This window comes from Xenopus laevis, chromosome 2L (assembly GCF_017654675.1).
Source record: "Xenopus laevis strain J_2021 chromosome 2L, Xenopus_laevis_v10.1, whole genome shotgun sequence".
In the NCBI taxonomy this organism is placed as follows: Eukaryota; Metazoa; Chordata; class Amphibia; order Anura; family Pipidae; genus Xenopus; species Xenopus laevis.
The window spans coordinates 114537585-114599709 of record NC_054373.1 but is presented as its reverse complement, the minus strand read 5'-3'; the positions used below and the strand labels follow the sequence as shown (position 1 = coordinate 114599709).

Here is a 62125-nt window from a genome sequence, read left to right as displayed (position 1 = left end):
TACTACTTTCCCCTCGTTATTCAAACAGGCCTGTGTCAAGCCCATTCTGAAAAAGGCTACACTGGATCTTTCCACTTTGTCTAACTACCGTCCTGTCTCTCTCTTACCACTAGCCTCTAAACTTCTGGAACGTCTCGTCTTCTCCCGTATTACTAACTTTCTCTGCAGCAATAATCTACTTGACCCTATGCAGTCTGGCTTTCAACCTACAAACTCCACTGAGACTGCCTTATGTAGAGTTGCAAATGATCTCCAGACTGCTAAGGCCAAAGAGCATTACTCTATTCTTATTCTCCTGGACTTATCTTCTGATTTTGATACTGTTAACCATTCTGTTCTAATGCAAGTTCTCCATTCAATTGGTATCTGTGATCAAGCTGCATCCTGGTTCTCTTCCTACCTTTCTGACTGCTCCTTCTCTGTTACTTTTGCAAACAAATCCTCTCCTCCTGTTCATCTTAATGTGGGGGTGCCTCAGGGTTCTGTACTTGGTCCTCTGTTGTTTTCCTTGTATACTCTCTCTTTAGGAGACCATGGCCTTACATATCACCTCTTGCCAAATACATTCAGATATATTTAGACACTCCCTCACTAACCTCTGAGATTCAAACCCAGATCGCAGGCTGCTTAGTAGCTATCTCTTCCTGGATGAACGCCAAATCAAGCTCAACTTGGCCAAGACTGAGCACATGGTCTTTCCACCCAAACTGAGCCCTTCTCTTCCTTTCACCATTACTATTGATGGCATGACTATTAACCTGGTTAACTCAGCACGCTGCTTAGGGGTCATCTTTGACCAGTTCCTCTCCTTCTCTAACCATATTAATAATATGCTAAAATCTGTCGTTTCTTCCTCCGCAATATAGCCAAGATACGCCCATTTCTTTCACAAACAACAGCCAAAACATTAATCCATGCCCTTATCTTATCCCGTTTAGACTATTGCAATCTCCTCCTAACTGGTCTTCCTGACTCCATCTCTCTCCCCTCCAATCAATCTTAAACTCTGCTACCAGGATCCTTCTGCTCTTTCCTAAAAGGGAACCTGCTCAACCCCAACTAAAATCCTTAGCGTAGCTGCCTGTTAAGTAAAGGATAGCATATAAAACCCTTCTACTAATATTCAAAGCCCTTCATTCCTCTGCTCCTCACTACATTTCTTCTCGTCTCACTATACTTTCCTGGTCGTCTTCTCTGCTCTTTTCAGTTACCTTCTCGTCACACCATCAACAGCCACCTCTCATCTCAAACCTTTCTATCTTTCTGCTCCTTACCTCTGGAATTCCATCCCTGAATTCCACTGTAAGGAATCCTCTCTTAATCTCTTCAAGCTTGCCTTTCGGACCACTAGAACATTAGCCTAGTTGTGTCCCTACTGACTATGCCTTACCTTGTGCACTTTTTCATCTCCAATTTGTACTTGTATGTCAGCCTCCCATCCACTTAGACTGTAAGCTCTATGGGGCAGGGACCTCCTTCCCACTATGTCTCTTACCACATAGCACTTTTTTCTTTGTCCTATGATTCTGTATATATTTATTATGTGAATTGTCTTCCCCATGTATATATTATATATATATATATATATATATATATATATATATATATATTGTACTTTTATGCACTGTACAGCGCTGCGGCACCTTAACAGCGCTTTACAAATAAAGTTATACATATACATTTCAAATGACAATAATATGAGTTTTTGCTAGCATAGTTTTATGCACAATAGAGCTTGCCAGAGCTACAAATGTGATTAATTTCTGTGAGGAGGGGAGCAAGTCTAGACATTGGGGTTCCATTAAATTATGGAAATTTAGGGATTGTGCAATTTTGTGGTCAATGCTATCTGTCTGTTCAGTGTAGCTTCAATGTTTCCCCTCATCAAAAGGCACACTTGCACTAAGAAATATACTGGTACACACACAGACATGATCTAAAATGTGACGGGGGGGCCTTATACTTTTTTTTCTTTTTATCTTTATTTCCCTATGTGGAAACTTTAAATTAACAGTTAATTTATTTTTCTTAAAAGTAAACAGATTTTTTTTTACACAAATATAACAAACATATAGTAGGCAGGATGTACAAATCTGATGTGATTCTGAATACATACAATAGACACTTAACAGAGAACTTGCTGAACCTCAAATCAAAGGATATATGCTGTATATGCAAGTCTTCTGAGCACTTTTGTGGGCCACCTAAGCAAGCAACTTTGCCAGAAAATTAATTTCTGTGGAGGTGGTGGGAGGGGGAGGCAAGATCTCCTTTAAAGGGGAACTCCACAAAAACATAACATAAGCTTTTTGAAAAGTAAACATCATTTTAAGCAACTTTGAAATATACATCAATTAAAAATGTGGACTTTTCATGATTTTTTAATGGTTTGGAACAGTTCCCTAAGCCTAGCCCCCTGCTGATCTGTCTGACTACTTTGCTGAGCTGGCTGACTACTGTTACTTTGTATCAGTAGCCATCTGTCCTCCTCCTGCATCCTCCAAACCCCACAATTTCCTGCACAAGTGATTTCAATAAGGAACAGAACATTACAGTGCAATGCATTGTGGGTTATGTAGTTCCTGCATGCTGTCTGTAAGCTGTGGAGAAGTTGTTACAATTTGTAACAGTGTTTTAGTCCTTCCTTCCCTGCCAGGATTTCAAATGATGTAGAAAGAAAAGAACTGTCCACCAGCTGGATTTCAGCATAGAAAATTGCATTTATTCATACTTTTTGAAGAAACTGGTAACTGCAATATTATTATATATATTAGGAGTTCCTGTGTTATTTGGGCCTTTTTATAAAATTTTGGTTTGGAAGCCAGAGTTCCCCTTTAAGTATGATATGTTGACAGTATCCTTATAACAGAATGAACATTTATGTTTCAACAAATATTAGCTGAAGCTGGCTCATAGTGGGTCACATATTTATTTATTATGGGTAACTGTAAGAGCTCTAAGGAGCACAAAATTGCTTTGTTTAGAGGCCATACATCAAACACTTATTTTGATCCAATAGTGAGGTACTTCACCCCCTATTTGAGCAGAGATTAAACAAATGGCTCTGTAGCACCTTGCACTCCTTTCTTTTGTCTTCAGAATGACGCTCAAAAAGGACACATGCAAAGAAAAGTCATAATGCCCATTGCTCATTCTTCCAGGGACCAATGTGTCAGCTACATCTACAGAGCATGTACTCCTTATCTGAAGCTTTGGGCTGAAGGACATTAGGAAGCAACTTAGATTAACTGTTGAGCATACAGTTTATCATATTCTAGAAGCCATAGATCTGGTCTATGCAGTAATTTCTTGATCTTGTAAAAATATATATCAGTGTTTTACTTGCCCAAAAACATCAAAACAGAAATTACATCTGCAGGATATTATATGCCCTATTTATAAAGCATTATATATCACTACGTTGCTGCATTTATGGTTTCTGACAATTTTATAAGCTAAGCCTAAGATTCTTCAAATATTTCAAGTGTTATAGTTGTCAAGGTAGTAAAGCCAATGCAACCCCATTATTTAGATGATATTTAAAAGCCTGCAGTCAAATTATGGCTGCACAGCCAAACAATGACATTTATTGAACACTTTGTACAGTCATCTATGTAACTACTGTACGGAATCTGTAAATGTTATAAACACACAGAGGGAAAAATATTTTGAACAAATTTTCGGTCATTAAACTTACCCATCTAGTGTTTAAATTATTTGCCTGTGAAATGGTGGTAAAAAGTAAGAATTATGGTTGGGGAAAATCATGTCCTTTTAGAGACTTAAGTCTGCCACCATTATAGCGTTGAATATTAACACAGTATTTTGGGAGTTTTAGACAGAACACTGTAAAAGACCAATACAAAAATAAACTGTGCTTCAGTCATCCTCTGAATCACTGTCTTTCTTTGTAGGGATGGAGGTACGAATCGAGGTCATGAGCTGGTCCTGGATTTGCTTTCTTGGATTTTCCTCAAGGTCTGTCTTGATGGCTCCAGATTCGGCAATCTTCCATTCTAACTCTAAAATGAACGATAAACAATATTTAGTGAAATCACAGCACAAACAACAAAACACACACACACTAAACAAAAACTAAATACATAGAAATAACAGGTTGTTTGCATATATTTACCATTGCAATATTCAGTGAGACAAACAATGTAAATGGAGATGGTATGGTCCTAACACGACTTACATTTTAGCAAGGAGTCACATAAGAATAGCTACTTAACTCTTGAACATATTTTTCAACAAATATATAATCTCTCTAACGCTATGCAGCTGAAGTTACTGCTAATAGTAACTTTAAAGGACAATATGTGAGACACAAAAATTCATAGCAAAGACTTTTTCAAGACAAAAAAAATCACAGAAAATGTCAAGAATGTACATTTGCATGCGAGCAAGCAATGAATGAATGAATGTTTCTGCTAAGTTAGAAATATAAAACCAAAGCTAAAATGATAGGTATTACAACAATTTGTCTAATAATTTCCGACTGTAAAATCAGTATGGATGTGTTTCCAGTTTCCATTACATAATATAATGTACACATCTTCATCTACAATATGTGAAAACATACAGTGAAGATGGGAGTGAACATTTATATGAGATTGTATTCTTTGCCAATTTAATAAAACTGAAACAGTTTACTTACCATCCTGTGTTAGATTCATTCCACCAAACACAAGAGGTCCAATGAACTGAGCCCGTATTTCACCATCAAGATATACAAAGATAGTGGGAAGGTTCTTGTCAGGATAGTTGGGAATGCATGTTGTGGAAATTGATTTTACGAATTTCACATCTTTGAACTTTCGCGCCAGTACAGTTAAGTGATTGTTGATTAAAGTACAGAGTGGTATGCTAAAAGGCAAACATGATTTTTAGATTAAGTTTTACTGAGCAAATCGAGGCATTAACACTGCAAACAATTGTCCTGATAAGGGTGCGTGTACAGACAGCTCCTGTGGTCTCAAAATATATAATAAAAATAACCCAGCAATTCAAGCTTCAGGTCATCTTAAATATGCATGAAAAAAATGCACTACAGCACTCTCTAATTCTGCTGATAAATTCCCCCAATAAAATAAGTTGTTCTGTGCAGAGGCATCTTTCTTAAAAAAATTATTAAAAGGATCACACAACGCTCGGCTCGAGACCACTGTGGCAATCTAAAATACCTGTGTGCTATTAGCTTAATAGCTCCTCAAGATGAGCATATCGGGGAGAGATCTGCTGATCTCTATGTGTATGGCCACCTTAAGATATTCCATTTTCATAAAATCACCTACTTTAAAGCTACTTTGTGATTATGATCAGATCTACCGTAAGTCCCTTTCCATGGACAATAAGATTATACCACTGGCATACTTTTAGATGAAAATCGCTTGCCTCTAACTACTGGAGGGCCTCCAGTGGGCGGCAGTCAAAACTAATCACTATTGCTAAGAAACAGAGATCATAAATGAATGTCAGAAATAGCCTTTGCATGTCTACAGTCAGTTATTGCTTGAGTTGGAAACACATTCTCTTTATATAACAAATACAGAGACTTGCAGAGGTTCTATATGGATATATTTGAAATCGGATTTAGAGCATATTAAAACAAAATTTCTCTCATACCCTTGTTTGTAAAGATGTAATATCACCCACAGATCTTTCCCAGCTTTTGTAATTTCCTGGACATAGTCTTGTCCTGAAATCTCCAATACCTCTCCAAATTTATTCTTTAGTTGGGTTGCTTGCCACTGTGCCATTCTTTGTTGTCTAATGAGAAACAATCAAAACATAAGAAAACATTGTAAAATGGAAAAATGATTGCGAAAGGGTTTGTGTAATCTCAAACATGTCCCGAGACATATAAAAAAATAGCAACAGTTTGGAGTGGCTCTCTTCATTCTTTTGATTTTGATTTCATTTTGTCATTTTACTGAATTCCAAATCCTACTATGCAATTTGATTCTTTAGATATATCTATACACAGGCCAAAATTTCTGGGAAGGTCACAATACCCAAACATCAGACACTGGGGACTGGGGTATTCAAACTCCTGCCAGCCCAGCGTGGGGGAGCGGACAATTTGTGAGTGGAGGAGAGGACAGTTTGTGAGTGGAGGAGAGGACAGTTTGTGAGTGGAGGAGAGGACAGTTTGTGAGTGGAGGAGTGGACAGTTTGTGAGTGGAGGAGTGGACAGTTTGTGAGTGGAGGAGTGGACAGTTTGTGAGTGGAGGAGTGGACAGTTTGTGAATGGGGGGGGAGCTGCGAACAAACAGGCAGCCTAGGGTGCATGCGAGGGTAGCATAATAAGGTGGGACATTCTAAAAAACATTAGAATATATTTTAGAATGTACACTCTTTATGACAGGGCCCTCTTTAACTTTCATATTGGTTACTGGTTCTTTTTGTGTGCAATTTAGTATGTTAGATGTATACAGCCATTTATTGCACATGTCTGAATAATATGTTGGCTCTTTATAAATCAATGTTAATTTTAAATAACTATAATAATAATTGTGCCACAATAACCCTGAAGTTTGGCTGGAGCTTTCTGTAGGACAATAGTCCCTCACAACTTATTTTGGCTGCATGGTTAAGACTAGGTCAGACTATTTACATTATTTTTTTGTATAGAACTAAAGCTGCACTAAATCCAGTATTACATTTAGGGACTTGACTTGAATTAGTCTATTTTTTTATGGCTCATTTATCAATAATTTTTCTCAAAAAAATTGGAGTGAAAAAAAATGTTGCGTCAAAGTCGACCGTCAATTCAAATTGTACGATTGATGCTCCAAAAACTCAATTTTATTGAATTTTCACTGCAGAAACTCAACTTTTTCAGATTATCGGACAAAAACCCCAACTTTTTCAGATTATCCAGCACAGATCATGATGTAAAGAAACTACTTCAAGGACATCTGCCATTGACTTCTACATACATGACATGGACAGGTTTGAGATGGGGTATTTTGAATTCAGATTTTTAGCAGCTTTGGGGTATGATAAATCTCTAAAACTTAGGTTAAATAAACCCAATAAGACTTGTCTTGCCTCCAATAAGGATTATTTATATCTTAGTTGGGGTCAAGTACAAGGTACAATTTTATTACTATAGAGAAAAAGGAAATCTTTTTTATTTGGCTAAAATGGAGTCTATGGCAGACAGCAATACTGTAATTTGGAGCTTTCTGGATAACTCGTTTCCGCATAATGGATCCCACACCTGTAATACAATTCATACTATTTATTCACTGACAGTTTATTGAAAAGGACACTAAGAATCAAAGCTGCATTTCATAAAAGTGGGCTAAGATAGTCATTTGCTTTCCAATATCTGTAAAGGATAGCCTCACCCTCACTGGAGAATAAATCCAGTACCGGTCCTGTTATGCCTCCTGTACTAAAGAACTAGATATCTTAATTTATGCCAAATATGTAATTTTTTTTGGTTCATGTTTCACGGTCACTTACAACACCAGGCTGATGAAATTAGAATGCTTTTTAGTCATTTATCCATAAAGTGGCTCAATCTACTAAACGCTCAAGTTGCAAATACACTTTTGAAAAAAACACTTTTACAGTGGCATAGCTAATGCTTTCCTATTCTAGTACTCATATACAGGAATCTACGGTTACATATGTACGAACCTGTACAACTCTATTGCTCTTTCATCTTCTTCACCGAATTCATCCTCATTGTCTTCCAATTCCTCAAGAGTCATGTCTTCATAAGTTTTCACTATAAAGTGAGTGAAGTGTTAAATATTATACATCAACTTGGAACTAAAAATTATTAAAAGATAAATTATATCCCTCTTAAAAAGCTTACAACAACAAGCATCTAGAACAGTCACATCCAATCGGTGGACATTTCAAGAGCACCTATTGTAAAAAAAAAAAAATGCCATCCCTACGAGAAGTGTGGGCTAATAGAATAAGTACTCTGGCTGGGGAAACAAGTTTTTTTTACATCAATATTATTTTTATTGACATTTTCAAGGTTACAGTACAATAGTACAAAATAAAACCCCAGTGAGTGCTAAGCTACCCCCGCCATTAAGGAGTTCCTGCAGGTAATCATGTTGTGACACTAATAAAGTGTCACAGCTCTTGTTTGGCTCATGTTCAGACATACACACATTGCACATAATCATCAATTCTCCCAGAGTATTTACACGCATGCCCAGAACGATAAAGAGCTGAATTTCCTAAATGTTTGCCCAGGTGGAAGTAACTCATAGCAACCAATCAGCAAGTAGCATTTTTTGTCATCTCTTTAAAACCAAACATCTTATTGGTTGCTATGTGTTACACAGTATAACTTGCAATAAAATATTGTAATGGAAGGAATATAATTCCCCATTGAAATGTTGCTGTGCTTGCCTCTATTCTATTGCAGGTTAGTGTCTTTTATTACATAAACCAAACCGCAAAAAAACATAATGAATACACGGGATGCCATATTAGTACCCTATGACGTACCAACAGATTGTAGCTTAAGAATCTCTGCTTCCTCCTCCTCTTCATCCTGTGGCTTTTCCTTTGGAGGAAGGATACCTTTTCTACGCAGAATATCATTCCACTCTGTGTCTGCGTTTGGATCCTAAACCAAGAATGTGCCAATTTAAAAAGTGAAACAATAACCTGTATAAAAGGGTTATAACATTAACAGATGTATTAGTAATACTGTCCTTCCCTTAAGCATTACTTAAAATGTTAAATACGGTTCTATTCAGTGTGCACTGCCTTCCACGTAGTGGACACTAATCCAAGGAGTATATTTTCTTTTGTGGCAGGACTTGAAAACAGACTAAGAAAGGCAAGGAAATTCATATTCACTGGGGACAATAGGTCATACCTCCCAACATTTTGGAAACAAAAAGAGGGACAAAAAAGATGTTGCAAATTTTTTGTGACCACACCCATTTTTGTGGTCACACTCCCTAATTACCATGTTCATTTTCAGGTTATGAAAGTTTGAACATATTTCTGTGTTTTTTTTCAGTTATTACAGTTTTGCTAATGAAGGTGAATTGCCCTTTAAGCTGTGAGTCTAACTTCTCCCAAGGGACCTGTTATCTTATATTGTTACAATTACTTATTTGCTTATCTCAAAATTGTTAATGAAGTTAGAAACATTGTTTCTTTTTCTGGTTGTTCAGTGCAGAGAAAATCTGGACTTTTCAGTACAAACAAGGGACTGTGGGTTGAGCTGTCAAAAGAGGGACTGTCCCTATGAAAACGGGACATTTGGGAGGTATGCAATAGGTGACAATTTATTAGGCATGCCCCAGTTAATATAAACGCTAACCTTTGGTCCCAGGACAGTACTACTCTTTTTATGGAAAAAAGAAGCTTTGTCACACTGCTGAGATTAATTTAATTCATAATTTGATGAATTATCAGGGGGTTGCATGAGCATGCACAGTATAATAAAGAATCCAACTTCACTCTACAGTGTGTGCTAGTTCTGCAGAACCCCTAGGAGCTTCATGAAACATGGCAAGATAGTGCTTACACAGAATGTACCCTGGGCTGGCGTGGTTACTTTGGTGAAGAGAAGTCCCAGCCAGGGTACACGTCTAATGATTCTATTAGTTGTGTGCCTAACACATTGCTGAATCAGCAATAAATCCATCTACCTGGAGGACATATGTCCATGGGACATGAAGATGCTTCTGCAGTTTAAAGGACAAAGGATAACTGCTTCCCAAATCATTTTTTTTTTAAACATGAAAGCCATATACAGAATAATATAGTTGTGCATACGGTCTAATTGCCTGACCACTGCACTGAGAGGGGCGATTATACTATATATAATAATAATATATATATATATATAGCACTGCTGATCTAAACTGCAGTCACACTTAGACCCATAATCTTCTGTTCTGTTAAAGGAAACATCTCTTTGTTTCTGTCAGTCACAGTGTGATAGTGTGATACTGTGAAGCAGACAACTACTTCTACATCTATTTTCAACCCCTTTTTTTGGCTTTAGCGGCCCCTCCTCGGGGCCAAATGGCACTTCCTGGGCTTCCGCCCTTACCCGGGAGCTCTGTCTCATACCTACACGCTGAGACTTATTATTTCTCTCACCTGCATCCCGCCGCTTCCTGGGCACACGGACTATACGCGATTCTCTGCACAAAGAAACAACAATAAGACACACGTTCAGGAGAAGGTTCCTATAACATTCCTGCCAGTATAAAAGCCACGGCTCCTTGTTCCTTACCAGTCTCTTACAGACACGCGCTGCTAGCTATCCAACAGGCCGGGGGAAGTAATTGTGTCTCAGCTAGTGCTTCCTGTTCCAATGCCTGTCCTTATAAGGAAGTAGCTTGCTCACAGTCTGACAGTGTATATACAGTGTGTGTGACTTGTGCAGCTGTTCAGGGGATGGGCTTGTTATTAGGGAGCCGTGTGATTTTTTTACACATCAAAAAATGTGTCTGTATTTTATAATCTCAGATTAGGAAGAGCTGGCAAATCAGAAAAATTGCCTATGTAGGTTACCGAGTTGTACTATTGTATATTTACAATGCAGTACTGTATAATACGCCCCTTATTGTAAAATAGGCACTTTTGGATTTTGCTACATCCCCCCCCCACTTTGAAGGTGGGACAACCCTACCCCTTGAGTCAGTGCCTCTTTTTACAATAAGGGGCGTGTTATTGCCACTTTTTCTGGAAAAAAATATCGGCCTTCCTAAATTCTTGCCGTTTTTTCATATTAATAACATTTGCATCAGGCATCATTTTTAATGGACCTGCCGGTAAAATACCAGCCAGGTGGCAACCCTACCGGCCTTGGCTCATACAGTATCGGACTGGGCCAGGGGACACCGGGAAAAAACCCAGTGGGCCCCGATCTGCCCCACCGGGCCAGTCCCCTCTCCCAATCAAATTTGGGGAAAAAACAAAGTTTTTTCAGGTGCCGCGCAGCGCCATCTGCGCATGCGCACGGCACCTATTGATTTAGGAGCCCGAGCGGCGCGTCATATAGGGGGGTCGGAGGGGGCCCTGGACATTAATCCAGGTGGGCCCTGGGCCCCCCAGCCCGACCCTGGACTCATAACAAGGTTACGGGCAACTTGAAACATCAACTTGAAATATCAGCCGTTCAGCTATGAATTTCTAGAGCAGCATTGTACCCTAAATACCCCAGTATTGTGCTTTGAACTACCAGTAATTGTGCCACCACTAAATGTGTAAATTCCTCTAACTTTCCTGCCTTTCTATCACAATAACTTGCCTTTAACTAGCCCTACATTGTGTTCTCCCCAGAAAACAAAATTCAACATAGAAAAACAATTGACCAGGTGGGGAGAAAAATAATAAATAAATACTCCCCAACCTCCCCAACCGGCTCCAAAATAATAGTTTTTTTTCTAAATAAATGTCCGTTACTGTGTGCTGCATTTGTTGAAGACTACAGGTTTCTATATTAAAAGTTCACTTCTACTGCATGATGTCAAGGCGGAACAGGGGAAAGCAGCCTGGCAATGCGCCCAACTAAAATGGCCTAGGGAAAACACTGGACTCCCCTCCACTTGATCTGCCTCTGTTCTGCCCACTCTTTGCCCTGTGACATTATTGCTCTTTCCCCAAGATGTCACCCTACACCAGTAAGAGAAAGCACCCACAGCTCTCCTTAACTTGTGTACAGTGCTGGGTAACAGGCAAGCAGAACCTCATAACCCACCTTTGTATAAGGCGCCACAAGGACATCTCTACTAAAAATTAGGGATGCACCAAATCCACTATTTTGGATTCGGCCTATCCCCCGAATCCTTCGCGAAAGATTAGACCAAATACCGAACCGAATCTGAATCCTAATTTGCATATGCAAATTAGGGGTGGGAAGGGGGAAACATTTTTTACTTCCTTGTTCTGTGACAAAAAGTCACAAGATTTTCCTCCCCGTCCCTCATTTGCACATTGAAATTAGGATTTGGATTCAGTTCAGATAGCCGAATCCAAATCCTGCTGAAAAAGGACAATTCCTGGCCAAATCCAGATCCGAATCCTGGATTCGCAAGCAGAACTTTAACTCCTTGCAGTGCCTTGGCTATAATTGAACCCAGGAACTCATAGCTGCAAGGTTAAATATATGAAAGTGTTAACCAGGCCCCAGACAAGCAGTTCTGTAATTACTTTTATTAATCTGTATATGTTTCAAGCCTAGTTGCACTTTATCAAGGCAGCTGTGCTAATCATTACAGCATCATTCTGCACAGAAATTCTTTGATTATTTATTTAATTTCATTGCAAATTAAAGGGAAGATGGTGTGCCTACTGTCTTGGTGGCTACTGGACAAATTAACTTTTTACCCATTTACTAATGGGACCTGCTAATATACACATGGTGTGTCATTCCAGGGCAAAATAGGGCTCCCTAACTTTTCCTTAATCTTTCCTTGTGCGTGTGAAGTTCTCAGGCGACTCTGGAAGTCAGGGACCTTAACAGTATTATTGCAGTGATTTATGCAGTTTTGGACTATTCATTATTTTGCTTTTTTACATTTACTTTAAGGTCCATACTGTGAATAATATTTTGCTGCTGAAAAAAATATATTTGTGCTGTTTATTGCCCTGAAGGCAACCCTAATGCCCAGCTGACTTACAATATTCCTGTTCCAAGCTGTTTCCTATCTTGTCAAGCACCGTAGCAGCTGTCACATTTGCTGGTACACTAGATTGCTCTGATAACTCTTCAACCTCCTCTTAGCTGTCAGATGAAACGCTAAATTTGGACACATCCCCTGGCTTACATTCAAGTCTCTCACAGGTGGACCCTCACAATAGTGTTGGAGGAAAGGATTTTCATATTGATTCTCACACATATTTGAGGCTTAATGGCACATGGAGATTTTTACAAAAACATTGGATAGCCCGTTTTTTTAGCACTTTGCACCCTGCTTTCTACATCACAAATAACCCCTTAAGTCTCCCAAGTGGAATTTCTCCAGAATTGTACAGGCAAGTCTGACCAAAGTCTATTCTTTTAAACCAGAAGCAAAGAACAAGCTCTTGTATTTAAACCCTTTGTGATCCCCATAGAACAGAATGGAAGCTAGAAAAGTAGTGTTCAATGCTGGCACCTGAGTATCTGGGCTATACGGTAGATAGGTGGTTAAATCCACCACAGGAAAAAAAGAAATATATATTGTATAAAATTTTTATTTTTCTTAGTAACAAGCTAAGTGCACTTTCTTGTAACTCACCAACTGAAGAAGTTTCAATTACAGCACCACTATATTTCTTTGCTTTTTCCCACTGTCCTTCAGTAGGATTTAGATTTGCGCCATAGTTATGTGTGGGTTGACCTGAAACCCACGGTGACCCCCAGTTGGGTGGAAAATTGGCTAAGGTTGGACGCCGGTCACTGGGAAAGTACACTTCTCCACTGCTCCCAAAGAGTCTCTGTTGGAACAAGAGGGGGGCACAGAAGTAGCGTACAGAGCTGTACGATGAGGGTATGGGTCGGGTGTGGGTCCTACAATGGGTCTGACAATGCAGGTTAGGGCCAGGCGTGAGTTAAGGTTTTGCGGGTTCGTTTTGGGTGCAGGTTGACGTTTTCCTGACCTCCACATCACAATTTTGCAGTAGTGTTAAGTCCCCATATCGGACAGTACTGGACATGCACAAGTCATAGTCTAATGATGTCTGGAAATCAGAGGCATTTCAGAACCCTCTCTTGACCTGAGGAGGCCAATCAATGTCATCCCCCTCATGCTTTCCCAGGCCATTGTGATTTTGTGCTTAGTAAAGCACCAACCCATGAGACAAACCTAGGGACTCTATTCACTGGGGGAAGGGGGTGGCTAACAATGTGCTATTGGAATCCTGGAACTACAGCCATTTTCAGGCTGGTGGTTCCAGAGTTCACTTGCATGAAGTAGCACATTGTTATTCATCTGAGTGGATTGGTCAGGTGCTGTGACACAAGTGCCTTTTCATTAATATCATTAATGTGTGTGAGCAATTTTGCATCAACTTATTGCATGGCACTTACTATTGCACTCATAAATGAGGCTGTATGTGTCTTCATTTAAGCAGCTTAAAACTTTTTTTGGTGTTCTAACAACTTGGACAAATTGGATTGTTTTGCTGTATTCCACATGATCTAGGAGCCTAATATCATATGACTGCACAGGTTTAAGTGGAAACATTTTGACTGGATTTCCACAGAGTGTAATTATTTGAAAATTAATGGTGTTCTGACTCTTCAAGAAAGCTAAGTTAGTTGCCGATACAATGATAGATGACATTTTTAATAACAACAGCACCTTTAGGATTTCATTAGCAGTTGTTCTCTACACATTCTTTCTTTAAATTGCTTTGTTCTAACAGTGTTGTGTTTCTAGCTCTATTCAGCTGGATCGATTTACTGTCAAAAGTTTTTACTGATGGTCAAAGATCACTGTATGCTTTTATTATATCTAGTTTACATGTGTACATGAAAAATAGGTAAAAAGAAGATTTAGGTGGGGAATCAGTTATGCTTAGAGCTGGTTCACAGGAGAAGTATGATTACAGTTGTCCTGGTTTATACTCTATTTCCATCTCACTTACTGATCTTAAAACCTGTCCTAGCATGAATACTTTGCACAAAGATAGCTCCCTTTTTTGTAAAACAGTTTGAGAACTAGCAAAAACTTTGCCAGCAAACCGTGTATTTAACAAGATGTTTATTTTCAATATTGCTTCATCTAGGACAGTACACAAGGAGATAATTATTGGTTGGTTACTGTACCTCAAGGGCTATGGTATATGGGTTGTTTTCGCCACCATTGCCCTGTGATGGAAAAGATTCTCTTTGTCCTATCAGCACTTGGTTTTCAGACCCTCACCAGTCTATACCCCTATATGATATATAAGGCACTAAGTTTGCCCAGGAGCAGTAACCCATAGCAACCAATAAGATGTTTGGTTTTAAACACTTACAGACCTGTAAATGCTACCTGCTGATTGGTTGTAATGGGTTACTGGACATGGGCAAACTTAGTGCCTTTTATTACAAATGGGGGTATGTGCATTAAATACAACATGTTTTTATTCACTGATATATGGAGCAATTATAGGAGGACAGGACAAGGGCACATCTACCATGCTCCGTTTCAGAGGACAATGGCAGTAAAAACACTGTGTGACATTAGCATAAAACTTTACCTTTACTTCTAAAGAAGAAGAAAATAACATGGTAGAATATAACACATCTGTCCATATGAAGTAGAGATCAAAGAACTTATCCCTGTACCTCTAGCTTTGTGTAGGTCTATATCTGGTTGCATGTTACTAATAAAAGTATTTCAGACTCGTTTGGGTAAATCCTTTTAATTTTAAAAATGTTTGAACTAAAATTACAAAGCAATACATTGCTTGAAAGGTATTCTCAAATTTAGTTTTTAAACACACAAAATACCTTCAGTGTATTGTATGCAACAAGACTTTCTGTTCATGTACAGCACATTGTGTCTATAAAATCACTTTTGTGGCGTGAGGTTTTGCGTTCTCATTCATCCCATGCGTATTCCACGAGTACTGAAAAAAAAAAGAAAATAATAGAATGTACAGGGCCGGATTTACATAGAGGGCATCCCTAGGCCCACTGCAGTTCGTCGCCCCTGTCCCCTCCCCTTTATTTGTGCAAATTTTCATCATGAATGGGGAAATTGAAAAAATGATTGTATCTCCAGGGTTTTTTAACCAATGTGGGTGTGGTTGGGCAGCATGCTGCCCCCCTAAAATCCTGCCACCCTAGGCCCGGGCCTAGGTGGCCTTTCCACAAATCCAGGCCTGAGAATGTAGTATGTGATGCTACAATTTCCCAAGACAGTCATGCAGACATTATGGTATGGACATCATAGAGATTCAATTGAATACCATTTCCTAGCTATGATATGTGATCAAACAAGTAAGTGTTCATGACACAGTAGTTTGTAGTATGTGGGCATTAAAGTGGTGGCTGCATTTAGCCTTACAGGAGAAGGAAGACTAATTAAACCCTTGATTACTTCTGTACCTACTAGTAGTTAATTGTGAGTGTGAGTTATGTTATTAATGTTTTTAAGTCATGTCTCACTATTTGTTTTCCATCACATTTATTTTGTGATCTGTATGTATTAAATAGTGCAATTACATGTATCAGGGTGAATAATGAGAGTAATGTTTGGCCAGCAACAGCTCAGTGTATCAATGAGGCTCATGCCCTATAAAGCATCTAACAAGGCAGTCATTCACAGACAATGTATGGCAACTCCTAACTTGTTTCAGTGGCCTTTAAAATTAGACATTGGAACCCCAACTGGGTTAACAAACAATTAAAAGAATTGGAGATTTGAAGTTCACTGGCTTTTGCCACCTGCTGGGGAAGAAATGGTATGGAATTATTATTTGGCATTATTTATTTGTAATGGTTATTTAATAAAAAACTGTTGTTTAATGAGAGTCTGGAAGATGAGAGACTCTGAACAGAAAGATAGCAATACAATTTTAAAATTAAAAAAAATAATTTTAAGGTAACTTTACCCCTTTAATTACTTTAAATTAAATCATTACAATTATTACTTTTGCATACTTCCAATACTTGTGGTTACACGAACAACAAAATTGCTACTTGTGATTTAACTAACAAAAATCAAAAATATATAAATCTGCCTTTTGACTTTCAAAGAATCCTTGCACGTTCTCTTTACTACCAGCAGATGTCTCAGTTCTAAACATATTACAAGCACGACTATGTTATTATCTGGGCAGATTTCAGATTTTAGTTGAGATGAATTGAAAGTGTTGTTGGGAATAGCAGAGATCTAAGTTCATAGGAGTGTAAAACACTGGGAGATATGGACTGTATCATGTGCCATATATAGATACACATATGTGTCTGGTATTCTGGGGGACTGCAGAAAAATTGTGGCTGATCCCAATGTTATTAATAGGGAAAAATATAATGCATTGGAAGGCCGTTATTTTTTTTCCAGTAAAGGTGGCAACCCTAGGCCTGTGGGACACTGAAAAAAATATCCAGTGGGTCCGGCACCCATGGGCCCCACTGACCCAGGCTTGCTCCCCCCCACTATGAACTGTGGGCACTGTTACACCCCTGCCAGCCCCGACTCACAGACACAAAAATAAACTGAGGGAAGCAGTACTTGGCAGGGGGAGGGGCGCCTTTGGTAGAAGCTGGAAAGGTGATTGGGTGTGGAGCCCCCAAGGCTGTAATCCTGGTGGGCCCCATACACCTCAGTGCAACACTGTCTCCAATCTTGAACTTAAATGCATGTTTATTGATTTATATTGTATAACTTAGTGATTTCTATCTGTTCTATTATTTTAAGTTTTGTAAATGTACAGTGCTTTGAGATTGTTGTGAGATTTTCTAATATACCACATTATTGATGTTTGCACTAACTTTATGATAACATAAGCTAGGAAAGCATGTTTAGATCAATAGGTTAATTGGCCCATCATTGTGAACTATTGTCACTGAAACCAAAATAAAAATATTCCCCCGAGGTGAATTGTGCAGGTCAGCAGAATGTCAAGTAAATTGTACAGGCCAGTAGAATGTCATAGAATCAGTCAGTAGCTTAGATACGTGTGTGTTAATGCAACACACTCTGTGCTCAGTCAACAATCAAGAAGGTCAAAGTGGCAGTAAATAAAGTACAAGATAAATGAAACATTTGCAAGCATTTATCCTTACTTTAGTATAATAGTTCAGCATTTTCCTCATGGTTCTTTTTAAGGGGATGCAAACTCTTTTATGCAGGGAGCTGAATCTTTCTCTTTGCTATCAATGTACACTAATACTGAATTTGTTGAAAAGCACTGCTATTAGCACTAAATCTAGCCACAATTGGGATAAAAGTCAGGCTATCTCATCATATTGCCTAATAGAGAAACAATTTGATTTCTACAAAAATGTTTCTGTTTGCACATTGGCTTTTTAAATCCTACACAGTTATCAGCATTAACAGGCATGTATTAATAACATTTTGTAAGGATGATCAGTGTTCTGTACCAAAGTAGCTCAGTCTAAATACCACATTCATAATTGCATTTTTTTTGTTTTATTAATACCTTTATTTTAAGTTAATGTTCATCTATGGAAACCTTTCTTCCATTTCTAGGCTGCAGGAGGAGACAATAAAGACAACATCAGTTGCAAATTAAGCTCAATGGATGCTAGGGCTCGTTTACTAGTGTTAAAGCAACTTTGCCCAAGCAACTTATTAACCCACAGCAACTAATTATATATTAATTGAGTCCTTAACAAAAGATTCAGCCAAATACAGAACCAAATCCGAATTTGCATATGCAAATTAGGAGTGGGAAGGGGAAAACATTTTTTACTTCCTTGTTTTGTGACAAAAAGTCACGGGATTTCCCTCCCCGCCCCTAAATTGCATATGCAAAATAGGATTCGGATTGATGCATCCCTAATATTTGTGCATACAAACAGCAGAATTCCACTCCTCAACAACTAAATAGCGGAGAAGTTACTATATAATGTTTGAACACTTATGCTTTTCTTATTACTGGAAGAAAATGCATCTGGCTGAAGTGTACATTCATAATTCGTTTGCTATGTGTAGCAACTTTACATTTTTAAAAACTTTAAGGAACAAAGAGATTAGATATATCTTGTAGGATGTAGAGACATCTACAGTGGATATATGTGCTGTTGCAAATGGAAATCCACCATAACTAAAACCTATACACAATACTTTCTAAAATCAATTTGGTAGAATTTGAACTTGATATTTATGAAAATATTAAGATGGAAGATATGTAATATATATATATATATATATATATATATATATATATATATATATATATATATATAGATATTATATATTCAATATTAATATTTAATATACAGGTATGGGATACATTATCCGGAAACCCGTTATCCAGAAAGCTCCGAATTACAGAAAGGCCGTCTCCCATAGACTCCAGTATAATCAAACAAGCCAAATTTATAAAAATGCAATAATAAAAAAGTACCATGTACTTGATCCAAACTAATATATAATTAATTATTGGAAGTAAAACCAGCTTATTGGGTTTATTTAATGTTTACGTGATTTTCTAGCATACTTAAAGTATGAAGATTCAAATTATAGAAAGATCCATAATCCGGAAAACCTCATGTCCCGAATATTCTGGATAACAGGTCTCATACCTGTATTCATATTTTAGCATTTTACCAAGGTCATAGTATAGCACAAGGCCACATTATATCACGCTTTTACATATGGCTTGGAAAAATGCTAAAATATTAAATAGTATTCCATTGCAAAGTTGGAACCCAGTACATCCTTGATACACAGAAAAATCCTTTAAAGGATAACTAAACCCTAAAAATGAATATGGTTTAAAAATGTCATATTTCACACACTGAACTTATGGTACCAGCCTAAAGTTTCAGCATCTCAATAGCACAGGGGGTCACCATCTTGGAAAGTGTCTGCAACACGCACATGCTCATTGGGCTCTGAGCAGCTGTTGAGAAGCTAAGCTTAGGGGTTGTCGCAAATTTACAAGCAGAAAATAAGGTTTGTCTGTGAAATAGGCTGATGCTACAAGGCTGATTATTAAATGGGAACTCCGGCGTCCACAAAATTTGATAAAGAGGCCCACATAACACAGAAACCCCTTATATACTCATCACAGTTACCTGTTTCTCCAAAAAGTAGGAATATCCTGGCAGGGAAGGAGGGACTAAATTTCTCCACAGCTACAGGCAGCATGCAGGACTACATAACCCACAATTCATTGCACTGTGATGTTCCTTTCCTTATTGAAATCACGTGTGCAGGGCATTGTGAGGTTTTGAGGATGCAGAATGACAGCTGGCTGTTTATACAAAGTAACAGTAGTCAGCCAGCTCAGCAAGTAGTCAGACAGATCAGCAGGAGAGTAGGGGGCTAGGCTTAGGGAACTGTTCCAAACCATTAAAAAATCATGAAAAGTATTCATATTTTTTAATTGATGTATATTGCAAAGTTGCTTGAAATTATGTTTACTTTTCCAAAAGCTAAAGTTATGTTTGTGTGGAGTTCCCCTTTAAATTCTGATGCTAACATCATTATATGTATTAAGTAATCAGCCTTATATCTTGACATTTGTATTCTGTTTATACAGTATATTGTGAGTCAGTCCCTAAACTTGGTAACTGCAAGAAATTTGTATATTCTTCATATGACAAAATTTACCTTTTGGGTTATTTAAGGTTGAATGTTTTTTATATCTCGAAAGAACTCACAACTCAAAAGGTTTTCTTGAAAACTTGAATGGAAAAAAAAACTACAGTTGTGAAACCCAAAAACTAGAATTGTTCGTGTTTTCAGCTAATTCAAGCTATTTCTAGGGTCAGGGTATAATGAATCTCGAAAAAAAAATTGCGTTTTTTACCCGAGAATGTGAATTTTGACCAAAAATCAAAATCAAATTTTTGTCGAAAACACAACTTGACCCTTAATAAAGAAGACTGGAGACTGATGTGATATGTTTTCAATTACCTGTACTGTTATATACAATACCCCTACCACTCATGTCATACAGGTATAAGATTTTTTTAACCAAAATGCTTGGCCCTGATGCTTTTCTAGATAACGGTTGTTTCTGTAATCTGGATTATCAAACCTTAAATCTGATAAAAACATTTAAACATTAGACCCTGTTTTATTACAGAAAAGAAGTGCTGGCAAAACTGATATGGAATGCATTAGATCCTCATGTTTTAATGTGATATATTACGTATTTTAAAAGAACACTATAATAATGTAATTGTATAAATATATGTCATAAAATAAATTACACTCAAATAAAAGTTTACATGAGAGGGATGGCTGTCCTGCTGATACATCTGTTTTCTCTGTTGTGTAGGGATAATGTCAAGCTCAAAATGCATTATAAAATAACATACAGTATGCCCTATCAGAAACGATTCTCAGCATAAGACATGAATTTAACATACATACATATATATATTGTGAACAAGACATACCCTAAAAAGGAAAAAAGGTCTTGCAACAGTAGCAGAGTTCTCCTAAAAAAAAGTACAATACATTATGTTCTCATTTATATGTAAACTTTCCAAATGTCTTTCAGACTAAGCAGGATTATAATTAATAAGATTATTACTTCAAAAACCATGGATTTATGTATTTTATAGTGTTATACGATATTAAAAATGGCTACTCATGGTCACATGGACATTTTTTATTGCTGCAGTCCTCTCAGTGAGAACTATGGGACCAAAACACCTGTGCCTACCAACAGCGGCTTCCAGTTCATGTGAACTGCAAATGTACTGTTTATGGCAAAAACTGCTGCTTTTAGTCATACATGGCTCAGAATGTTGTTTGCGGAGAGAGCAGTAATATAGTTGTTAAAATAAATAGTTATTTCTTCTTCTGGCTTGGTCACCTATAGGAGGAGGTTGGGCTAGTGGAGGAAAACTCAAGAAGCTTTGAAGAAATGAATATCTGGCCTAAATATGTGTAAGCAGGAGTTTAACAAACAAGATGGAAGGACCATAAGTGCAATAATATAGATGAGTATAATAATAAGAGTATATAAATAATTTTGTTTCTGTTTACACATATTTTGGACTGTTATTCAACTTGGTAATGCTTTCTAGAGTACTGAAATGCATAATACAGTTTGCATAACGCTTGCATGTTGCACATGTCAGATAATATTCCCCAGAATTCCCTTTCCTGAAGCCCTTCCCGCTCAAGCACATCAGTACAATCAGTAAACAAACACTTTAAAGAGCACAACAACATATAAACAACATAATACTTTTTTTTCAATTGAGACTGAGCTGAAGCTAATTGATGTGACTTAAACACTCAATAATGCTTGTACAAAACAAAAAACAATGTAATACTCTGTAGATGCCATATATCATTTTGTCACATACTCCCTACAGTGCTAAGCTGATTTGCTAATTACTTGAAGTAATCACTAGAATTTTGCATCCAAGCCAACTGCAGACAAAATAGATTGTTTCTGCTAATAACATCAATTTAATGTGTTCACTGGGGTAGAGTAGTGACAGGAGTTGTAAGCAGGAGTGGCCACCATATGAAGGTCCTGTTCCACATTCTAGCAAACTGATCACTGTTTTCTGATTTTCCTGCTGCCATTCTGGGATGACAGGGAGTAATGTTAGTGTTTAAATCTATTATTATAAATGAAAGTATGTGAAAACTATGTAAAGAACTTTAGCCAGTAGAAAAATGTTACATTTTGAATCTACAACTCCTGCCATCTTCATCTGCCCATGGTAGCTAAATTCTCTTTTAAAAAAATTTGTAGATCTGAATCTGTACAGATTGGGTTGTAGAATGTATGTTTCTTGTGTTGCATTAGTTAGCCTAATTAGTTGTTAAGGGGAAAACCTAGTGAACTTTGCAGGGTTGTGTATATAAGGATCCAAAACTAAACTGCAGTGCTCATTCTTCTGTTTGTATGCATTTGATATGTATCATTTGACTTATGCCTTTGCCTATTGTGTGCTATCATCCCTTTCTCTCTTATAACAATAGCATCATAATTTTATATTATTATTTTGTGTTTATTTTTTATTTATATTACTTACCCCAGTTTTGATTGTGGGAGTTTGAGGTCTGGAATACTGAAATAAAAACTGCCAAAATAACACAAGAATGTTGGTTGATTTTACAGGTGAATATTTAGAAACTCATAGTGTTGTTCTGATACTTACTCTTTTGTTAGTATCTTGGATATTTTCCTTTAAAGATAAGAAAACAAAAAACCTTTAGAGTGTTTTTTTTAAAAAGTAGTGGAATCCAATTATTTGTGTAAGAATTTGATAACTGGCAGTTGATCTCACCTCTTTAAATTTCATTCTTTTGTAGATCAAACTACACAGATCCATGAGAAAACTAGAAATCTGAAACACACAAACAATTGAAGTCTGTTAAAGTAAGGCTATTTCACATGAAAACACTCTTGTGGTATAAGCTAAGTTTCAACCATAAACCGTGATAACAGAGGATACCACAGTCAACGTGGATGCATTTGCAATGTATCAGGGCATGTTCAAGGTGTGGTTGACATGACTTCATCCTATAACTACTGCCTGAATAAGGTGGTAGTACTAACAGGGTTGTGTATTGCACATAAGTAATAGGAATCAGGCCCAAGCAATTGATGCATGGTTATCCATGTGGAAATGCCTGCAGCTTTGTTATGTTTAAGGCGTTTCCTTTTTCATAAGAAACTTTTGCTACATTTCACCTGCATTCCTAATCTCTCTTAACACCATCACAATTCTTTTAATTGTGATTGAATTACACTATGTCCGTTGTACAGAGTTAATTCTTTTTTTTTTTTTCAAATAACATTTTATAAATTTCATCAAACTCAAAAACTCTAAATGACATAGCCATCAAATTTAAAAAAAAAACTATTGATAAGATATTGAGATATTTTTATCAGACACACTTTAAAACCCTAGCCATCCATTGTACTGCCAATACCCATTTTGTTGCAGATACATATTTCTACATACTTATCTGCATATCTTATTTGCAAATTTGAACTCCCTTTACAGCTTTACTCAATAATAAGAGTTGCCACGGTGCTTTAGTTGTGTTACTTGAAAATATCCTTTTAATTAATTAATTAATTAATTAATTAAAGGGGTGGTTTACCTTTAAGGTAACTTTTAGTATGTTATAGAATGGCCAATTCTAAGCAACTTTTCAATTAGTTTTCATTGTTTATTTTTTATAGTTTTATAGTTATTTGCCTTTTTTTCTGACTCTTTGCAGCTTTCAAATGGGCGTCACTGACCTTCTAAAAAGCAAATGCTCTGTAAGGCTACAAATTAATTCTTATTGCTTATTACTCACCTTTCTATTCAGGCTTCTCGTATACATATTCCAGTCTCTTATTCAAATCATTGCATGGTTGGCAGGGTAATTGGGACCCTAACAACCAGATTGCTTAAAATGCAAATTGAAGAGCTGCTGAATAAAAAGCCAAATAACTCAAAAACCTTAAATAATAATAAAAAAAAATAAAACCAATTGCAAATTGTCTCTTAATATAACTCTCTACTTCATACTAAAAGGCATCTGAAAGGTGAACCACCCCTTTAATTAATTAATATATGCAGGAGATTTTAACTCATATGTTTGATTAATCCATTTCTTCCTATGTGTGTGCAGATTTGTGTGGCCAAGCAGAGATTAGTGTTTTCAAGCAAAAGAAATTGCATGTAATGGTGCATATTTGTAATGCTAATTGCTAATGCTTGCCCTATTGTGTAAAGTATTGACTGCGTGCCTGGTCATCTGGTGTGGAAAGGGGCAAGAGGGGCACATTATTTATACATAAGAACAGAAACTGCATATGTGAAGAATGTCAAACATATGGCTGTTAGTAAACACGTTCCTGCAAGCATGTTAACAACAGCTCAAAGGCTACATGTTGATGTCAGCATGCAGTCACAGCAGAGATGACAAGGTTGGATATAGAGTGAATTGCTGCAGAATTTCTAAGGATCCAGTTATCAATCACACAAGTTGACTGCTTCTTGCTACTGCTTCAGGGAAAGAAATTCTGTGCTGTACCAATACCAAAGCTGAGTTTTAAAAGGTAACTAAACTCATGGTTTTACATTTATTTAAGCTGGCACATTCAGGTATTAGGCTCATCGTACATAGGGGTATGAGGGGAGCACCAGGTTTAAATGGAAGCCACTAGATTTCATCTGGAAAATAAACAATATCATTTTGATGTTTATGCTTAGAAGGGTAGCTTATTTAGATTTTTGGTAAAGTTTGGTAAACACAAGGGAAATAAATGACTCCTTTAGCACTTGAAATGAAACAAACCCTTCATGCGAAAGAAACGTACTTTATTAGAAACATACTTTATTAGCGTGCATTTAAAACAATTCAGGGTGGCTAAAACTTCATTAAAAAAAAACACCTAGCAACACAGTGATATTATTATATTGGCGGTCATATTGCTCACGTAACCATATCATCATTCAGCATATTGTGCTAACTGTATCTAAACTTAGTTTGACAGTTAACTGTATGTGATTTCTGACTTACTACCGATCTTTTATAGACTGTCTCTTTATCCACTGGCAAGGCTGATTTCTGAAGATTTATATATTTACACATAATAGTTTAAGATAAACCGAACACAGAAACAGCTTAATTTAGGTGATCTAGTGATACTAATGAGTGTATACCTTAACATATAATTTCAATGTTCAGTGCAGACACTCTATACTTACGCTTCACTTCACAGAAATATTGTTTAACTAGTAAGCGCCATACCTGAAGTTGATCTGGTAGTGCTATTTGTTGTCTGAAGCAGAATGCTAGGCTCTTCAAATAAAAACAATATAATTGCATTAATGTGATTTTTAATTATAAAATTACATTTTTATTTTAGTAAAAGCACTAATATCACATATCATTACATTTTTTCATTTGGAATTATGAATTTAATTAAAGGACAGTTGTATAGTATGACCTTTATATAGAAAAGATTATTGTTTAGTAAAAACTTCTGCTTGCCACAGTTTTACTGCTCCCACAATAAATCTAGTGTGTCCTCGTGTTTTACTGCTTATTGATAGAGAATATATTGTGAATTTATACATAATGAATTCTAGCTGGAGTATGAAATGAGGATAACGTTTTGGTTTTTATCTGTAGCAAGTACAGGTATGGGATCCGTTATCCAGAAACCTGTTATCCAGAAAGCTCTGGATTACAGAAAGGTCGTCTCCCATAGACCCCATTTAATCCAAATAATCCAAATTTTGAAAAATGATTTCCTTTTTCTCTGTAATAATAAAACATTACCATGAATTTGATTCAGATATAATTAATAATTATTGGAAGCAAAACCAACCTATTCGGATTATTTAATGTTTATTTGATTTTCTGGTACACTTAAGGGTAGATTTATCAAAGTGAAAATTCGATTTTCGAATTTTGAAATTTGTATTTTTCTAGGTTTTTGTGGAATTTGAAATTTCGAGGTTTTTTTCTACTGGAATTCGACTAGCGAATACTTAAAATTCTATTTTTTTTTTAAAAAAAAAATCAAATTAGATTTTTCGAAATTCATCATATACTGCCCCGTTAAGAATTTGAATTTAACTATTTGCCACCTTAAACCTGCCGAATTGCTGTTTTATACTATGGGCGACGTCCTGGGATCAATTCCTGAGAAAAAACTCGAATCGAATTCAATTTGAATTCGATTTGAATTCAGTTCAAGTTTGTGGGTCAATCCCATTCACCCGAGTTCGAATTCGAATTTTTTGATACATTTTGATTGTTTGTTTTTTATTCGAATTTCGAGTTTATGGGAGTTTTTACAAACTCCCATGAACTATAAATTAGACCCTTGATTAATCTGTCCCTTAAGGTATGAAGATCCAAATAACAGAAAGTTCCATTATCCGGAAAACACCAGGTCCCAAGAATTCTGGATAACAGGTCCCATACCTGTATAAAGACAATCAATTGTTTACAATATTCTGAAACTGTCATGAAATAAGGAGAAAATCTTTAGAGTCCCAAGGCAGGCTGGTGCCCATATAAACCAATGAGAGGGTCAAATTCAGCCTCAAGTCTCAAGTTGCATATTCTTGCTATCATGATATTGGCAATAAAACCTCCAGTAAAAACACTTTCTTAAGAGCAATGAAGTGATTTTGTGCTTTTTATACAACACAATAGGAGCCAGCACTCACAGAAAGCTCCATGAGTATGCCAATAGTGATAAATAAGTCTATTTATGTGAAGAACATAACGGGAGCTGCCATAGACTTAAAGATACCATTGTACAAAACGACAGCTTGCACGATTTTCGGACCGAGTGTAAAGTGTCCTGACATTTTTCATACCATGAAGATCAGTAGTAGTCGATTGGACAGGTTAAAAGATTTATATCTGCTAACGATAAGATCTCTGCATGTATCTAACGATATCAGTAGGAGATTGTCACTACTATTCTGAATGGTTAGTTGCAGGTCAGAAGATTGGTAAAGACATAGGCTATAATCTGCTTGTCTCTGGCCAGCTTTACAAGTTCAGTAAATGCAGGGTGATTTGGGGCATTTTGGCTATGTATGTAAAACTTGTGGCAACCAAAATGCCTGAAATTGCTCTGTGTAACATTGCCCTGAAATGTACTTTTTACTTATGCAATCACAATAAGTATAGACAACATTACCCAGTTTGCAAGCATTTTTTTCATATTGCTTTTATTGTAAAGAAAAAGAACAAAACAATATTTACCTTACTTTCAGGAATATCCAGACCTTCCATATAATTCTGCACTGACTGAGGCAATCCTTTAATCATAGATAAAAACAAAATCAGTCAAAAATTTTTCCAATATTCACACCTTAAAAAGTGTATTCTGTTAAAACAATATGGTATATATTGCTTGTCTGTTTTGAAATACAAGTGTTCATTCCAAGGACAAATCTTTATTGAATTTTTCTTTTCAAAATGTGTTATTTACACTACTGCTAGGGTGATGTTATCAACGGGGCTAAAGCAACTGCATTAATGCTGACTAGGAGATCCAGAACAAATAGTAAAGTAATTTAAATAAAATTAAAAACATTTTTTTCTATTATTATATTAGAACATTGCTGTAAGATTATCCTAATTATCCTATTGTAAAATATACAGATATTATAAGTTACCAAGAAGTTCCACAACCATATAAAAGCACAAGGCAGAAGGCCAAGTGCCTACAATAATATATTACAGTATAGTATAGTAGTTATAGTTACATGTACAACATTATGGGGCTGATTCATTAAGGGTCGAATATCGAGGGTTAATTAACCCTCGATATTCGACTAGGAATTGAAATCCTTCGACTTCGAATATCGAGGTCTAAGGATTTAGCGCAAATAGGTTGGCTCCATAGTCTCAGAATAAATGCGATAGTTAAAAATTAGTTGAATGCATTAGTTAAAGTCCAATGATCACAAAGATATGAAGGTAACTATAGAGTGCATAGGAAATACAAATAATGAAATAAACTTTAATCCTCTTTTCAAGAGAATCAGAACTTTTATTACTTACAAGGTTCATTCTCTTGTCCTCTGTTCTTAAAGAGATACTGACACCAGCAATTATGCTTTTTTTACATCTATCATAATATTGGCTTTGTTCTAAAATAAGTGGTATTTATTATGGGAAGCCCTACATGTGATTTTTGTGGGTCCAGCCACAAGCTTAAAATATTGCCAAAGCAAAGGAACCATATCTCCCTAAATCATGAGTTATATCTGTATCATTTAGTGTTTGTGTGTGCTTAATGCAAAGCTTGCATGTCGAGCCTGCAGTGGAGATCCACTTTTATTAATTGTACAGTTCTCATTCCTTCCTCTGCTTTCTCTTTCGTGCCATTCCTCTTACTTCCTGTTTCTGCCTCCTACCCAGGCAGTCTCTCACCCTTAAAGGAGAATTCAGCCGTTTTCAAAAAAAACCCCTCCCTCCTCCCCCCCAGCATAGCATCCCCCCAGGGAAATGCCCCTAACTTTATACTAACCCCTTGGCACAGATTTAGGCATCGGAGTTCACCGAGTTCCGGGGCTTTGTGTCTTCTTCCGGCGCTTCTGCTTCGAACGATTTTTACTTCGTATCCTTCGATTCAAAGTCGTAGTCGAAGTAGCCCATTCGATGGCCGAAGTAGCCCAAAAAATACTTCGAAATTCGAAGTTTTTTTACTTCGAATCCTTCACTCGAATTTAGTGAATCGGCCCCTATGTCTCAGATAAACTAATTCTATACATGATGTAGTATCTGCATGTTTATACTATGTTATACTTGCCCCTCGGCGCAGATCCAGGCATTGGAGTTCCACGCAGCCATCTTCCGGGTCTTCTGTAAGCTGAGTGGGAACAATTTGCCAGTTTGCGACAACTGCGCGTGGGGCCAAATGGATGGAAATTGCAGAAGCGCCGGAAGAAGACACGAAGACCCGGAACTCGGTGAACTCCGATGCCTAAATCTGTGCCAAGGGGTTAGTATAAAGTTAGGGGCATTTCCCTGGGGGGATGCTATGCTGGGGGGGAGGAGGGAGGGGGTAGGGTTTTTTTTGAAAACGGTTGAATTCTCCTTTAAGGGTGAGAGACTGCCTAGGTAGGAGGCAGAAACAGGAAGTAAGAGGAATGGTACGGAAGAGAAAGCAGAGGAAGGAATGAGAACTGTACAATTAATAAAATTGGATCTCCACTGCAGGCTCGACATGCAAACTTTGCATTAAGCACACACAAACACTAAATGATACAGATATAACTCATGATTTAGTGAGATATGGTTCCTTTGCTTTGGCAATATTTTAAGCTTGTGGCTGGACCCACAAAAATCACATGTAGGGCTTCCCATAATAAATACCACTTATTTTAGAACAATCATGACATAAAGACCAGGGGCAGGATATAAAAAAAACACCTTTAACAAAAGTCAAATATCTTACAGCAAGTTACAACTTGGCCACCCTCTTTCCTCAATCTCTACAGCCAAAAGGATAGAGTTAAAAATTAGAAAAAAATAGCAATTACACACATCCCTTTAAAAAATGATAGACAACAGTGAGACAAAAGGGGTCCTTTTTCGTTGCTATCTATGTTTACTGTCAATTCCTTTTTTTCAACTTTTTTAGGATAGTACATATATTAAAGGAAATGAAAACACATATCCCTGTAACCTTTTAATGAGTGCCAAACTTTCCCAACATTTGTTCAATTTCAGGAATCCCTAAAATTTAAGGATTTAAAAAAACATCTCTGTAGCATCATTTATCTTTTTTTTCATCATTATAATTTATCTTTAGTGTCATAACCAATGAATAGCGCCTCATGGCAAACATGGGTGATTTCATAAATGCAAATAATGAAGACTAATCGAAAAGTTGTGTAGAAGTGACCATTTTACAACATCATAAAAGTTAACTGAGTGGAGAACCGCCCCTTTAAAGTGATACTGACACTAAAAAACTACTTTTTAAAATATAAATGTACATATGGGGCAGATTTATCAAAGGTCGAGGTGAATTTTCGAATTAATTTTTTTGGGTGAAAAGCCTTGAATCGAATTTGATTCGAATTTGCAGCTTGATTCTATTCACACGTGGGAGTTGATAAACTCAAAATTCAACCCTTGATAAATCTGCCCCTAAAAGTTACCTATAGGTCATGCTGTCATGTTTTTTGCTGTGAGGTTTGTTTTTGTAAGTGTTATTTGAAGTTTCTAAACTTGACTGTTTTGTTAAAGTTTCTAATGCTAACGGACTCCTGCTGCACAAATATGGCAGCCCCCTCATAGATGAACACAGGGAGTCAGATGGGTAATGTATTGGGCAAATACTTTATGGCAAAATTATAAGTAGCATAAAAAGCCAATATTATGATAGATGTAAAAAAAGCATAATTGCTGGTGTCAGTATCTCTTTAAGAAGAGAGGACAAGAGAATGAACCTTGTAAGTAATAAAAGTTCTGATTCTCTTGAAAAGAGGATTAAAGTTTATTTCATTATTTGTATTACCTATGCACTCTATAGTTACCTTAATATCTTTGTGATCATTGGACTTTAACTAATGCATTTAACTAATTTTTAACTATCGCATTTATTCTGAGACTATGGAGCCATCCTTAGTTTTACATTTTTTTAAAAAAAAAATATTTGCAGACTTTTTTGCATTAGTAGGTGAACCGTGAACCACAAACATTTTAGAATGGGAATAGACTTCAGACAGGATATACCCCTGGAAAATTGTATTTTTGGGCGAACCATCGGTACTGTACTGTATGCTTACTGATTCATTCATTCATTACAATAAAACACTTGCTGACTAGTCTTGTGGTATAGTACAGGTATGGGACCTGTTATCCAGAATGCTCAGGACCTGGGATTTTCCAGATAACGGCTCTTCATACCTTGTCTACCAGAAAATCACGTAAACATTAAATAAACTTTATCTTAGTTTGCATCAAGTACAGAATACTGTTTTTTATTACAGAGTAAAAGTTTTTTTTTTAAGGGATGCACCGAATCCAGGATTCGGTTCGGGATTCGGCCGAATCCTTCTGCCAGGCCGAACCGGATCCTAATTTGCATATGCAAATTAGGGACGGGGAGGGAAATTGCGTGACTTTTCGTCACTAAACAAGAAAGTAAAAAATGTTTTCCCCTTACCACCCCTAATTTGCATATGCAAATTAGGGTTCAGATTCAGTTCGGCCGAATCTTTCAAGTAGGATTCGGGGGTTCGGCCGAATCCAAAATAGTGGATTCGGTGCATCCCGAATTTTTTTTTTCTTTTTTTTTTTTTAAAAATTTGATTATTTGGATAAAATCAAGTGAATGGGAGATGGCATTTCTTTAAATTGGAGCTTTCTGGATAACGGATTTCCAGATAAAGGATCCCATATCTGTATCTTTCAATTCATACAATTTTATGTTTTTCATGGGACCAGAAAATACTGTAAAATCTGGGAAAATGTAAAATCAGAGATATGTGTTAAAGCAACTTTTGTCTTCATATACTCAAAACTTTTTTTCAGTTTTACTTTGAAATACAATATTAACTGTGTTAAAGACAAGGGTTAAGCATTGCAGGATTAATGTTATATTATGGGACATCATGCACAAAACCTCTCTGACAGTCACATTCACACCCTAAAGCAATTTGTTCATACTCTGTCAGAGGCGCAGACTAATTGGACTTGACTATTTTACAAGCAGAATCATGGCAAAATATGCATCTGGCTAGTATTTCAAACCTCTTAAATTCACTAACATAGAGGACAAACAGTCATTTTTATATTATAATGTTTTTATATTAGGTAAAAATATACAGCCATTAGAAATAAACTGCCTGTGATGCTTCTTTTTTTGTTCATAACATGATTTGGATGTTTTAGGGATATTTTACTACAACAGCACTTCATGCAAAGTGCCAATTACCGTGTTTTACAATGCATTGTTTACCCAGAATTCTAGCATCATGGTGGTCACCCCCTGAACTTTGAGGGCTGCAACTTGTGTACACTTTACCAATAACAATTCAAATTAGCATCCACTTGGTAGATGGCTCACAAGTTGAAGCACACCTAGTTTTTTGTTAATTGCATTCATATGTGAATGGTACACTGTATTTAAGGTCATTATTGTGTAACTCCCTGGACATGCATGCGTAGGTGCAAAAGGGTAAAGGAATCCTGGAATTATTTGCAGCTCAAGAAATTGTGTTAATTCCAGAGGTCTCCTTGTGTCCTATACTTTACATTTTGCACAGTGCATCAGTTTATGCCACACAGACACATTGGTGCAATATACAAGTTAAAATAAGTGATGGGCATATGAGAGCAAAGTAACTTTGTGAATAGAATCAAAGTGTGCTAAATTTTGAGTATGTTCTTGGGCTTTGCAATGGTGCATATACAGGTAGATGAACCCAATAGTATAAATACAGGCACATTTCAGCCAGGTTTCCTGCCTGGCTTTATTAATGGCTTTGTTTTGTGTTGCAACAAACAGTTAATCTGGGTAATTTCAAAATTACTGGACAAGCTAAATGGAAGCCTATAGCAAGAATGTGTTGTATTAAAACAGCTAAGCAACATGAATAGCTAAATATGCATTAAAAATGTAAAACTTACAGGCTACTGATGTTAACTGCACTTCAGTTCACATTATAAAAAACAAGCTAAAACAATACACCTTTTGCAGAAGCTTGTTACATGTTCTTTGTCTTATTAAAAAAAACACTTTTATATAGTGTCAACATCTGTCATTGTATTGTCTAAGGGGGTTATTTATCAAAAGTCAAATGTTGAAGTTTTTTATACCTCGAATGAACTCACAACTCGAATGGTATCTTATTTAAGAAAAAACTCTGCGAGTTCGAGTTGTGAAACCTGAAAACTCAAATTAATCAAGTTTTCCACAGGGAAAAAACTTGAATCACTCGAATTATTAGAGTTTTTAGGCAAAACGCTCAGACAAAAACTCCACAAATAGTTCACAGGATTTCTGCCATTGACGCCTACATGATTGATAGGTTTTAGATGGTGTATTTTCGGATTCAAGCTTTTTCCAGAGTTGGGGTATAATAAATCTCGAATAATAATATATAATAATAAAATAAAGGTTTTTTTTTTAAACCCGAAAATGTAAGTTTTGTAAAATCAGGGAAATTTCTTAAAGCAACAAATTCTTCAAGTACACAAAGCATATAAGAACAGGAGCCAGTTTTACTTTGAAATACAATATTTACTGTGTTAAAGACAAGGCTTAAGCATTGCAGCGTTGATGTTGCACTATGGGGGGCATGTACAAGACATCTGTAACAGTCAGATACACAACCTAAAGCAATAAGTTAGTTGTGCATGATTGTATGTGCTGCAGACTAATTTGACTGGACTGTTTACAGACAGAACCATGGGAAGATATGCATCTGGTTAGTATTTTAAACCTGTAAATTTCACTAATACAGGTATGGGATCCGTTGTCCGGAAACCCGTTATCCAGAAAGTTCAGAATTACGGAAAGCCTTCTCCCATAGACTCCATTATAATAAAATAATTAACATTTTTAAAAACAAATTTCTTTTTCTCTATAGTAATAAAACAGTAGCTTGTACTTGATCCCAACTAAGTTTAAATTAATCCTTATTGGAACCAAAACCAGCCTATTGGGTTTATTTAATGTTTACATGATTTTCTAGTAGTCTTAAAGTGTGAAGATCCAAATTACGGAAAGACCTGTTATCCGGAAAGCCCAAGTTCCCGAGCATTCTGGATAATAGGTCCCATACCTGTAATAACATTTACAGAGAACAAACCATTTTTATGAGCATCAGGACAACATTTTGGTGTAAAATCACAGAAAACATTAATTATTAACTAATTTAAATGTATTATTAATAAGTGAGACCACAAAAACAGTATAAAATTAAGGGAAAACTTCAAACCAAGGTATGTAAAAGTGGGGTTTTACTGTATTAGTCATACATTATTACACTAGTGAAATCACCGTTTTTATTTCTGCTTCATTTTTTTGAGACTTTTATCATAGAAGCAATAATCTACATTTATTAAAGTCTCAGGTGTAAAATTGATTTGGCGGTACTTATCAGGCAATTACAGTTGTGAACATTATTAGTAAATGATCAGGAGAAATAAACCATTTTTATAATCTGATTCAGGCTCATTATCATTATTCACTACCCTTAAGTGAAAACATGTAAAATTCAAGTCAACTTTCTGCCAACTTGCATCCCACAGTATGAATATAGTTTCAACTAGATATACATTATGTAAACTTAATGTGCTTAAAAATTCTCCTATTTTCACCTGCCTGCTCATGTTGCAGGACCATGTAAAAAGGCAAACTGTGATGGAAACATTCTTTTGAAAACAAACTCCCCCGTCTTCGCATAATATGAGAGTTTCCCAGCCCTACAGATGATGTAGAACTACAATTTCATTAACCTCAAGAAGATAATAAACAAGGTAGTTGTACAGCTGAATACCCCTATTACAATGCAGACACATACAATAGGAATTTGGGAACTTCATTGATTTGTATAAGAAACTGGAATAGGAGAGGTCTGAATAGAAAGATGAGTAATAGAAAGTAGCAATAACTAAACATTTGTAGCCTTACAGGCCATTTGTTTTTAGATAGGGTCGGTGACCCTATCTAAAAAATAAATAAAAAACTATAAAAAATAAATCATGAAAACCAATTGAAAAGTGGCTATTTCTATAACATACTAAAAGTTAACTTAAAGGTGAACCATCCCTTTAACTTCTGCATAAACATCTATTTTCTTTAAACAAAGATACAATTCAATGTACCACACAGGTGAATCAGAATGGTGATATAGTTCTACAAATGTGTAAGTAATGAATACCCAATAAAATATAAATTTACCTCTCATTACATGTAATTTAATTGACCTACTCTCTCACTGCCTAAGCTATTTTATTCTTTCTATATATGAAGAATTTAAGAAAATCTCAAGCAATGGATTTCAGCATTTCATTTAAAATGTAGAATATCCGTGATCTAAAGAAAACAATGATGTGGCAGTATATAAAAAGCATTTTATTCTAATTATGGCATATCATAAAGCTAGACCCACTTCCACACATCTGTTAGTGCTACCATAATTTCTGACTAACTTTTCTGACTTGGCATAAGGATCTTCTCAGTCTTACCTAAGGAGAGATGCAGAGTACTCAGGCAGCAGATGGCAAACATCAATGGCAAGTGAGGACGAGCTTTTACAAAACTCATTTTGGGCAGTTGAGTCCCTGTCTCTGATGAGATGATTCTATTGTGTGTCCAAGGCTTGAGCATCATAAGTGAGACTCCTAAAGGAAAGGTCTGTAAATCTGCATCTGGTTCTGCCACAACGTTGATCTATCGTTTTAAATGTAACACTGTATCCCTTAGGAGAAGAAGCAATCAGCACCTGGCAGGGACTGACTTTTCTCCTAGACTCGTGCTGTGTTCTTATTTATGAGACATCATCCCTCCCCAAATCAATGTTGCTTGATTAGCTAGGGGTTGAGTAAGTGAGGAAGAAAGGATGATCTATATTATTGCACAATGGGGAGCTTCATAATGAACATTGGCTTTGGGGTGGAAAGGAAGAGCGGCATATGAACATTATGTAATATCAATATAAGTACCCTAGGAAATGTAATAGCTTTTTTATTTTTCAGAGATTTCATTAACTTCTACTGTTTCATGACGTTTCTGTGTCTGTTCTAATAAGGAAGTTGGGTCTTTGAGAAGTAGCCTTTTAACTGATTCAGATCATTATATTAAAGGATTATTCTTTTTGGGACTGCATCACAGCTACTTGATTTTCAACCCATCATAAAATACACTATTTTCCTTAACGGAGACAGGAAAAAACTTGTCTATCTTATTCGACAATGAATATAATTCACAATGATCATCTGCTTAGATTCTAATGTTCTCGTATCACAAGTCCAGCTGTGATTGAACTACAGCTCCCTTAATCCCTCAATGGCTACAGAATACATATTAGGCAGCTCTTTTCTAAACAGTATATATTTAAATAATTTAGATACACCAGTAAATGTCATATGCTAAAGCATAAAGCGATATATAGAGAGGTTTGTTAAAGAGAGTTTTTTAAAAAGGAAACCCAAAATGTTATGTCCAAATAAATGGGATACCTTGAATAAAGTAGAACAGTTGTGATTTTTTAAAATATAATTATTCAATCTGATTTGCATATGTTACTCTCCCTAGCTATATCAAAAACAATTATTGACTTTCGTTCTTGATAAAGAATTGAAGTTCCTTTCCATTGTTTGCAAGTATACTGTATCCTGGAGCCTTACCTTAGGATAAATCGACACCAGGTTATGTGAATTAATGCCACCCAGAAGCACTGGACTTTACCTTCCTTAGGTTAGATACATGCAGTGTCAGTAGTCTGGGGAAGTGGGGCAAGTAAGGCATTACACTTCTGACATTTTGGAAGACCAAGTGATCATTACATGACTGGAAAGACGACTTTGTGGTGTCAGGTCTGTTAAGCTATCATCAGTTTAAAGGAATACCGTCAACTGTCTGTGACAGGTATTGTATTAAATATGCCAGTTATTTGTTTTAAGCTTGTCTAATATGGAGAGAGAGAAGCAACTTACATCTATTAAGGTAGTAATACTTTGCTCAGACCTCAGACCAGGCGAAGTGCAATAGAGTAGATAGGAGTTCCTAAAATAATAGTTGAAAATTTTTCCCAAAAAACGCTAGCATCTTTTCCTTTTTGAGGGTGATAGGCTGAAAAAGAGCGTAAATTTTTTTTGGGGTAACCGGCTTCCCCCCTACATTTCCTAACATATGGCACATAAACTGTACACTGGGCTCATGTGTAGGGCAATATAACAACTTTATTTTATTTTATTAAGGTTTTCCAGGCTTGTGTAGTGTAATGTATTTGCTGCAACAAAAACGTCCATTGAACTTTAACTTCCCGGCAGTATGGAAATTAGGCAATGCTAGCTAGAAGGTGCACCTTCGCTTACGTTGGGCGCCCTGGACGCAACTTCAGATTTTAGTGAATTAGCGTTGTCCTGGCGAATCTACGCCTGGCAAATGTTCCGCTGAGAGTGAAGCCGTCGCTGGCGAATTGTCGGAGGTTAGTGAATTTGCCCCAATATTTATAGTTCATTGTCTATAAAAAGGCATGAGACTGAAGGCTGAGGTGATACCAATTACTTCACTAAGCTAAAGTACCCCCTCTTGTAAATTATAAGGATATTATAAGTTACTGAGGAGTTTCATGATCATATAAAAACTATATAAACTATATAAAACTATATAAAAACTGTCATGTGACAGAAATGACATCACTACTCACTGTTTATAACTGATGACATCAGTACTCACCGTTTATAAGGATATCATTTACAAGATATTCATGGCTTTTGTGTATTATAAGGATATAATGTATAATATATAGTGAATAAAGTACCCCCTCTTGTAAAATATAAGGATATTATAAGTTACCGAGGAGTTTCATGACCATATAAAAACACGAGGCCGAAGGCCGTATGTTTTTATACAGGTCATGGAACTCGGAGGTAACTTATAATATCCTCATATCTTACAACTGGGGGTACTTTATTAATTATAATACACACATTTTAGTGAGTCATGTGACAGAAATTAAATCACTACTCACCGTTTATAACTGATGACATCACTACTCACCGTTTATAAGGATATAATTTACAAGATATTCACGGCTTTTGTGTATTATAAGGATATTTATGACTCTTGTGTATTACAAGACATTCCACTACTCTTAGCTGTAAACAGTTAAACACAAACATTACATTATAGAAATAAATACAGTATAATAGAATTGCTTTATTCAGATCTGGATACAAGAGAATTCACTTTGGAAAAGTCATCTTCAGTGACCTGGCATAGACTGCTTATGTTTTCCAGCACATAAACTCATAGAGAATATATAATGTTCCTACTGTGTGAGATTAGGCCACGGGGGAATAAGGCAAATTGAAACATGACAAAGATTTGATGTCAGTCATTACCACCAGGACAAGCTGAAATGGAGTATTGTGTCAGTGTGAGGAGAGCAACAATTTGCCAAGAAGTAACAAATAAGTGGTTATGTGTTTGTGATAATGAAGTCGTGTATAGCAAATCTAAAGTCAGCTGTTTATTAAAAGTGACAACATCCGTAATTTATATTTCTTTCTGCATTTGTAGTTTATTATTGCCTAGGTTTTGGAAATTGAATGTGGTTCTTAATAGTGCTACCAGTGCCTTCTCTTAAGCACAAAAACTCATGAAAAAATTGGATTATCTATAAGAAGATCACAATGCCTTTGTGCATGATCCAGTCTTTAGGAAGTGGAAAATATATTGTGCCAATTACTTGATGACTACTATTTCCCATTATTCCAAGACAAATAACTACAATAACACATCTCAGAGGAATACATTTTAATTGTAACATTCAAGAAAACAATATATCTATATATATGAAAAAGGTCCAAATGAGGACCGAAAAGGACATCTGTACAATTTGTACATAACAAAGCGTATCATGCTTTGAAGGGATCCGACAGATATACAACATTATTTGATTGTGTACCCCTCTTTTGCTATTTTGTTTGAGTGCAGGCATTTATATGCTATACATATTTATATATATATATATATATATATATATATATATATATATATATATATTTCCAAAAAAAAGACCAGCAACACTGAAAGTTAACCGAAGTGAAGTCGAAGGTTTTTTTGGGTCGATGAGGTCCGTATTCGGCCATATTCGAATCGTATGATCGAAGGAATAGCGCATTCGATTCGAAGTTTCCCCCCAAAAAACTTTGATTTCTCAAAGTCCACCAATTGACTCCAAATGGGTTCTAGGAGGTCGCCCATAGGATAAAACAGCACTTCGGCAGGTTTTAGATGGTGAATGGTCGAAGTCGAATTTTTAAAGAGACAGTACATGATAAATTTCGATATTTGAATTTTTGATATTTGAAGTTTTTTTCAAATTCTAATCGAATTTGGACTATTTCCTAGTCGAAGTAAACAAAAAATAGCTCGAAATTCAAAGTTTTTAAATTCGAAAATTCACCTTGACCTTTGATAAATCTGCCCCTAACTGTTTTTTAGCTATTTTCCTGCTAACTTAATCCCTAATTTGGATTCGGTTTGCCCAAAACTTGCTGAAAAAGGCAGGATCCTGGCCAAATCCCGAACCAAATCCTGAATTCGGTGCATCCCTAGTAAAAACACAGGTTTATTCAAAATCTTCCCAACATAAAGGTAACAGGAATAGGGATGTAGCGAACGTCGGAAAAAAAGTTCGCGAACATATTCGCGAACTTGCGCAAAAACGCGAGCGGTTCGCGAACGGTTCGCGAACCCCATAGACTTCAATGGGAAGGCGAACTTTAACATCTAGAAAAGACATTTCTGGCCAGAAAAATGATTTTAAAGTTGTTTAAAGGGTGCAACGACCTGGACAGTGGCATGCCAGAGGGGGATCAAGGGCAAAAATGTATCTGAAAAATCTGCCTGTGTGTGCTTGGAAGAGATAGTGTAGGGGGAGAGCTGTTAGTGATTTCAGGGACAGATGATAGTAAGTTTGCTGGCTAGTAATCTGCTTGATACTGCTCTGTATTGGAGGGACAGAAGTCTGCAGGGATTTGAGGGACATTTTAGCTTAGGTAGCTTTGCTGGCTAGTAATCTACTGTTCTCTTTAAACAACTGCCATACGTTGACCTTGTAGGCATTGTTTGCCCAGTTTTTTTGGACGCAGCCACTGAAGCACAGTTGCCAGAAAAAATATGCCATATAAATGCTGAAAATAGTCATTTTTCGCCATACGTTGACCTTGTAGACATTGTTTGCCCAGTTTTTTTGGACGCAGCCACTGAAGCACAGTTGCCAGAAAAATTATGCCATATAAATGCTGAAAATATAAATTTTTTTGGTTGCAGCCACTGAAGCACAGAGGCCAGAAAAATTACGCCATATAAATGCAGAAAATATGCATTTTTTTGGTCGCAGCCACTGAAGCACAGTTGACAGAAAAATTATGCCATATAAATGCTGAAAATATAAACTTTTTTGGTTGCAGCCACTGAAGCACAGAGGCCAGAAAAATTATGCCATATAAATGCAGAAAACATGCATTTTTTTGGTCGCAGCCACTGAAGCACAGTTGACAGAAAAATTATGCCATATAAATGCTGAAAATATAAATTTTTTGGTTGCAGCCACTGAAGCACAGAGGCCAGAAAAATTATGCCATATAAATGCAGAAAATATGCATTTTTTTGGTCGCAGCCACTGAAGCACAGTTGCCAGAAAAAATATGCCATATAAATGCTGAAAATAGTCATTTTTTTGCCATATACGTTGAGTCAACGTATGGCAAAAAATGACTATTTTCAGCATTTATATGGCATATTTTTTCTGGCCTCTGTGCTTCAGTGGCTGCGGCCAAAAAAACTGGGCAAACAATGCCTACAAGGTCAACGTCGTTGACCTTGTAGGCATTGTTTGCCCAGTTTTTTTGGCCGCAGCCACTGAAGCACAGAGGCCAGAAAAAATATGCCATATAAATGCTGAAAATAGTCATTTTTTTGGTCGCAGCCACTGAAGCACAGTTGCCAGAAAAATTATGCCATATAAATGCTGAAAATATAAATTTTTTTGGTTGCAGCCACTGAAGCACAGAGGCCAGAAAAATTATGCCATATAAATGCAGAAAATATGCATTTTTTTGGTTGCAGCCACTGAAGCACAGAGGCCAGAAAAATTATGCCATATAAATGCAGAAAATATGCATTTTTTTGGATGCAGCCACTGAAGCACAGTTGCCAGAAAAAATATGCCATATAAATGCTGAAAATAGTCATTTTTTGCCATACGTTGACCTTGTAGACATTGTTTGCCCAGTTTTTTTGGTTGCAGCCACTGAAGCACAGAGGCCAGAAAAAATTAAACCAGTAGGGTTTGCACCCTAGTTTGTAACGGTGGCGGAGGGAGGAGGAGGACGCTAAAGGACAGCTGTGTGTGGAGTCATGAGGCTTGAAGAGAAGGACAGCTGCATAGAAGTCAGAACAAGTCTTCCGGCGTGCAGTAACCCTCCGAGATCCACCCCTCATTCATTTTAATAAAGGTCAGGTAATCGACACTTTTGTGACCTAGGCGAGTTCTCTTCTCAGTTACAATCCCTCCTGCTGCACTGAAGGTCCTTTCTGAGAGCACACTTGAGGCTGGGCAAGACAAGAGGTTCATGGCAAATTGTGACAGCTCTGGCCACAGATCAAGCCTGCGCACCCAGTAGTCCAGGGGTTCATCGCTCCTCAGAGTGTCGATATCTGCAGTTAATGCCAGGTAGTCCGCTACCTGCCGGTCGAGGCGTTCTTTGAGGGTGGATCCAGAAGGGTTGTGGCGCTGCCTTGGACAGAAAAACATTTGCATGTCTGACGTTACAGACTGGCCAAAGGGCTTTGTCCTTGCAGGTGTGCTCGTGGCAGGATTACTGGCACCTCTGCCCCTGGAATGTTGATGAGTTCCTGAAGTGACATCACCCTTAAAAGCATTGTACAACATGTTTTGCAGGCTGGTTTGTAAATGCCGCATCTTTTCGGACTTGTGGTATGTTGGTAACATTTCTGACACTTTATGCTTGTACCGAGGGTCTAGTAGCGTTGCGACCCAGTACAGGTCCTTCTCCTTAAGCCTCTTGATACGGGGGTCCTTCAACAGGCATGACAGCATGAAAGACCCCATTCTCACAAGGTTGGATGCAGAGCTATCCATCTCCGCTTCCTCATTATCAAGGACTGCATCATCCACGGTCTCCTCCCCCCAGCCACGTACAAGACCAGGGGTCCCCAAAAGGTCACCACTAGCCCCCTGGGAAGCCTGCTCCTGTTGGTCCTCCTCCTCCTCCTCCACAAAGCCACCTTCCTCCTCTGACTCCACTTCTGGCACCTCTCCCTGCGTTGCAGCAGGTGCCTGGGTTCGTTCTGGTGATTCCGACCAGAAATCGTGCGCTTCCAGCTCCTCGTCACGCTGGTCTACAGCCTCATCTGTCACTCGTCGCACGGCACGCTCCAGGAAGAAAGCGAAGGGTATTAGGTCGCTGATGGTGCCTTCGGTGCGACTGACCATATTTGTCACCTCTTCAAAAGGTCGCATGAGCCTGCAGGCATCGCGCATAAGCACCCAGTAACGGGGGAAAAAAATCCCCAGCTGTGCAGATCCAGTCCTACCACCCAGTTCAAAAAGGTACTCGTTGACGGCCCTTTGTTGTTGCAGCAGACGTTCCAACATAAGGAGCGTTGAATTCCAGCGAGTCTGGCTGTCAGAAATCAAACGCCTGACTGGCATGTTGTAGCGCTGCTGAATGTCAGCAAGGCGTGCCATGGCTGTGTAGGAACGTCTGAAATGGGCCGACACCTTTCTGGACTGGGTGAGAACGTCCTGGAATCCTGGGTACTTGGAGACAAAACGTTGGACTATTAAATTTAACACATGTGCCATGCAGGGCACATGTGTTAAATTGCCTAGTCTCAACGCTGCCAACAGATTGCTTCCATTGTCACACACCACTTTTCCGATCTGCAGTTGGTGTGGGGTCAGCCACCGATCGGCCTGTGACTGCAGAGATGACAGGAGTACAGATCCGGTATGGTTTTTGCTTTCCAGGCACGTCATCCCCAAGACAGCGTGACAACGGCGTACCTGGCACGTCGAATAGCCTAGGGGGAGCTGGGGGTGCACAGGTGTGGAGGAGGAGAAGGAGGACCCAGCAGCAGAGTAAGAAGAAGAAGAAGACGAGGTAGAGAGCGATGGAGGAGTAGAGGTGGTGGCAGAACCGCGTGCAATCCGTGGCGGTGACACCAACTCCACTGTTGTTGTTGAGCTACCCATTCCCTGCTTCCCAGCCATTACCAAGTTCACCCAGTGGGCAGTGTAGGTGACATACCTGCCCTGACCATGCTTGGAGGACCATGCGTCAGTAGTCATATGGACCTTTGGCCCAACACTAAGTGACAGAGATGCGGTAACTTGGCTCTGCACATGTTGGTACAGGTGTGGTATTCCCTTTTTAGAAAAAAAATTGCGGCTGGGTACCTTCCACTGCGGTGTCCCAATTGCTACAAATTTGCGGAAGGCCTCAGAGTCCACCAGCTGGTATGGTAAAAGCTGGCGGGCTAAGAGTGCAGACAAGCCAGCTGTCAGACGCCGGGCAAGGGGGTGACAGTCAGACATTGGCTTCTTACGCTCAAACATGGCCTTCACAGAAACTTGGCTGGTGGCAGATGACTGGGAATGGGAACAGGTGGTCAAGGTGGAAGGCGGAGTGGAGGGTGGTTCAGACGGGTCAAGGAGAGCAGAGGTAGAGCAGTAAGATGCTGGACCAGAAGGAGTGTGGCTTTTAGTTTGCCTGTTGCCTTTGAGGTGTTGCTCCCAAAGTGCTTTGTGCTTGCCGCTCATGTGCCTTCGCATAGAAGTTGTACCTATGTGGCTGTTGGGCTTACCAAGGCTCAGTTTCTGACTGCACTCATTGCAAATTACAATGCTTTTGTCAGAGGCACACACATTAAAAAAATCCCACACTGCTGACTTTTTGGAAGTGTGCGATCTGGCGGTAACAGTAGAAGTTGGCGGAGTTGGCGGTATTGGCGGCAATGGCGGGTGCGTTGGCCGGCTGAACACAGGTGCCGATACATGTTGTTGCCCTGCTGATCCCTGCGGGCTGTCCTCCCTGCTTCTTCTAAGTCTTATTCTCCTACTGCCTCTCTGACTCTCCGTCTCTCCATCTGAACTACCCTCCTCTTGCTCTCTTCTACTAGGCACCCACAAAACATCAATCTCCTCATCATCATTCTCCTCAGATGCATCAATTTCTTCTGACACATCACAGAAGGAAGCAGCAGCGGGGACCTCCTCCTCATCACTCATTATGTCCATCTCTATCGTGTTCTCTGCCAGAATTAAATCTGGTGTAAGGTCCTCATCTCCTTCATCTTCTTCTGGCAATAATGGTTGCGCATTACTCAGTTCAAGAAACTCATTGGAAAATAACTCCTCTGACCCCAGTGAAGAAGGGGCACCGGTGGTGGAGGAAGTGTTACGTGGGGTGGCCATAGCAGTGGAGGATGAGGAGGATGTTGTGGTAAAGTTAGAAACGGTAGAGGATGGGGTGTGCTGTGTAAGCCAGTCAACTACCTCTTCAGCATTTTGGGAGTTCAGGGTCATTGGCTTTTTAAAACTGGGCAATTTGCTAGGGCCACAGGATTGCATAGCAGCACGGCCCCTAGCACGGCCTCTGCGTGGCGGCCTGCCTTTGCCTGGCATTATTTTTAAAAAAACAACAACAACAACAAAAACTCAGTTGGTTTTTCTGGAAACGATAATACACACAGCTAGATGGCGGGTTGAAGAAAACACTGTGCAAATAATGCCTACAAAGTCAACGTATACACTACTACAGCGGTGGATACGGATTACGTAAAATATATGAATGCTGCTTGAAAAAAAGTAACTCAAGTGGTTTTTCTAGAGACGATAATATTATCAATATTTAGACAAAATGTGAACAAGGTCACACAGCTCGATGGCGGGTTGAAGAAAACAGTGTGCAAATAATGCCTACAAGGCCAACGTATACACTACTACAGCGGTGGATACGGATTACGTAAAATATATGAATGCTGCTTGAAAAAAGTGACTCCGGTGTTTTTTCTGGAGACGGTAATATTTATGGATATTTAGACAGAATGGGAACAAGGTCACACAGCTCGATGGCGGGTTGAAGAAAACAGTGTGCAAATAATGCCTACAAGGTCAACGTATACACTACTACAGCGGTGGATACGGATTACGTAAAATATATGAATGCTGCTTGAAAAAAAGTAACTCAAGTGGTTTTTCTAGAGACGATAATATTATCAATATTTAGACAAAATGTGAACAAGCTCACACAGCTCGATGGCGGGTTGAAGAAAACACTGTGCAAATAATGCCTACAAGGCCAACGTATACACTACTACAGCGGTGGATACGGATTACGTAAAATATATGAATGCTGCTTGAAAAAAGTGACTCCGGTGTTTTTTCTGGAGACGGTAATATTATGGATATTTAGACAGAATGGGAACAAGGTCACACAGCTCGATGGCGGGTTGAAGAAAACAGTGTGCAAATAATGCCTACAAGGCCAACGTATACACTACTACAGCGGTGGATACGGATTACGTAAAATATATGAATGCTGCTTGAAAAAAGTGACTCCGGTGTTTTTTCTGGAGACGGTAATATTATGGATATTTAGACAGAATGGGAACAAGGTCACACAGCTCGATGGCGGGTTGAAGAAAACAGTGTGCAAATAATGCCTACAAGGCCAACGTATACACTACTACAGCGGTGGATACGGATTACGTAAAATATATGAATGCTGCTTGAAAAAAGTGACTCCGGTGTTTTTTCTGGAGACGGTAATATTATGGATATTTAGACAGAATGGGAACAAGGTCACACAGCTCGATGGCGGGTTGAAGAAAACAGTGTGCAAATAATGCCTACAAGGCCAACGTATTCACTACTACAGCGGTGGATACGGATTACGTAAAATATATGAATGCTGCTTGAAAAAAGTGACTCCGGTGTTTTTTCTGGAGACGGTAATATTATGGATATTTAGACAGAATGGGAACAAGGTCACACAGCTCGATGGCGGGTTGAAGAAAACAGTGTGCAAATAATGCCTACAAGGCCAACGTATACACTACTACAGCGGTGGATACGGATTACGTAAAATATATGAATGCTGCTTGAAAAAAGTGACTCCGGTGTTTTTTCTGGAGACGGTAATATTATGGATATTTAGACAGAATGGGAACAAGGTCACACAGCTCGATGGCGGGTTGAAGAAAACAGTGTGCAAATAATGCCTACAAGGCCAACGTATACACTACTACAGCGGTGGATACGGATTACGTAAAATATATTATGGCTGCTTGAAAAAAGTGACTCCGGTGTTTTTTCTGGAGACGGTAATATTATGGATATTTAGACAGAATGTGAACAAGGTCACACAGCTCGATGGCGGGTTGAAGAAAACAGTGTGCAAATAATGCCTACAGGGCAAATAATGCCTAAAAGGTCAACTTATACACTACTACAGCGGTAGTAAAATAAAAAAAGTAAAATAAAAAAAAAATGAATATTAAAAAAAAAAAATTAAAGTTGGTGCTGCTGAACTACTAGGAGCAGCAGATTAGCACACCAGTCCCACTCCCCAACACTGCTAGACTAATAGCACTGGGCTCTTATAGTAGTAGTAGTAGTAGTAGTAGTAGTAGTAGTAGTAGTAAAACAACAAAAAAATAAATAAAAGCAGTCCTTACAAGGACTACTGTTATTGCAGCAGTCAGCAGATGAGATCAGAAGCAGGACAGCTGCCCACTGCAGCTACATACAGAGCACTGCAGTAGAAGGTAGATTACTAGCCAGCAAAGCTACCTAAGCTTAAATGTCCCTCAAACCCCTGCAGACTTCTGTCCCTCCAATAACAGAGCAGTATCAAAACGATTACTAGCCAGCAAACTTTCAACTGTCCCTGAAATCACTAACAGGCAGCAGCTCTCTCCCTACACTATCTCTTCAGCACACACAGGCAGAGTGAAAAAACGCTGCAGGGCTTCGGTTTTTATAGGGAAGGGGAGTGGTCCAGGGGAGAGCTTCCTGATTGGCTGCCATGTACCTGCTGGTCTGGGGTGAGAGGGCAAAAAAAAGCGCCAACAATGGCGAACCCAAAATGGCGAACGTCGCGCGACGTTCGCGAACTTCCGGCGAGCGCGAACACCCGATGTTCGCGCGAACAAGTTCGCCGGCGAACAGTTCGCGACATCTCTAAACAGGAACACAGTTCATTAGTGTTTCAATAGCACGCATTCAAAACTTTTCCCCACTCTGGGGTTCTCACCATACAGGGTGTCTTCCACACTCTGGAATACTCTGGGCTTCTCACTAAGCCCTGCTGACTCCCCCCTCCAGGGATACCAGCTCACCAGCCTCTGGTCTGTCTCACCTTCTGGTAGCACCTCAATAATATTTGACTCTCAGTCACCTGGTCACATTCCCTCTGCATAGCTGAATGATGCACAAAGTATGGTGTGGATAGGGAGTCAGATGCGTATGCCTACATGCCTCCCCTCCATCTTATGTGAATCGAGCACTGTTTGATGCAGGCAGCCCTCCATTCAATGCCATTCAAATGCCAAATGGTACATTGCAGTCTTCTTTATACAATTTTCATACTGCGTGGGGCTTTGTAAATTAGTCCTAATGCAGGTATCTGTAAGATGCAGCAGCAGGAAATATCGCCATTTGCCAAAATATAAATAAATATGTCCATCACACAATAGGTTGTCTCAACATAAATCAAGTCAATCTCAAATCAAATTTGATTAGGTAAAACACAATAAAGCTGAGACTATTGTGGTAAAAGGATTAAAAAAGGATTTATTTAGGTCAATTTTTGTGTCTAAGTCATTACCGAAAATGATGCCTGCATTTACCAAATTAAAAGTTATTTACATTAAAGATCACAAAGCAGTTTAAAAAGCAGCTTTGAAATTATTTATTTATATTTATGTTAGTATATATTTATATATAATAAGGGTAGAGGTGCACTCTCAATTCTCACACAAATTAAATGCCTGGGTGAATAAACTCAAAATAATAGTAGCCATTTCCTAACAGTTCACATTCAAAAAGATTTTTAAACAAAAACAGTGGTTTAACATTTTCGTCTATAAAGGAGAATTCAACCGTAAACTTAAAAAAACCCTTTAATAAACTCCTTTAACCAGTGATCTTTCTCAAGGATAGCAATTCTTGCATTCGGGACCTGTTGAGGGGGCTCCAATTACTGGAAGACTATCTCCGACAGACTATTATGCAATAATAATTAATAATTTTCCTCTGTAATAATAAAGCTTGTATTTGATCCTACCCAAGCTAGCATGAATCCATTACTGGCAAGACAATTCTACTGCGTTTATTTATTATTTAAATGTTTCTTAGTAGATAAACTATGGTGATCCAAATTACAAAAACCTCTGGAAAACCTCACCTCCCAAGCAGTTTGAATAATAGATCCCATGCCTATATATATGTTTGTGTGTGTGTGTAAAAACTGTACACACACATACAGGGCCGCCATCAGAAATCACGGGGCCCCACACAACAACATTTTCTGGGCCCCCCTCGCCACGCCTCCCCTAACCACGCCCCCAACCACGCCCCCACCAGTACAAAGGTCCCATGGACATTTGTGGCTAGTTAAGAAAACCAGGCAGGGCCCAAGAAAAAAAAAACTGGCGGCCTACTAAAATTATATATAAAAACACGCCATTCAGGGGGATGTCGAAAAGCTACATTGGTGGCCGGGGTCACAAAAAAAAAAACACTGGTGGCCAGACCCTTCTGCAAGCCAGGGGGCTGTATGGAGGGTCAGGGGCAATCATTGGTGGTCAGTGACTTGCTGAGGGGCCCTGCCACCAGTGTTTTTTTGTGACCCCTGGCCACCAATGTAGCTCTTTGGTATCCCCCAGAATGGGTTAGGTGCCCGCATTGGGGGTTCAGGGGCCCTGCATTGGTGGTTCAAGGGTCCAAAGCCCTGCAAGGGGTTCAGGGGCCCTGCATTAGTGGCTCAGGGGCTCTGCATTGGTGGCTCAGGGGCCTGTGGCCCTGCATGGGGTTCAGGGGCCCTGCATTGGTGGTTCAGGGGCCCACAGCCCTGCATGGGGTTCAGGGGCCCTGCATTGGTGGCTCAGGGGCCCTGCATTGGTGGCTCAGGGGCCCTGCATGGGGTTCAGGGGCCCTGCATTGGTGATTCAGGGGCCCACAGCGCTGGATGGGGTTCAGGGGCCCTGCATTGGTGGCTATGGGGCTCTGCATTGGTGGCTCAGGGGCCTGCGGCCCTGCATGAAGTTCAGTGGCCCTGCGTTGGTGGCTCAGGGGCCCTGCATTGGTGATTCAGGGGCCCACAGCCCTGGATGGGGTTCAGGGGCCCTGCATTGGTGGTTCAGGGGCCCTGCAACCCTGCATTGGTGGTTCAGGGGCCCTGTGACCCTGCATTGGTGGTTCAGGGGCCCGTGGCCCTGCGTGGGGTTCAGGGGCCTGCATTGGTGGTTCAGGGGCCTGCGTGGGGGTTCAGGGGGTCGCATTGGTGGATAGGGGCAGGCATTGGTGGTCAGTGGCACTTACCTGTAACTGGGGGGTCTCTCTTACACACCCTCACATGGTGACTTCTTCTTCTGTGCGGTCTTCTTCATCTGCGCTGTCATCTTCTTCTGCGCTGTCATCTTCTTCTGCGCTGTCTCCTCCTGCATCCGGCGGGGTCTTCCGCATCATCGCCGTCACCCGGAAGACTGTCCTTCGCCAACCGCGTCTTCACTCTTCTGTCTGCAGGCGGCAGCGTGCCGGCGGTTTAAATAGCGTTGCGCCCGTGCGTACTGACGTCATGTGTACGCACGGGACGCAGCCAATAGGAATAGCCGCTGACACCAATGAAAGTTTCGCCGGGCCCGGTTTCTCTACGTGAAGTGCGGCTCGGCCGGGCCCCCCTCACAGCTTAAAATCCTCCGGGCCCGGGAGAACTGTCCCCCCTGTGACCCCCTGATGGCGGCCCTGCACACATATAGACTATAGACAATACACTGTAGTACCCTGTGCAGTGTATCAGTGTGTAGCTCTTCCTGCATAGCTGGCAGTAACTGCCAATATAGCTGCAGACTAACATCTTAAAGGGGTTGTTCACCTTCAGGTTAACTTTTAGTATGTTATAGAATGGCTATTTCTAAACAACTTTTCAATTAGCCTTAATTTTTTATAGTTTTTGAATTTATTCAAATCAATACATGGTTGCTAGGGCTATTTGGAAACTGCAAACTGGAGAGCTGCTGCATGAAAAGCTAAGTAATTTAAAAACTGAAAATAATAAAACATGAAAGCCAAAGCAAATTGTCTCAGAATATAACTCTCTATATTATACTAAGTGGCAGATTTATCAAGGGTCGAAGTGAAAATTTCAAGTTTTTGGCCAAAACTGTGAAATTCGAGTTTTTATAAAAACATTTAATTAGACTTATCATATGATTTATCATACACTGGCCCTTTAAGAACTCGAATTCGACTAAAACTTGCAGAATTGAGAAGTCAATAGAAGATGTCTTGGGATCAATTTGGAGTTGTTTGCAGCCTTCTTGACATTCAAATTTTTTTCGGAAAAAAGACTCGAATCGAGTTTTTAAAACTAAAATTGAATTCAGTTCAAATTCGATTAGAGTTTTTGGGTCGATCCTATTCAACCGAATTTGGAAAAATTTGATTTTTTAAATACATTTTGATTGGTAGACTTTTGATTTCATGGGAGTTTTTAAAAACTCACGTGGACTTGAAATTCGACCTTTGATAAATGTGCCTCCTCAAGTTCATTTAAAGGGGAGCCACCACTTTAAATGAATAGAGTACCATGAAAGTTAAACATTAATGAACCTATCCGTGCAAGGTGTAGAGTGAGAATATCAAATTATCACACTGCACTAGATGGATGCTCATTTACACCCATCATAATGAGCATGTATTTATTTCAACCATGGCTATTCATAGATAAAAGATAAAGGTAAATTGTTATAATATATTTAGTCAGTATGTTTGATTACACGATACAAACATTTTAAACAAACACACATATAAAGAGATAGAAATAACATGGTATACACATGTTCTCAAAATCATATCACAAAGGCAGAGTTTAAAGTGAGGGATTTGTTTTTCAGTCTTACCCCATTCCCCATGCTGAGTCTTTTGGCTCATTACTGAACAGAAATGCTTCCCTCTTGGGTTTCATTCTCTAGGTGTCATTGCAAAGAACATTACCAATGAATATGCCAGTGTCGAGCCAATTTGTTCAAGATTTAATTTTATCCTACAAATGAAATCCCTGCTAGGAGTTCCTCCTAGAGTTTTACAGTTATCCAGAGATCTTTAACCATTGGCAAATTGACAGAATGATGTGGGAACACACAGAGTCTTGAAGGCTCTGATGCTTTAATTTCTGATGCTTTAAAAGCTTAAGGGTTGAATGTCAGAAAGAGTAATATAATGTTTGATATATATTGGATAACTGGGTACAATTGCTGCAGAATGGCACTTCACAATAATATTAATAACAACAATATCTAACAATTTCTAAATATCTATGGGTGGAGTCTAAATTTTGGATAATGGTGGAGAATAAATAAAATAAAATAAAAATAAAATATGATCAGGCTAAATCTATAAAATTAAAACATAAAACACAAACACCATTGCAAGTTGTCTTTTTGTACCAACAGCCATTTCCTTTATTTATTTCAAAGTAGAAGTTCACCTTTAAATTACGGGAAAGATTTATCAAAGGTCGAGTTTTAGAGGTCTGTAAGGTTTTTTATACTTCGAATGAACTCACAACTCAAATATTTTCCAATTTAAGAAAAACTCAAATGGAAAAAACTCGAATCAGTGATGAACAACCCGAAAACTCGAATTAATCGAGTTTCTGAGCGAAACCGGAGTGTTTTCCTTTTTATTTGACATACTACAGTAACTACACCATACCATATATATTAATTTTTGTGTGCTTCCTTATAGAGTTACATTTTTTGGTTTCTTGCAGCCCATAGAGGGGAGGAAGCAAGGAAGCCGCAAGTATAGTTTGCCCAAAGGACTAATTGCAAATCGCTAATTAACTTTGTATTGCACATTTGTGGTACCGTGTTTGTATATATGAGGGAAATGATTAAAGATTTTACCTGCTTGAATGTTTTGTAACTGAACCTAATATTGTGCTCTGAAAACAGTATAACCTATTGTATATTGCCAGCTACAGGAGATATGTGAAGTTTCACCCATGCATTTTTTATATATATATAAGAGACTCACCACTTGCCTTTGGGCAGGTGCACAGTCCTCAGTGTCCCCACTGTATCAACATGACAAATTCAATGTATTAGACGGCACTTCTGGAAAAAGGCTTTATTGTATTAGTGCTGGTAAAACACCTAACGCGTTTCAGGATTATTTCCCTTAATCATAGCCTATGATTAAGGGAGATAATCCTGAAACGCGTTAGAAATACAATAAAGCCTCTTTCCAAAAGTGCCGTCTAATATATATATATATAAATGCATTTACCTTTACCCAAACTTTATGGCATAATTATCAATAGGATGTAAAATATTGATGATGATGATGATGATGATTCTTTTAGTTTGCACATCTTTATCTTCATATAGGAAAATAATGACATTTTGCCTGTTTAGTATGTGTAAAGCAATTTCAATAAAATATCTTACATTCTATTGACAATTTTGCCAGAATAATGGGAATTTGAAATCATATGACATATTGAACTAACTTTCCATAACTGCATGATTGGAATTGCTCCTTTGTAGCAGGGCAACACTGGAATCATTTGTCTTCACAGTTAATGAAAATTGAGTTCTAGGAATTACCAAGTCAGTTTTACATGCCACCGGTTGGACTGTGAGCGCTCTCAGGCTCTTGTCCAGAAAGTGGACACTTTTCATGTAATTTAACATTCAGTTTGCCTTAGAGAGTATATTGTGTTAACACATTGCTGATTGATATTGAAGGACTTACAGCTCTTCTATGACTATGGGACTTATTGCAATTTTTTTTTCACGAATCACCTATAATACACCAAGTAAAAGTTGTTGTGGTGCTGTAGAAGTCAGTAGAAGCTGTGTTGACTCTTTTAATCAATTGGGACTTTAAAGATTTTTTTTTACTAGTAATAGTCCGAAAAACTAGAATTTTCGAGGTATTCATGTTTTTTAACGCATTGTTCACAGTGTTTTTCTATGCACTTTTTACATTCAGATCTTTTAATAAATTTAATGATATTCATGGTTTCAGTTCAGTTGTGGTTTCCAAAACCTCTAAAACCACTAAAATTCAGCCTATAATAAATAAGCCTCCACGTGTTTGTTGCACAAAATTCATCAGACTGTTTTAAGGTGGGCTTTGTTTGTTTTTTCTGTCTGCACTGGGGTCTTTCTGAATGTCCAACCATAAAGCCCTGTTTTATTGCGCTTGCGACGGATGATGTAACTTGAAACAGTTGATCTTACAGTATTTCTGAAGGTCAGCAGGTGATTGAGGTTCTTTTACCATAATTTAGAATAATACGTCTCTGTGATATTTAGTCATTTTTAATCTTGTGTCCATATTTGAATAGACTGGCTACAGTGCCATGGGCATTAAACAGTGGACACTGGAACATTAAATTAGATTTGGCCAGGACTTTGAAAGTCCACCCTTTTGACAGGACACCATAGCTTAGAAAATAAGTACATATATATAAAAAATACTGGTATATCAGTGATTTGTTCATTTTATAAGATGATATAGTGTATAACATTCTAAAGCTTTATATATAATTTATATTGGAAGAAATAATCTAATGTAAAATTAAAACAATTATGCAAGTTATAGAAATTGGAAATTTGAAACTCTGTTGGTGGCATGCCAGTGGGCTGTAGGTATAAAACACAACTTAAGTACCCGCCCTGTTCTCAATATACATTCAAAAGTGATCAGGATGCATCTACCTTGCAAAATACCTACAAAATGCCATTCATTAAAGAAATCAGTGGTGTTAAGAAAAAAGGCTATTTACTATAGACTGTAGTCCACACATCCCCTTAGAGGCTGAGTCACTGACCCTAAATAAATATAAAACCCTTCAGTAAAAATTACAATGAATATGTTTTAACACGCAATGAAATTAAGCTTTTGTGTTGGCAAATATTTTATGTTTGAATGGTAACCAATATGTTTACATTTTAATATTGAACTTAAACTAATACAAACAGAGTTGTCCATGCCTGATGGGGTACTGGGACTTTTTCCGGTGGGCCCTAACCTTAAAGGGGAACTCTACAAAAAGATAACGTTAGCTTTTTGAAAATTAAACATAATTTCAAGCAACTTTGCACTATACATCATTTAAAAAATATGCAGACTTTTCATAATTTTTAATGGTTTCTGACAGTTCCCTAAGCCCAGCCCCCTGCTCTCCTGCTGATCTCTCTGACTACTTGCTGAGCTGTTACTTTGTATCAGCAGCCATCTGTCCTCAGCCTGCATCCCCAAACCCCACAATTCCTTGCACATGTGATTTCAATACCAAAAGGAACATTACAGTGCAACGCATTGTGGGTTATGTAGTTCCTGCATGCTGTCTGTAAGCTGTGGAGTAGTTGTTACAATTTGTAACATCAGTGTTTAGTCCCTCCTTCCCTGCCAGGATTTCAAATGATGCAGAAAGAGAAGAACTGTTAAACAACTGGTTTTTAGCATAGACAATGGCATTTATTCATACTTTTTGAATAAACAGGTAACTGTGATGGGTATATTAGGGGTTTCTGTGTTATGTGGGCCTCTTTATCAAATTTTGGTTTGGAAGTTCCCCTTTAATGTCCTTTGCCTTTTCTGGAGCACAGAACATTAACTCCTCTTCCTTCTCCAGATTCTGCTTGTGTTTAATTTATTCCCAGTAAATAGGAAATAGTTAGTTGAGGAGTCTGTGATGGGGTATGGAAATGAAAAGGCCACATTTATTGCCCCAGATAATCCAGTGAGGCTATTAATTATATAGAGCTGGGGGGATTCTCACCTTTCCTCATGGCAGGTGCGGCCCTGGATATATTATTCAAATAACCATACAGTCTGAGCTGTAAACAGCACAGGGATAGAGATGTTCTGCCGGCACCCTGCCTGTCTGTTAGATCCTCTGTAATCTATACCCACTGCATTGCTCTGTGCTCTCACACTGATTATACTAGCAATAATGCAACATACAGAACACAAAGGGGAACACAGCTGCCCACATAGGTCAGTCCTGAATTTGCCTTTTTGTAGCTTTGGTTGCTCTGATATTTCTAGCCTTTCAAGAATATAAGAAAAAACAGTACACTTTTTACTGGTACTTTACACTGTGTAAATCGACCCCCGAATTTTTGATACCAAGAAATAGTCACATTTCTTTTTTTTTAAAAGTTTTTTATTTAGAATTTTAAACATAACAGAGTTAAGAACAATAAAGAGACAGAGCAGGGAGAAAGTTAAGAGAAAGAGAGAGGGGAGGGGGGTAAGGTATAGAATGTTACATCCAGTAAATTAGCGTATAGGCATGCAATCATCTTGGACAGTCAACCAAGTACCCCACATTGCTTCAAATTTCGCGGGGCATCCTCTCGAGAGATAGGTCAGTTTTTGACTCGAAAGAGAGTCATTTACCAGAGTTCTCCAATATTGTACCGTGGGAGGGTTGAGCGATTTCCAGTGCATTAATATAGCTTTCTTAGCATAATACAGGAGCTGTAAATAACATAATCTAGTATACGGGTGCAGCTGCAAGTCCCCTACTATCCCCAACAGACAGGTTTCTGGCGAACGTATGCTGGGGAGTGCAAGCTTTTCATTCAAGTACTGGAGGACTGCACTCCAAAACCTCTGAATTAATGGACAGGACCAAAACACATGAAACATAGTACCAGGTTCCACTCTGCACTTAGGGCACAGGTCCGATACCGTATCATATATCTTAGCCAGGCGGTATGGGGTTAAGTAAGCTCTATTTAAAAATTTAATTTGTATAAGCCTGTCTCTCATCGATATTGAAAGTACTGGTACAAGCTGTAGTGCGTCCTTCCACTTTTCATCATCCAGGTCAGAAATGTCTGCTTGCCATTTGCTCTTAACTCTTTCAAGGGGAGAGGGACCTGCGGTAGATAGTATCGTATACAACCAGGATAGGGGTTTTGGCAAGTCCAACCTGCGCAGGTAGGTTTCAAGGGACGATACCTTCAAGGCCACAGGCTTTATTGGGAATTGCACATTGAAAGCATAACGTAATTGGAGATACCGAAACAACATATCTGGGTGAGGGTGACATTCCTGTTGGAGTGTGTCAAAGCTCTTACAGTCCCCCTCCGTGACGAGATCACCAAGAGTTTTAATCCCAAGTTGTGCCCACCGGGCGATACCTGGGAGTGAGTATAAGTGAGGGAGGTGAATATTCCCCCATAGCGGGGTATGGGGGGACCAGGTGGTGGAGGATCCTCGGACCAGTTCTACGGATTTCTGAAATGCTTTCACCACTGTTTGCATAGGGGTGGTGGTCACGTGATATGGGGAGACACCACGGTAAGGGAGTTTGGCAAGGGCCTCAAAGGAGCCTAGTATTGCTGCCTCTAACACCACCGCTGAGTTGCTTCTATCAGGGACAATCCACCAGTGGGCATAGACCAACTGGGCCGCAAGGAAGTATAGTTTAAGGTTAGGTAAAGCTAGGCATCCCCCAGAAGCCGGCACCTGTAACACCTTAAAGTTTAAACGGGGATGTGCCCCTGCCCACAAGAAATTCCTAATTATTTTGTCTAGCCTGGTGAACCAATGGGCCTGCGGGGTTATGGGAGAGTTGTGGAGAGTATATAGAAATTTGGGTAAAAAGATCATTTTAAACATATTAATTTTCCCTGGTAAAGAAAGAGGTAGGTCTTGCCAAACAGCAACTTTGTTGGTCAGGGACTGCACTACCGGATCTAAATTAAGTTGTACATACTTATCAAGATCGTTATGGATCACTATACCCAGGTATCTAAAGGAGTTCACAACCTTGAGTTGTAGGAAGGTGTCCGGCGAATCCGGAGGAAGGGGATCTATGGGGAACACCACCGACTTAGTACGATTTATTTTCAACCCAGAGTAATGTCCAAATTCAGTAATAGTCGCCAAGAGATTCGCAAGGGCCGCACCCGAGTTGGCCAGATAGACAAGCATATCGTCAGCGTATAGGGAGATTTTTTCAATCAAGTTACCTACACAAAGGCCCTGTATATCCTCATTCGCCCGTATTCTAATGGCCAGGGGTTCTATAGCCAGGGCAAATAACAAAGGCGAAAGAGGACACCCCTGGCGGGTGCCCCTTCCTAGATAAACGCTATCGGATATTTGTCCATTAACCAATATCTTGGCCCTCGGGTGCGCATACAGAAGCTGAATCCACTTCAGAAGTTTAGGACCTAGCTTGTACCGAGCCAGTACCTCCCATAAGTATTGCCACTGGACCGTGTCAAAGGCCTTCGCTGTATCGAGGGACACTACAATTCTATTTCCCATATTGTCATGCTGAATCGCTAGGTTAGTAAAGAGACGTCTCACATTGATATCCGTGGCCTTAGAGGGCATGAAGCCTGTCTGGTCCGGATGTACCAGATCAGGTGCTATCAATTTAAGTCTGTTGGCAAGGAGTTTGGCAAAGATCTTAATGTCACAGTTAAGGAGGGAGATAGGCCTGTAGGAATCACATCTATCAGGGGGTTTGCCTTCCTTGTGTATTAGGGTAATAAAGGCATCATAGCAGGAGTCCGGCAGTACCCCAGTCCTAATGGTGCCATTAAAGAGAGCAAGAAGTTTGGGGGCCAAAAAATCAACATACTTCTTATACCATTCTATCGGAATCCCATCCGGACCAGGTGTTTTCCCCACAGGAAACCCATTAATGGCATCTTTAATTTCATCTAAGGTAATATCTTGGTCTAATTGCGTGGCTATATCTGGAGAAAGTTCTGGGAAGTCAATCGTATCTAAAAACTCCTTAAGTCTGTCAGGAGAGGTGTCGGGAGGTGATTGGTAAGTGGATTGAAAATACTTCTCAAATCGTTGCGTCATTAGGGTCGGGTCTGTATATAGAGCATTGCCATCCGTAATTGCCGGTATCACGGTCTTAGGCACATCTCCTCTGGCCAGTAGCGCCAGCAGCTTCCCATTTTTGTCGCCCTTGTCATACCAGGCAGCTGCTCTATACAGCTCTCGTTGCGAGTATTTGTCAACCAGTAGTAAGTCCAGATCTCTCTGAGCTGATTGCATAGCCTGTTTAGTCACATCGGATTCGTTATGCGTCAGTTCTGATTCTGCTTTAGCTAGATTGTCTTGTGCCAGAGAGAGAGCCTGGTCACCCTCACTATGTGCTAATTTAATAAGGGAGATATATGCACCTCTAATAAAAGCCTTACCGGCGTCCCACACTATATGGTCAGCTGCCGTGCCTTGGTTTAGTTCCCAATATTGGTGCAGCTGAGGGAGGAGACGTTCGTGAACCTTCGGGTTAGCTATCCATTTGGGGGGTAATCTCCATTTATCTCTCCCAACCTGATTGGTGCTACCCAGACACAATAACAGGGGGGCATGATCAGAACACATCCTTGTCAAGTATGCTACAGAATCAACAAATGGCAATATTTCAGTTGTCCCTAGACATATATCAATGCGAGACATTGCCGCTGAGGCCACTGAGTAGCACGAATATTGTTTAAGCTGAGGATGCCTCCATCTCCAGACATCTATCAGGCCCGTAGCTTCCACCCACCGGGCAAAAGTTTTAGTGTCATGGGCGGAGGGGTGAAGTCTATCCAGAGCTGGATCAGGGACCAAGTTAAAGTCGCCTGCCCATATCATACGGTGGTCGCCCATTGCCGCTACTTTTAGTAGAATTTCATTTAGTATTTGAATATCTGCGGGAGGTGGTAGGTAGACATTGACAATGATATAAATGGTACCAGCAATTTGGGCTTTCAAAATTAAATATCGGCCACCTCTATCCGTGGTCAATGCGTGAAAATGATAATGTAATGACTTTCTAATCAGGATAGCAACTCCCCTGGAGTAGGTTGAGAAGTCTGCATGGTATGCCACCGAAACCCAGTTCCGTTTCAGAGCACGGACTCTCTGGCCTATTAGATGTGTCTCCTGCAATAGAATAATATCCACCCCAGATTTTCTGGCCGTATCTAAAACCAGTGCCCTTTTGACTTTATCATTTATCCCACGCACATTCCAGGATAGAAGATTAAAACCATGCAGAGTCATATTTATTATTAGGGTAGACTATGGGCCACCGGGGCCTGGGTGATCCCAGGGGACCGTGACCACACAACCGGAAAGTGACGTTTGTAGGTGATAGTAGAATACATTTCAAGTGTCGTGGGATATCGATAGCAGACAGCAGCAATGTCACGCACCACCAGCAATATTTGTAAGATCTTAAACCTCCCCTCACAGAGGCAAGTAAAGCAAAGGAAAAGGGAAAAGAGAAGAAAGACAGACAAAAAGTATACCCTTTAACATTATACCCCCCACCCGGTATCCTCCTCCCAACCTGGAGATACATTTTCCCTTAATTCGAACAATCCCAACAGGGGAGTGGCTAGCTCTTGGCAATAACTCACAAACAAAAATATACGATGGCACAGAGGTAGAGTCCGAGTCTCCGTGGTACCTAATATATCGAATGTATGTCGGGGAGAACCTAAGTTCCATCACTGCAGCAGGATCCAACTGAGGTAGCCAAGCAAATCACGTACTAGTGCAGTATGGGCAATAAGCCCAACAGATAGGCATACGCAGACAGTGTAAATCTCAGGGTATAGCTGTCCCCTTGCCGTAGACCGGCCATATCATGGGGCAATAGTGCAGTGGACAGGATAAGACACGCTCTAGCGTAGTATCAACAGATAACCCTGAAGGAGAGTGCAGGCCCCTATCTTGAGTATTCCACAGAGAGGGTGTGAAGGGTGGCTCCGAAAGTTCAAAAGTATATGCATGAATAGTCTGTAGTAACCAGTCCACAATCATGGCTCAAAGTTCCAGCCATGTGCCACTGCAAGATGGGAAGGGTATATCCATATAACATTGAGCAGTGTGGGTACATGTGGAGCAATGCCTTCATCCTATCATCCGTAAATGGAGTCTGCTACATACGGCTCAAGCGATAATTCAAGGCTACATCAGTCAGAAAGGTACAAACAAGAATGATCTCACCTGCTGCAGCATCTTCTTCCAGCAACAGTCTAGTCGGGCCGGCGAGGGCTGGCTCTAGGGGGCGGAGCACCCCTCGCATCCAGCCAGTCACTTGCATCTTGAGCTGAGGTGAAGAAATTGGCCCTGTCTCCGGCTTGAACCCTCAATTTAGCTGGGTAGAGCATGCCATATTTCAAATTGGCCTCCCGCAGGCGACGCTTGACTGCCACAAAGGTGCTTCTCTGCCTCTGAAGCTCTGCAGAATAATCTGGGTATATGGATACCTTTTTGCCTTCCACCGAGATATCTGGGCTTTGTCTGGCTGCCTGAAGTATGGCGTCCCGATCCCTGAAGTTCAGCAGCCGAACCAAAAAGGGCCTGGGAGGCGCTCCTGGCGGGAGAGTCCTACCTGGCACCCGATGGGCTCTCTCGACCGCATAGAAGGGTGAGAAGGCAGCTGCGGGGAGACAGTCTCTCAGCCATTTCTCTGCAAAGGCCACTGGGTCATTCCCCTCTGCTCGTTCTGGGAGTCCCAAAATACGTACATTATTTCGTCGCTGTCTATTTTCGTAGTCGTCCAGCTTGTCTGTACAGGCTTTAAGTTGAGTTTCCATGCGGGTTATTGCAGCAGGGAGTGGAGCACAGGTGTCCTCTAGGGCCGAGATTCGGTGTTCTGTTTCACACACTCTCTCCCGCATATTCTGCAGGTCAGCTCGCAGTAGGGAACGATCAACTTTGACCTCCTCCAACTTAGAGGACAGCGAGGTCCTGCAGTCTGTAATTGCGTCCAGCAGCAGTTGTGTCGCAGCCTCAGGTTGCGAAGCTGAGGAGCTCGCAGCCTCCGGAGGAGGCTCTTTCGGCTGAGAGCCAGTTTGAGAGGGTTGCCTGGCAAATTGCTCAAGTTTAGATGCCGCATCAGACTTGGGTTTTTGAGTTTTGCTGCCTCCCATCATGGAAAGAGAAGTGCCGCTGTATCAGTAGCTGTGCTTGTTGCTAGAGTAGGGTCTCCAAAATAATGGCTAAGTACGGTACACGGAGCTCACGTGCGGGTGCACTGCATTAGATCAGTGCCCAGTTGTGAACAGTCCATAAGGCAGTATGAGGGCATGAGTGTGTTAGGGCCTTGTAGTAGAGCCGGCCAGGGAAGGAACTGCATATGCCCAGTGGGTGCTCCACTACAGGGCGCAGGGCTGCCTTCACACTATAGCTACAGGCTTTTATACTCCGTTGGGCCTCAGGCAAGATCAGTATCACTGCAATGTAGGGAGTGGCAGGAAGCCCCACAGTCTCAGGCCCTGGAAGCCTGAAGTGGAAAGGGCATTTGGTTGCCTTATGGACAGTGAGATGGGGCGCCCCCAGGGTCAGCGTGGCACTCACCCCCTTAACACTCCACCGCGAGTGCCCTGCAGCGTTTGGGCCGCCGCCTCAGTTGGCGGAATGGAATAGCCGATCCGGATGCGCCTCCGGGCGGAGCAGTACTGGAGACCGCGGCTTTAGGCGCGGGACTAGGCCGCACGCCTATCTGCAGCGTAGAGGCAGCTGGGGCGGTGGATGCACGCCCAGACGGAAGCGGCCGACTCTGCGGTTCACCTGGCAGCTTGTATCTTGGGGGACTGCTGCCTAATACAGGGGATAACGGCTGAATTGAGCAGGGACCCTGGGAGCGCTTAAGAGACGCGTCCACGCTGCTTGCCGGCCAGCCACGCCCCCCCAAATAGTCACATTTCTGATGGAAGCCTTGACAGTGGCAAAAAAAATCTCTTAGCATGTCATCCATTGTCTGGGACTATTTCTGTAAAAGAGAATAAGCCAAAATCTCTTGCAGCAGTGTAAATCCAACATTTCAGGCATACTTAAATTAACTTTTGATCAAGCCTATGATTAAGGGGCAGATTTATCAAGGGTTGAATTTTGAATAAAAAAAAATCTGAATAATAAAAGAAATTTATTAAAAAAAAGGTTTTTTTCAGGTGAATAAGCTGTTTTCGTTCTAAATCAAATTGTACAAATCAAAGTAACATCGTATTCGATCTAAAAAAAACTTTGATTTTTCAAAGG

At 39.3% G+C, this 62125-nt stretch overlaps 2 protein-coding genes across 2 annotated transcripts; both read right to left on the bottom strand.

Moving 5' to 3' along the window:
- Window positions 1–2700: 2700 nt before the first annotated feature.
- On the bottom strand, window positions 2701–10294 carry pdcl3.L (phosducin like 3 L homeolog). The gene is given in 7 exon segments (NM_001093160.1): window positions 2701–4022; window positions 4661–4869; window positions 5629–5772; window positions 7654–7744; window positions 8488–8608; window positions 10105–10148; window positions 10241–10294. Coding segments are annotated over 6 exon segments (714 nt in total). The 5' UTR covers window positions 10111–10148; window positions 10241–10294; the 3' UTR covers window positions 2701–3879.
- Window positions 10295–15335: 5041 nt separating this feature from the next.
- Window positions 15336–35466, bottom strand: LOC108707727 (neuromedin-S-like). Its single transcript, XM_041581193.1, has 9 exons — window positions 35286–35466; window positions 27333–27388; window positions 25353–25403; window positions 22886–22945; window positions 22757–22783; window positions 22631–22678; window positions 21029–21070; window positions 18094–18144; window positions 15336–15552 (listed from the first exon to the last, which is right to left on the bottom strand). Exons 1-8 carry the CDS (start codon window positions 35428–35430, stop codon window positions 18106–18108), a joined length of 468 nt encoding a protein of 155 aa, XP_041437127.1. The 5' UTR covers window positions 35431–35466; the 3' UTR covers window positions 15336–15552; window positions 18094–18105.
- Between the last annotated feature and the right edge of the window lie 26659 nt (window positions 35467–62125).

What these genes read in the sequence shown, in the direction of transcription:
- LOC108707727 (XM_041581193.1), bottom strand. Translation starts at nt 35,430, where the DNA reads ATGATGCTCAAGCCTTGGACACACAATAGAATCATCTCATCAGAGACA. An exon ending in AAAGAATGAAATTTAAAGAG is followed by an intron (nt 22,784 to 22,885) that starts GTGAGATCAACT and finishes TTATCTTTAAAG; the next exon opens with GAAAATATCCAAGATACTAA. An exon ending in GACCTTTTTTCCTTTTTAGG is followed by an intron (nt 18,145 to 21,028) that starts GTATGTCTTGTT and finishes CTCCTCCTGCAG; the next exon opens with CCTAGAAATGGAAGAAAGGT.